The sequence below is a fragment of the Ixodes scapularis genome, unplaced genomic scaffold, assembly GCF_016920785.2.
Source record: "Ixodes scapularis isolate PalLabHiFi unplaced genomic scaffold, ASM1692078v2 ptg000597l_1___fragment_1__unscaffolded, whole genome shotgun sequence".
Classification (NCBI taxonomy): Eukaryota; Metazoa; Arthropoda; class Arachnida; order Ixodida; family Ixodidae; genus Ixodes; species Ixodes scapularis.
In genome coordinates this window covers 262,473-334,027 of record NW_024610006.1, presented here as the reverse complement: position 1 = coordinate 334,027, position 71,555 = coordinate 262,473, and the positions used below count along the sequence as shown (strand labels likewise).

Here is a 71,555-nt window from a genome sequence, read left to right as displayed (position 1 = left end):
TCTGCAGGGCCCGCCTTTACGTCATCGCACAGTGAGCAGACGAGCTATAGCGAACCAGAATAAGGCGGGGAGTGGAAAAAGCGGCGGCCTCCATGTGAGGCACTTTGTGTAGAATCTATCAGGTGGCACTGGCGTTCCATCCCGGACCACTTCTGCCGGCGGCGAGCCCGTTCGAAGCGTAGCTGGTTTCAACCTTAGTGGTTCATTACCACGGCCTGTATGTGTTTCATGGATGTTGCAACGTCTATGAATTAATGTTTAAAGTTTATTCGCGCAATGTAGCGATTTTGTGTTTTCGGTACGCTGTAGTGTTTGCCCTGGCTGGCTGGCTGGCAAACGCTCCTCCATACGGACCCGTCTACCTGCCTAGTCTTGCAAGGCACCTAGAGTATCTTGTCTTTTTGGAAATAAAGACCATAATTAGTATTCTGCTTTGATTTTCAGTTATATGCCCATAATAAATGCGTGTACCACTTTCCTTTGTTAAAGAACATGCCATTGTGAAAAATAATTGTTGAAAAGCTACACTTCCATTTGGAACGTGCTGAACGAAGGAAAAGTAGGTAAAATACTCGTAATCATTGTGGCACTCTTTGTGGCACTATTTCTGGAGTGTTGTAGCGTTCGACTTCCGCCGTCCGCCGCAGGTGATCAATCAGACGACTCTTTCCTTGGGGTCAAGCGGGGTTTATTACCATGACTCCTGGATCCCGACCTGGCCAAGACTCGGGACAGCAACTCCTGTCGGCCGCACTGGCCACCCCTTTTAAGCCCGTGCGTATGCAATGGGCACCGGGAGCCGCCCCCCCGCTAGTCGCCGGTTTGGCCGCCGTGTGGCGGGCCGAGCGCCCCACACCTCTCCCACTTAGAGGTCGAGGTCTAAGATGGCCTCCTCGTGGGCCGGGTCGCGGAGCAGATCCGGACGGAATCGGCGGAGCACCCGGATGGCCTCTGCGACTTTCAACGGGCGGGGAGCTGCCGGAGGTGCAGCAGGAGGTGGTGCGGCTCGGCGAGCCCAGTCCGCGGCGACGCGAGCTTGGTGCAAGGCGCCCGCCAGGTGGATGGGGTGGTGCAGTTCCGGCACTCCGCAGACGGGGCACAGCAGGCATTGAGGCTCAGGCTGTAGAAGCTCTGTCGAGCCTGCTTCCTCGCCTTCATGAGGGCCTGAAGAATGATGTTGGATGAAGCTCTCCTGTCGTCGCCGAATCCACCCTGGAGGTCGTGGAAGACGTGATCTTGCGTGAACCGTCGGAGCAGCGCCCTTGTGTAGATGCGCAGTAGGATGGATGAGATGGTGATGGGCCTGAAGTCTCCGCCAGTAGTGGCCGAGCGGGACTTGGGTATGAAAACTCTTGGCCACCTTGAGGTCCTCGGGAAGCATAGCGAAGGCCAACCAGTTGGTGAAAATGATGGCAAGAATGGCTGGTGGAATCTGGGAACCTCGTTCAGGGTAAGGCCGTCCGGGCCAGGGGCAGTCTTTGCGTCGGTGTTCTTGAGCACTCTTTGGAGCTCTCCTTCGGTGAACGGCTCCACCTCTACGTTGAGTACTTGTTCGGATGTTATGAACCCGTCAACCGGTCTTGGTGGTGTAGACATGAGAAGGTGGAGCTCCGAGAAGACCCGGTGGAGCTCCGAGAAGAGGACTGCTGGGTCAGCCCAGTCCAGCCCCAACTCGTCGACGAGCACCTTAGGCCCCAGACTGTACAGCCGTTGATGTTCTGCATAGCGTTCGTGACGGCGCTGGTTACGGTTCTTGGCTAGACGATGCTTCTTTTTCTTGCTGCCCTCGGTGCCTCCCCTCTCCCCAGGTCCTCTCCTATCTTGATGGGGTCCAGCAACCCTTGAGCGATGGTGACAGGGGTTCCTGGTGCCGGCTGCAGACGCACCCAGGCAGATCCGGCGTCGTGAACGCGGACCGGTTGAATAGGAACCGGCTGCTTGTGTGCCGCCGCCTTGAAGGTCTCCAGGATCTCCTTGTAATGGCGTGTATTTCGCTGCCCTGTGATTCCCTGTGAGGACTGGGTGGTGAATACCCTGGCAAAAGCAAGGTTCATATGAGGGTGGTCCTTGCAGGTGATCTCTGCCCTGGCCAGTGCCGTCAGTTCCGAGACGGTCCACCGCGCGTTGAACTCTGCTGGTGGAAGAGAGTTTGCGGTGCCAATGTACGTGTGACCTCTGCGATGATGGATTTAGCAAAGGGACCAGGAACGATGACAGTTGGCGGGGTGTCTGGCGAGGGGCCACAAAGGGATGAAGTTCGGAGTAAGGGTGAGACATCCTTTCCCCGTCGCGTGCCGAGCTCCCTGCGCATCGCCTCTGCGCACTGGGGCATCAGACGGTAGTCCCGGACGCTCTGCCATGTTCTTCTTGGCATCAATGCAGCGAGCTCTTCGTCACTACGCATGCACAGAGAAGCCTCGAGCTTGCACAGCACGAGTGCCTGAGTGTCCCTCTCTGTCCAGGGCCTTGCCTCCGGTGTAGGGGGGATATCTCGGGGGGTGACCGGGGTTGGAGAATGATGTATGGACTTCTCGCTTCACCGCTGTGGTCTTGGCGTGGTGAGGGGTGATGAGGGTATGTCCGTCTGCAGGCCGGAGGAATCTTGCACTGATGGCAGTGGTCCCCCTGGAGTGGCAGTGGGGGGCTCACCATGTGCAGGAACCCTGGAGTCCGGCCGAGGTAACCTGCTCCGCAGCTGTTCTTGCTGTAGCAAGTCCCTGTACAACTTCCGCCCCCTGATGCCCTTGATGGTTTGCCAAGGTACCCCTGCGTACCCCTTGGCGAGTTCTTTGTTGGTAAACTTCATCTTGGCGGGCATCGACAATTCTTGGACCGCCAAAGTCCTGACGTCCTCCGTGGTCCAGTCACCTGCTGGTGGGAGACGCAAAGCAGGGGTGCTGGTTGTGAAGGGCATCGACATGTCTGCCCTCTTGGAGTCCCGGGAGAACTCTGGGTGCTCCTTCTCCTCGGTGTGACTTGCAGGGGAAGGAGTGGAAGCCTGCGGAAGCTCGTTGCTGGCCACACTGTGTGAGTCGGCGTTCGTCACTACGGTTGAAGTGGGCGATACTAATGGTTTCTTCCGACACCTTGTGTAATGAGACGACATGGAGGTGCTCTTGGTGTACGTTTTGGCGAGGCAATAGAAGCACCTCCGTACGAAGTGACAACTATGAACATGTTCGTAGTGCCCCCCAGAGAGATGCGAGAAGTTAGTCGTTTGTCGCACAGGTGGCAGACAATCTCCTCTGAGGGATACAGCCTCTCAAAGGTTTGCTAACACGCTAGGTGATGGATGAGTCCCTGACATGCTGAAATAAATAGGAAAAAAAAATATGAAGCACTATTCCCCCAGCCGCTTGCGACACAGGGTATTTGTATTTAAGTGTAGGCTGTGAGGCCGAGAGGGAGAGCCTGGTAATGTGGCCTGTGCTGTACAGGCCACAGTAACTTGTTCAAAAGGTACAAAGTTCCCTAGAGCACTAGATTATACTAGTCCTGCAGACTACGCCACTACATGTAGTGAAAACCAGCTAGTGGTGCCCTGCGTAGCCCCAAAGCGTAGATCCGATCCACAGGGCTGCATGCCGAAGCACAAAAAAAACCCCCAAAAACCATGTTTATTGCGCCAAAGTGCCGAACTGTGCTTGATTACGAACAAAAAACCTACAAATGTTGCTAAAAGAAAGAAAAGAAAAGTGAAAAGACGTTTTTCTCTGCTGCTAGTCTAACAGAGGTGGTGAAATCCACGGGTGGAACGTATTGCCCTCTGTTGATGGCCGGCGCAACTAAACAAAGTTGCATGCGCTCCCAGTTCGCGTGCAAAGTTCGAACTGGAAACCGGCAGAGCTGCCACGAGAAAAAAAAAAGGATGGCAGTGGGACCAGGGACTTTTGTGCGTGGTTCGACGCACAGAGACTGAAAAAAAAAATGTTTAGTGTAGGAACCAGCGGTCCACTAGCGCCTAGCACTAACTCCAGCAGCCAAAAAACGAGTGACCGTTAAGGGGTGAAGAAAGCCTCAGCGGCCGGCTGCTCACACGTTTGGAGAGGTGCTGAAACTGCGCTGGCGGACTTGAGAATCTTCCAAGAGCAGCGGGGGGTACCCGGCGGTGTCCGGGAGCACGCAATAGTCGTGGAGGCGTGCGGACCTGGCCAAAGGCGCGATCGCCGGGAACTCGGCTCGCTAACCAAACGCAGCCGAAACGAAGCTGACTTTCTGTTTACCCACAAAATACCCAAAGCATTTGGCTTTTTTTTTTTTTTTTTTTTAACGAGTAGGACTTGTGCACAAAAATCGTTTCCTCGCCCACCCCTTCGCATAGGCATCAGGCTGATCTTTGGCATGAAGTCTGGAAGTCCTTATCCTCTCCAAGGGAGAGGGTCCCACCAATAGCCCCATGGCAACACACAACCGCCGGGGCGCTTCATCGCCCGTGCACCACGGAGGTCATCTGCTGATGCCGACGAAAGCACCTGACCCCCCCCCGAAGGCAAAGTATAGTCAATACCTTAAAATCCTGTCTACCAAACCCAAGATTGGTAAGAGCTGCAGCACTTTTTGGCGACCAAACACTTGATATATATGTGATAGTCAAACTAGTCACAACCGGTGCAACACTATTGGCCCCTTTAATAATATCCAGAAGCTCTGGAACACTATAGTTTGCACCTTCCGCTCATGTGCGGCATCTGGGGTGGAATACGTACCCACCACCTGTGTATCAACCACAGTCATCTGACTACCTCCTGCAATAACGAGGTCTGGCACATGTTTCTGTGTTGCGGTGTGGCACTCGGGTTCTACCAGCACCTCCCATCCCTTTTCTTTCAGAGGACCAGGAGCATACTGCACTAAACTATCATGTCGTTTGATTCTGGCACTGTGCGTGCAGAAGCAATTTTGCGTAATGTGTCCCAGTGACTCCGCGGAGTCACAACCGGCCCGACGAGTCAAGACGTCCCGACCCCTCTTAGTCCTAGTCATGTGAGGAAGCGCATTTGCCCTCGTCTTTACCAAATCAATGAACCTCTTTCCATTCATCGGACGTGTACCTTTTCCAACCCACACCTGCGAAGACGGTACACGTGAGCACTCCTTCAGGGCAGCACCGTCTGCACTCTTGTGCCACTCTCTCGCCCAAAACCTGGATACAGCACCCCTAGATCGAAGCACCTTGCCCTTAAAGATGAACGACCGTTCTAGTCAATCTTTCAAGTCGACCATGTGCGGCAGCTGCAAGGCCACGGCGCACGCAGGATGCGATGACGTGCCCAGTGCCAACAATCTATGCAGTGCCATACCTGGTATGGCGGTACGTAAACAAGGGGCACCAAGAGAGTCATAGTTACTCCCGCCGTTTATTCGCGCTTTGATGAATCTCTTCACGTTGACATTCAGAGCACTGGGCAGAGATCACATTGCATCAACACCGACCGGAGGCCATTGCAGAGTGTGTCGGTCATATCGCTTTAGGTTCCGTCCACAGGGACCAGCAGCCATCTCCCCCTTTCAGCCTTCTCCTCCCATTTACACATAATGCCCCTTTAAATTGAATATAAATTGGAACTAAATTTATTGGTAGCTCTCGACTGAATTCAAACCCATGTGCCCACAGTTTGGAGCGCGGTGCTTTAACCACTCTGCCATCGGCAAGAGTTCATAGCCGCTTCCAAGAACGGGGTTTTATATCCACGGTTTTCTTTTTCAGGGGAGCACTAGCAGCACTGCCAAATTTCTGAATATGGCACATGATCACGTAACATTATATGACCACATAAGTTACCTAATCACGGAGATTACGGGATCATGTGTCACCTAAGTTCAGGCCTAATTAAATCATGCAAGTGCTAAGTATGCCAGCATGATTACAAAATGATAACCAATACAGTAAAACCTCGTTATAACAAAGTTGAAGGAGCGGTCGTAGTTATTTCGTTATAACCATTAGTTTGTTATAGCCAACGTCCATTTCTCTATACTATTAGCAAGCAAGGGGAATTATGATTGCTTTGTTATATCCATTAGTTTGTTATATCCCATTTTGTTATAACGAGGTTTTACTGTAGTGTAAGGTTACGTATCGCATGTCACGTAAGATTAGGAATAAATGGAGCGTGCAAGGCTTAAGTAGGTATGCGTTCTTACTCTTCCTTAGCGGATGGGAGTGAAGAATGCACGAAGCAAGAGGCAGGCAGAAGATGAGGCTGAGCAGCCATGAACATTGTGCCCAGCAATCCCCATATGCACAGCACGCACATCATGTGTATGGTAGAGCTTGACACATTTTGTGCTTCTAAGGCTTTGACAGGATAGTCAAGCTTGGGTAACTTTTTTAAAGTGCAGCTTTTAGACGCCCGTTTCCGGGTTGAGCGGCGTCGGCATTGGCGTAAACGCGTGTTGCATTATGAGACCTTTCCCGTAATGACGTCACACTTGAAGTCTAGCTCAATTTAGCAGAAAAAATGTAACGGAAATTTTTCTGCTAAATTTAACGGGGAAATCGACATCACGTGGCCTCAACACCAATTAAGTTTCCCCGCTGAATTTAGCGGGAGAGTTTCGGTAAATTTCCCGCTGAATTTAGGAAGAATATTTCCCGGCTTTATTTAGGGGGTAAATTTTCGCTTAATTTAGGGGGAAATTGAGCGGAAATTTCCTGATTAATGGGAGGGAAGCAGGAGAGGAGGAGGAAAGGGTATGGAGGGGGAGCAGGGACATACCCTCCCCTCCCCTCCTCAAGAGCTGCTCTCTAATTTTACATTACAGAGAATTGTAAACGTCTTTCATATTTTTTTTTCTGTTGATCTACACTATTGCCATCGCAACATTAGAATTGCTAATCTTGTGAAAAAAAGTTCCTAATTTACCTTGCCATCAGTGACTTCAAACAGATGCGGCTCACTGACTGGAACAGCAGTGACTGCAGCAGCAGCGACTGTAGCAGCCTGCCCTCGTTCAGGCACTGTTAATATAAGCATCATTGATGAGAGACAGCTAAAAAACTGCACTTCGAACTGATCACCAAACCTATTCGAATCCAATTAGCATAAGCCTCAAACCTAAAGATTGGGATCTGTAAGTCGTGGAAATTAGACAAAAGAAATCAAAATGAAGTGTGAACAAAGCAGATGTTACATGACGTCTGACTTTAGCAGTAATATTTCATTTTTCCCACTGCATTGAATCGTTTTCACCCACAAGGCAGGGCAAGAATAGGACAGAGCGCTCCGTCTTATCCTGGTCTTCCTATTCTGATTTTGTACAATTTTACCTTATATACCTCTTATGCTGTTTTTGCACTCATCATATACAACGAATATTAACTAGCAGAGCTTTTAGCATTATCATAAAGTTGCGGTCTTGCAGCTGAAACGTGACCCCCCCGGCGGAGGGGGGTGGGGGGGGGAGGGGGAGGCAGGCGGCGGGCGGGGCGACGGGCGGCTGCTGCACTGCCACTAAGCTTGCAGTATTGAGTGACGAAAATCTAGCTCTTTCCTTCGGAGCACAAGAGACAGAGATAACAATGAGTGTCCTTGTGATCCTATATGACTCTGACTTACCGACTACTATATCTGTTGTGATATGTCCCAGCCTATTGTGGCATAAACTTCGTCACCCTTATTATAATGATCCGCCTTCCATCTGGCCCCCTTCATGCCCGTCACGAGAAATTAAGTAAACTAGTACCACTGTATACTGGAAACAAATTAATTTTCACGAAGACCTAATTTTCACGAATCGTCTACATTTTGCAAAAAATAGGTCTCACAAACTATTTGGCTAAAATGTGAACATACAGAAAGCTGTAGTGAGGTCCTTGCGGATTGCAAAAAATGAGTACCAATTAATTATTCCAGCTCTTCAGCTTCAGTCGAATTCGCGAAAAATGGAGCCCACGAAAAATAAGTCATGTACAAATGCTTTGTATTCCCTCAATTTGAAACTTGGCGATGACACAAGCATCAGTGGCCATGGCAGAGGGTTTTGTGGTGCTGGTTGGACCATTTTGCGTAAAAGCAAGTTTTGGAAACTTCGAAGTGGTCGAACTGGTCTTTTGGGGCTCCTCCCTTATCTTTCTGGAAATCTGTCTTATGCACCTTATGACCGGAGATTATGGCGAAGGTCCCCATGACCTGGAGATACAAGAAACAACCCCCATGGTTCGCCGAGCCTTTGGTACAACACTTCCTATGTGCACTGTGAAATCTAATGTTTGTGTGAATGTAATTTCTAAGCTTGACAAAGAGTCATACATGGTAGGGGCTCACTGAGCAAATGATAGCTCGATTTGCCCACCCTGTGGGGCCTGCTAAAGCGCATCACGGCACTTTTCGTGGCGTGCAGCCGCTAGCAGTTGTTAGTCACCCGGCACTTTATGTCTTTGATGTAGTCCTGGAGAAGGAGGCAGGTGTCAGTAAGTGGAGCCAGCATCGAGGTGTGGTCTGCGTACTGAACGAAAGAAAATCTATCATCCTGAGGCATGTCATTGACAAGAAACCGGTACTGTGGCACACTGGAGGGGACGTTCATCGTAGCTCAGTGCACACCTTGGTAAACAAATTGTGGGATTTTTCCCTTCAGTTAGTTTGGCAGCCACTTGAGAAGGAAGCCATGAACGCTGGCGCCTGACATTTTATGTAGCAGGAGATCGATGTTGAGGGCATCGAACGCGTAACTGAGATGAAGGCGTAGAAAATCTTTCTTTTTGCGACTGCCAAGATTGTTGCTTACAAAATGACACGGGGTCGCCAGGACCGTCCCACAGCTGCGGGCGTGCCTAAAACTGTGCTGTGTCTGCAATAAGTATCCAGTGCTCTCTAAAAATCGAGGAACTGACTGTTCAGTATGCATCCTAATGTGCGGTAGATGATTAATGTTATTGAGGTTGGACGCTAATGCTTGACGTCACTTGTAGGCTTCTCTTTCCTTTCGTGAATAGGGGTGAGTAAGGCGTGTTGCCAGGTGGTAGGAACAGCTCCCTCATCGAAAATACTTTGAAGTAGACAGCTGAGGGAGGGATCAAACTGTACTGCGTTATCATCCTATAAAAGGCAGGTGCCACACCATCTGGACAAGGGCATTGTGATGGCTTGATCTTAGACACGGCTGTTCACAGTTCTTCCTTTGAAAAAATGATCCCCTTCACGCATGGTGCATCATTGTCAGATGGTGTGGGTGCGAAAGCAGAAGATTGTGACGACTCCATGGTTCGTTGGTGTTGCAGACAGTGTTAAGGGCTGGGGGACAGCAAAGGAAGGTGGCCAACTCTGCTGTTTCTAGGAGAACCTTCTTGAGGCATCTTTCGTCTTCTTCAATGTCGGTTTCAAACCTAAGTTCCCTTTCAAAAGCAAGCTGAAATATAAATATATGTTACAAAGTTTCGCAGGCACATACTGGAGTGTACACGTAACAATACTTCCCTACCTGAGAACCCAGTTTGATTTTTTTCTGGAAGCTAATTGGAAAGCCGAAATCCAGAATGGAGAATCTTGATTCAATTCTGGAAATGTCGGTTCCAGATTGGAGAATCTGGATTCGGTTCTGGAAACGTCAGTTCCTAATTGGAGAATTTGGATTTGGTTCTGGAAAAGTCAGTTCCAGAATGAAGAATCTGAATTCTGCTCTGGAAGTTTTCAGTTCCAGAATGAAGTTAGTGGAACCATCACCTGAAAATTGATATCCAGTTACGCCATGTGATACATATTGTGGGAAAACAAATCCAGGAGGAGAAACTATAGTGGTCACATACTGGGTTTTTTTAAAACCACCTAGGTATCTGGCTCTATACTTGGAACCTCCATTCAGGGAGCTGTTCTGTTAACTTATCCCCAAAGCCAGTTTGTGCAAACTGAAATGAATATTGAAAACAAAATGTGGTTCCTAGAAACCTGAATGTATTGTAAAAGACCCACTTAGCAGAAATTCGCTGAAAAACCCTCAGGCATCCAGGTAAAACATTTCGCGAAACAAAAAATCTCGGATATGTATGTCGTTTATATTTTTTTAGTTGTTAGGCTGGCCCAACAAAGTGCAAACAGCTATGGAAATTTAAGTTATAGGTATTACATTTGGTGGCAGAGTTGCCTATTCTGTAAAGCATATATACCAGTTTGTGGAAACTGGAAATAATATAGAACAAATGGAATTCCTGCCAACCAAAACTTACAGTATGCCTAGAATTGAAAATGCTCAGCCCAGCTAGTGGATAGTGAAATTGATATAGAGCTGTCTTAGCTAAATGTCGACACAGGTTTTTTAGTGGCATCACCTACTGCTATTATGTCTTGCTAAGACGAGCTAAAAAAGGCACGTTCTAGGCAGATTCATGCCAACTTGAAGAATGCAGCTGGCCCATCAAGTGCAAAAGGCATTTTTAGAAGCATTGAAATGAAAAAAAAGTAATTGTTTTTTATAATGAAGTCGCCAAACATTTCTACCTTATTGGAATTCGTTAACAGCAGTTAGCATCCTCTGCATCCGCTCTACATTTATTTCTATACTATGATTGATCTCAGAAAAAAAATATTACTAGAACCCCCAAGACACCGAAAGGCCATTAGACACTACATAAATTTAAACCAACTTGCACAAATGCTTACTTCAAGTAATAACCTCAAAGGGCAACTCCACCCCAGAAATACATTGCTATACATTCTAATGTGCACGCTCTATTTAATATTTGTGTTTGAAAGCTCACTAGACAAGCATCAGTAACTATCTTGCTGTTCAGTTTTACGTGTGCCAGTTTAAGATTTTCACAAGTACTTGTAGGTGTTAAGAGACAAATCATCGAATGACAGTACAGTAATTAAGAGAGCCAAGAACTTATAACCCTCATACATAACCTATAGTTACTAAAACAATTAACTAGTCAAAATTAACACAGAAGTATGAAAACAAAATCAATCAAATCATATGTGAAATGCTATTAACAAATGCCTATTTTGTGGTCCACGAATACAGAAGGTTTTTGAAGCTATTCAATTATGATGCAATGTAGACAGAATAACGAAAGGTCTAAGTCTATTTAAGTCTTTTCAACTTGCATTATAATAACAAAAGAGTGATTTTCTCATTTGCCTGCTTGCAGTTAAAAACAAGCCTACCCTACTGCTACCCCTAGAAGCTTCACACATTTTTGTCAGAAAGGTTAGGGAAAGACACAATAGGAGGCTGAGACATGGAATTGATTTACTCAAACAATAGCCATCTTCCACAGGTCGATAATCAAATTAGCCCGACTAGTCTCAGAAGAGCAAATCAAGCACACGAAGTATAACAAATTGTAAACAAAGAAAATCACTTATGAATGTAGAGTTACCTGAAGGAACACCTTAGGAGCAAAACAAGAAGTCTGAAGATGTGAAAGGCACAATCTCGATAGATTTCCCTTGTTGACACAAAGGCAAAACAGGGACAAATTATCACAGGATGTAGTTTTGGATATTTCAACTCCTAGGGAACAGTCACTTTACTTCGGCACACCTGGTTACATTACATCAATCGCGCTCAAGAAGGTTTGACAGATCACAGACATAGCATGCTGAGGGCTTCCTGAAAGTGAGAAAAAGGCATGGTGCCTTCAGCTGCTGTGGTTTAACAGCCTGCAAGTTCACGTGAGAAAGAAAACAAAGCCTGATGTGCTGCGGGAAAGCACCTGCACAAGTGATGACAACTTCCCTGCACAGAAGTGTTACCTCACCTTTCAAAGGCAACACTCTCAAAATGGTGAAATCGCACATATCCTTTATTTGAATGACCTAGGAGTCTGTCTTTTTACTCCTGGCATAGTTTCGGCTGTGACAAATCTGCCCTTTCCATGCGAAGTGCTTGTACTCTGTAGCCTGATCAAAGGCGGCCCCAAATCCAGCGGAAAGACAACTCTGTTCCTCTTTGCTCAAGGATGCCTTCGAAGAGGAACCGAGCAGGCACACTTCGTTTGCATACTTGAAGTTTTGGTGTTTAGTGTATCCCAGAATATCACAGCACATCACTTTGACGCTGTCACTTAGAAGCGAGGACACCAAAGTTTGATCCCAACTGCTGATACTTCACTACCCTTTCCGGAAGAGCATTTGATCCTTTCACCAGCTTCACAAGCTGCCCGTTACCGCTTTCAAATTCAAAAGCAGAATGGCCCCACAATGGCCCCAATTGCTGCACTGCTTCCGCTAGGTGGAGTAACTGGTGCAGGCTGAACGTCATTGCTGGAGCTCCATACAGCCTCCCTGTCATGCCCACAAAGGTCCAGAGGAGTTTCTCTGAAAGCACAATATGACATTATTAAAGCTGGCCCGAAGCAGGACACAAAGAAACCGAAGGGGGAGAACTCGCGTGCAACATCAATGGATGCTGGAGTTACGGTGTCCCTCAAAAGTGCATGGACGGCCTCCACCAGCTTCTTTATGTACGGCCAGTATTGGTCCAGAAGGACCCTGTGCATGCAGGGAAGCGAGTGGTAGAGCAGCCAGTGGCGCCATTCGGAAGCCTTCCAGAATAGGCGTGTGCTCAGTGCCCTTGGGAGTCTCGTGGAGCTGTGTGGTGGCTTGATTTTAGCCAGCTGGCTGTTGATGACAGCAATAGAGGCAGTGTTTCCTGTAAATAAACAGATCAAATTTACTAAATAAATGAAAGCATTTGCCAGTCTGTTTTTGAAAACTGGGGCAGAATCTTTGGCAATTTAGTATGAAACAATTGGCTTAGATAAATTATCCCTCTTAAAAAGAGTGCAAATTCTATGTGCCATTACTCCGATAAAACATACGCTTGGTTTACTAATACAAACGTCTAGCTTTATGGTCGAATCCACCCAATATGTAAGTGAAATCAGTGCATACTGCCTGCTAAAGATGACAGAAAGTGCAGCAACAAAGAAAATAGTTTAGACGAGACATAGCACGAAATGCCTTGCGTGGTTTAGCTCCCCAGTTTTGCCCATGCTCTTTTCCCGGTTTATCTTTCTACGTTACACAATCCAGCTGAATTCTTCGTTTTATTGCTCAGTGCAGTCAGTCTGCAGAAGTCTTACGAGGCTTAGCCTCCACAATTCATTGAGCTCTTTTGCGAACTAATAAGCTAGTTAAAGTACCTAGAAGCCACACTGACAGATGTAATGATCTGGTTCCAACCGGCTTGGTGTCCTGTACTGTACTGTTGTAAAATCTCTAGAATTGCATAGCGAACTGACATAATGCCTCCTCTCCTTTTTCCTTCCTTGTGCTAAAAGTTATTTAAAGATTGTACAACATGTTTCGAAATTGGCACCCTGGATTAGAAAGAATGAAACAGGAGATTCTCCTGATGTTCACTTCCAAAGTCTCTTGTTTAAGCTACCGTGATATACTGGGCATGCACCATTGTCGCATAACTGCCTACCCCATATCACACTTTTGAACCGTTTGAAAAGTAAGCAAAGAACATGCAAAGGACTCCCATTAAACAAAAGGGGCAGAAGTCATTTCCAACGAGAAAGGAAATACCAGTGATGCTGATATACTCTTTAGTAAGCTGGTCTCCTCCACCTCTTCCATGTGACAGGGCTATATAACACTGGACGCAAATGTCACCACATGATGTGAGAAGAGCCTTGAGGAACTGACAGAATGCACTGAAAGAATAAAACACGTAAAGGACAAACACAGACACACACAGTTCTTTCAATGAGCAGCGAACATTTATGAGATGCCCATTACGCTACGACCTTGAACGACAAAGAATTGAAAGAAAACGAAAATATTCAAAATTTAATATAAAACCAATTTACTCACAAACTTTAAAAATACCAAATTAAAATGATAGCAAAAAAATTATAGGGAAAAACTTAAGGAAATTTCGTGAAAAAGGGGGAAAGGAAGAAAAAAAAAGAAAGGAAATTAATGACGAAAATAATCCTGGAAAATGGGAACAAGAGGGACAAAGGACAAACACAAATCTCCCAACACAGCTAGGTTCTTGTCCAGCTCGCTTGTACCTTTACATTAACTGCATTATAATCAGGAAATTAACCCCTGAAAAGGGGGGAAAAGAAAGGAAAAGACAAAATTAATTGATCACAACAAGCTTTTTACGATAATTTTTACGCTAGAAATTCCAGCTTTTTTGACGACAAAGCCAAAGATGTCCCAGAGACATTGCTCACAGCATATCTGACCTTAAACGCTTCTATTGTTTCGGGCCCACATTTATCTATGTGTGAACTTAGCTAAGTGGTGTTTTCAAAGTTTGGGGTGCAATCGTGGCAGGTACGGGCATGCAGAACTATTGGGTGGAACGAGTCCGATGATGCCTTGGTAACATCTAAATGGTGTTCCCTAAAGCGAGCATTTAGGCATCTTCCGATGGCCGATGTATTCGCCTTCGCAGCTCAATGGACTCGAATCAAGTTCAATTTCAAGTTTTATTCGCCTCAAATACGTTCGTTCAAACGTATTACATGAGGGGGGGTAGAAAAATACAAACAAATGCAATGATATAATGGAAATAAAAGAACTAACTAAGGTTAAAAATTAACAACAAACAAAAACTAAAAACAAACTATACAGAATTCAGAACAAAGTTTACAGAAACCGGGCACAACAGAACTGGGGACTCAGTGCACAATTTATAGGAAACACAAGCAGACATGGCGCTGAAAACATAGTACCAAAGCCAAAAATTTTTTGCGGAATATTTTTTATCATTCTATTCAGTGACTATGTCGTTTGGGAGAGAATTCCCATTTTTAATGGACAGAGCAAGAGGAGAGTATTTGTATCTATTAGTGCGACCAAATATAGGTGCAATTTTCAAGGAATGATCATGACGCAAAGAAATGTATGAGACAGACTTACAGTGAGTGAGCATAAATGATTGCATGTTGTAATAAAAGTTATGAAAAAGAGTAAGGCGAGCGACTGTCCGACGTGATTCAAGAGACGTTAAATTAGAAAGAACCAAGTCTAAGTGGGAGACACTGGTTTTCGTACTGTAGTTTCGATAAATGATTCCAATGGGTCTTTTTTATTTTTAAGGCCTTTTGCAAGGCGTTTTGTTCGGCCACGCTACCCATGCATTTGCGACCTCGCTGCACCAGGATAGAAAAGTGCGTTCATTTCACGCGTGTGGGGAAAGGGGAGGGGGTCAAAGTTTTGACTTCCCAGTTGAGGGTGGGTTTAATATGCAAGTGAAAAAAAAAAGTCGAAATTTTGGAAGCCGACTTGGGGGGTGCGTTCATTACGCGAGTGCGTTCATTGTGCGAGTAAATACATACCTTACTCAGAACTGTTGCAAAGCATGACCCGATGCACACCTCCGCTCTCTTTATATAAACATTGCCCTCGTACTCCACTGAGGTTGAGTGGAGGTAAACATCCAGGAGATCCAGGAACTGACACGTGCCGTGTTTGTGGATAACGTTGTTCATACTGAAATGTTTTTGGTTGACAAACTTTATTACGAGAACGGGAACGACGCCAGGCACATAGCTGTTTTGTGGTGTAAGGCTAGCTGAGTCGCACGTGTGGGTATCAACGCCGATTTGTGAGAAACTGCGAAGTGGGCACCACCAACCATACTTTTCTAAATACATAACAGATCCTTTTTTCCCTTTTATTTTGCAAAAAGAAAGTTTATGCGAATTTTAAGAGTTCAGAGTCCACAGACTCGGCGATACCTTGCTGGCTGAACAACTTGATGGCTTGATCGAGTGGTTTCGGGTATGCGGGACTACTGGGCAGGACATTGGTGAGGTTGGTCGTTGAACGTGAGTTGGTAGTAGTCCTCAGGGATCGCGTTGTTGTTTCAAGCGAATGGTCAGATGTGGAATCGATTTCTTCTGTAATGCCCCCCTCCCCCTCCCCTCCCCCGTCTTCCGCTCTGATTAGGTATGATCGTGGCTGTTGTCCGACTTGGACCACAATTCCGGGTTCCCATTTGTGGTTTCGACGGAAATAGACTCTCTCGCCTTGACTCAGAGGACGTAGTGGTTTGCTGTGTGCGTCACCATGTCGGTGTTGACACTTTTGATGGAACTGAAGGCGTGCTTGAACCTCCCTGATGTTGTAGTGCTGCTCAAGTTAACGCGGAGCAGCTGGCTTGAGGGTTGTGATCCTGCGGCCCATTAGCAGTTCCAATGGGGACAGGAGCTGATCCATCGGTGTGTCCCTAAGCTCCATAAGAACAAGAGACAGGTCGTTGCCTTCCTTCGGTGCCTTGGTCAAGCTGTTTTCATTCTTTGAACTGACCTCTCTGCAAGTTCATTCGACTGTGGGTAATCAGGAGAACTTGGATTATTTGTCATGTCCAAGCACTTGAGATACCCTTTGAATGCTTCAGAGTTGAATGGCAGGCCGTTGTCAAAGACCCCTTCTAGAATGCCGAATCAAGCAAACTCCTTTTTTAGGGTTGCGATCCTTTGATAGCAGAGGTGTCCCCCTTTTGCTCTATCACAATGTACTTGCTAAAGTAGTCCACTACAAGTAGGTAGGTGACACTGTGGAGATGGAAGAAGTCATTGGTGACGATTTGCCATGGTTGTGTTGGAGACCGTCTGTCTCCGAGGGGCTCTCGTTGGTTCGACCGCTGGTGTTGCTGGCAGAGTTGGCCGTTGGAGACCATTCTTCTGCCAGCACCCGTTCTCCGAAACAATGCCGCGGAGCGGGGCGTTTTCTGCACGGGTCTTTGCAGAAAAAAAGGGCACTCTTATGAACTGATGTGCGGGCAAAACTAACGCATTTCTTTCTCAGAGCGGGGAGGTTCAGTTGAGAGCATATCTCCCTAGCCTCAGACCTTAAAGACCCTGAAGGTCTTTCCTTGAGTAAAGCAGTTCTTTTTCCGAGTGCAGCTTCCACCTTTTCCTCTTAGATGTCCTCATTCATAACAACGAAAACTACCATCTTTTCTTACTCTAGCAGCTTTAGCTGGGCGTTGCGGAGCTCCTCTACTGTTGAGTATACATATGACTTGCCTGGAGGTGGGCACAAACGGAATGCACAGCTGTCCCTACGAAGTTCTGACGATCCTTTTCAGGGTTACTTGCTGCTACCTTGTAAACGGATGTCAGTTGGTCTACCCTCGATGCTGGAAGGTCTAGGGCGAACTTGGGCCCGTGAGACAGAAGTCCCTCCGGGGAAAGCTGTTTGTCCAAAAGTACAACAGGGGGTTTCAGTTGAAGTCCGAAGCCTTCTGGCAAGACTTGCGTACCTCCCCAGGATTTTTACCCCTGCGGCCTCCAAGAGCCCGACTGCAGAACTCCTGAGGAAGAGGAACGAGGGTCTGTGGCGTAAAACGTATCGAGGAGTGCTGTCGTGGCCGGGGAGAGTCATTCTCATGAGTCGAAGTTCCTGGGATATCTCTATTCTTGAAATCTGCATGATCCTGTAGCTTGACAACCAAGTATGGGAGTGGAATCCCAGCACAAAGTCCACGGAGGCGTGGGCCACGTTTTTTCGCAAGCAAAGCCCCAGGGAGCGTAGACGGAGCCGCAGAAAGTTAATTATTGAGATGTAGCTGACGGCTTGAAAGAAGTTGCGGGGATTGAACACAGGGTGACGGGCGGACGTACTGAGTCAGGACATGAAGCTCACACAACTTGAATTAAAATTTAGGGAGCTTGTTTATAGAGACTTACAAACACAGAAAGAATAAACCCAAAGAGGTCAGAAACACAGACAAGTACATATCTTTCTTTTTTAAAGTTATTATATGGTTTTCCTCTTATCTTTTATCACGGAGACAGTATAGACCTTTGCAGAAACAGCTCGCTGGCCGCCGCCATTTTGCGACTCGAGTGACCCCTATTAGCCAAAAATTTCTGCCACCCGCCTGAGCTGGGGAAACCCGATCAGCGCGACTCCCCACCTGCATCGTGTGTTCGGAGTTCGCCGGCTTTCCTTGTAAGTGTTTACTCTATTTGCCTGTTCAGGATGCTTGCGTGTTTTTGTAATCTTCCACTGTGAGAACCTGGGAATACCAGGACCTATAGCCTTCTGTACCTTCGCAGGAAACGAGCGAAGAAAGCGAACGTCAAGCAGCCCGCGACGCAGGCCGTTCGACGTTCTTCGAGGATTATTTCCGTTGAGATAATCTCCGAAAAGCCTTCCCGGATATGTTCCCGGTCTTGGCGAGAAGTAGCTGATAGGGTCCGGGGTATGGGAACTAAATAGACACGTTCGTTCATTCGCTCTAGTGCTGTGTATAAAAAACATCACTCTTCAAAACGTACCCCAAGACAAGCCGGATTCCGTGCGATCGTCGTGAAGTGACTGTCGTCGACACTGTATTTTGGATATGCTGTGTTATTTGAGACCTTTCTCAAATCATGTCCGGATAACGCGGCACCGTGGGGTACGCGTACAATATATGTTGTTCGATTTATGAGACTCGTTGAATTTCATATAGTGAGGGGGCAATACCCATGCAGTTCGGCTATCCTCTGGTGTGGTCAAATATATTAGGCAGTTAAGGTTGACACGGCTGAGTGTATAGTGCCGTTATAATCGCCACAGAACACAAAAGAAAAAATAAAGTTAGGCGATTTTGCCGCCACCAGCATTCAAAATTGCTCCTACGCAGGCTGCCACAGCCTACTGACGAGAAAACCCACAGCTCAGCGCAGTCGGGCAACACTGACGTACAGTCTCAAAACCAGGGATGCGCGCTGGAAATCGCTTCGTTCGAGACTGCCGCTGGAAAGGTCTATATCGAGGTCAGGGGGAGTAAACCTTGTGCGGTTTTTGATCTGGTCTGGAAACTTCAGGGAAGTGTTCTGGGTCTCTTTTTATTTTCGATATTTATAAACGATCTACCCTATGACGATTCAGTTCAAATCAAACTTTTTGAAGACAATTGTGTGGTTCATAATAAAATGAAAACAAAAGATGATCAGATCAAATTAAACCGTAATTTACAAAAAAAGAAAAAAAAAGAAAATAGGCATTGGTGCGACAAATGACGAATCGTGGGGTTTCCACACCATATCAAAAATCATTATTTATGTCTATAACTAAAACAAAATCTGCTGGCCTATAATTATGACATGAATGGTTCTGAGCTTTAAGAGTTAAAGAATTTAAGTACCTAGATGTAGTATTTAATCTTGACTTAAGATGGAATACCCATATAAACAACGTGTGCATCAAAGCTAAAAAAGCACTGTGGGGCGACAGACGCAACTTTGCTGAAGCGACTCCTGAATGCAAATATGCTCCAAAAGCCAGGGTAGTCATAACGGAATAAGTTTACAGTGGCTTAACACAACAACAAAAAATTAACAACAACACAGACGTTTCGCCACCTATCCGGGTGGCATCATCAGTGTGAACTGGCCCGGTGGTTGGGAGAGTCAAAACCAGTCGACTCTAATCTACAAGTCCCCGTAAACGTCCGGTGGGGGGCCCCGGTTCGTCTTGCACGCCTCGGGGTCTCGGCGGATAAACCACGATTCCACGAACTTCCTCGGGCCTCACCTCTGCTCACGAGCAGCATTGTCCAAGTCAAACGTATGTCCAGTCGTCCAGCTGTGGTCAACAAGCTCAGACTTGCTTCTCGTGGCATGCGTGGCCTTCACCACATCCCTTCTGTGTTCCTCAAGTCGGAATGTACCACCACCTCTCAAGCTGAGGGGCAACATTCCGACGTAGTCTCCTGCCGAAAAGTTATACGATGCTTGCGGCGGAGAGGCATCAGAGTGACTGCGAGTTGGGTAATTAAAAATAGAGATCACTACATCAAGCGCGGGGTGGTACATATCCTCAGGCACCATTGGCATTTCACTCCAAGTCACACGTACACCGTTCGTATTTGAAAAACATAAATCTAAAGCATTACCTTGCTTATTAAGAACATTGTTGAGCCGCTTCAGATCCAAAAAAGAAGAGAAGTCTAAAAGATGGTTGCATTTCTGCTTTCAATAAAAGTTATCAGTCAAAACGTTGCACGCCTGTAGCTCGTTGAGTTTTTCTAACCCAACCAGACAACGCTGAAAATCACCAGGTGGCTTTTCTGGGGGGAGATAGAACAGACCAATAAGAACACGTTCTCTCTTTGCATACTCAATTTCGACGAACAAGCTCTCAGGAAAGTTTTCTAAATCTTGACGCCTCCTTGAGCTGTCGACCGCGACCAACACACCGCCTCCCGCTCCAGCTCCTTGAAACAAGTCACGGTCGCGCCGGTACACAACAAAACCAGGCGGAAAGTAATCGGAGGACCCGATGTTAGGACGCAACCAAATTTCCGTTAGACAGAAGATTGCATAATTAGACACTGTAACGTTACAAAAAAAAGCAATCGGCTTTTGTGCGTAAGCCGCGGACGTTTTGATATAATAAATCTATGCCAGGCATCACTTGTCAGCGGTTGTGGGATGTCCCTCTGAAGCGTGGAGCATGTCTCTCTGAAGGGTTCCTCTGAAAGGTTTAAAAAGGCTGGATTTAGGCCACACAGCTGGATCAGCAAGTTTCTCAAAATCCTCCGCAGCCGCGGCCACATGAAAGGAGCCGTAAGTGTCGAAACGGGTCTTTAGGTGACGGCACTCCACTTTGTCGATTCCAACGGAGGACAGGCGCGAAGAGTCGTCCTTGCAGATAATATCCGGCGCCAGCTTCGTAACAAACAGCGCTCTCAGACTCGTTGACGGCGAAACAACGCACAGCTTGTTGGTCTCGAATGCCCCGGTCAAATAATAATAAATGTAATAATAATAATAGTAATACTAATAATAGTAATTAGACGAGCCATACACGAAAAATATGTATTTTTAGCTCACCGTTTGGACAAAGTCTACAATGCTGTCCGAATGTACTTCTATGTTGCATTCAAGCGCCGTTTGATGGTTCTGCTACCGAGGACCCTCCTCCCTCAAGGCACGGGAGAAGAGGACGCCAAAGCGGTGTTTGCAAGCCGACGGGAGGCTAAATATGTTTAGTATATAGAGACATGGGTCGCCTTTCCTTTGGGGAAGGATCTCTATGATGTCGTGCTCCACGTCGACTCCGCCAAGATTTTTGTACGAAGCGGTTAGATGTCTACGAGTGAGGATGGCGGTATTGGGTTCCTCGTTGTCAGGAGTTTGGAAGGCTCTATAGACGGCTAGTTTGACCGCGCGGCGGGTTTTCTGAATCACTATGATATCGGGGGGAGTTTGGAAAGACTGGAGGCAGTGTTAAAGATAGCCATGCTTCAGTCGGAAGCTGTGGTAATTCCATTGCCAGATAGTGGTTTGGTGCCTACTGAGGCGTGGCGGGCGTGGGAGAGGTAAAGCCATATTGAGGGATGCACTGTTAGAGGTAGGGTATGGATGGTGGGGGTGGTGGAGGAGTTTAGGACCCCAACTGGGATGAGATGTTGGTGAGTTGGTTTATTTGACTGGTGAGTTGGGCCAATCTGGAAAAGTACTTTGAGACAGCGTTTTCTATCGCCGTACAACGGCTGTAACGTTTTGCTCTAAGGTTTGCAGTCTGGCACTGAAAATGCGAGACATTTCGGTCGGTGTAATTTGTCTACGATTTTGAGGCCATAGTATTGATTACTCTACGCTTGACAGACTGGGCGGTGCTGTCAGGTGAGGATATGGCAACTGCAACGGGTTGTGGGGGAGGAGTAGGAGTTGGCGCTGGAGGGGTAACCTTTCTGTTTAAGGAGGGGTCGTAAGTCTGCATTTTCCTTCTAAACGGCAGTGATTTATTGTGTGAGGGTTTGGACCTTTTGCCGTAGAGTTTGGACCTTTTGCCGTAGGGTTTGGACCTTTTGCCGTAGAGAGGGGCAGTGATGAGAGACATCCGACGGGCAAGGAGAATAGCCGGGTCGTGATTGCAGTCGATTAGGTATTGGCTGATGTTCTCCGGTGGACCGTAATCTGGCACATTAAAGATGATTCCGCGTGAGATCTTCGCAGGATTTGCCATATATGTGGCCAGAAAATAGTTCTCTTCGCCCTTCAGAGGGGGTGCTGAGTAGTATAGTTTTGAATGGCATTGATTCGAATTTTATCATCGCGTGCCACGTTGTAATTGGTCTGGGCAGTGTTAAAGACGAAGTCTTGCAGCTTGCCTGTGCTCATCGAGCTTAGGTTGAGGCCACCACGTGCACGGATGATGATCTTGTAGTCGTCAGGGAGTCTTGCGAGCTGCGGCGGGCGCGTCTTGAAGCCAGGCCTTGGCGAGCTGCGGAAAACCGGACGCCAAACGCGCCTCGCCGCTCGACTTGGTCGTTTACGTCGCCATCCGTTGTTGACCCTTGCAAGTTTTTTAGCCCTATGTTTTGCAGAAAGGGAGCTACGCTTTGTAATTTTACAAAAACCAACCTGTGAAATATACCTTTGACACAAAGTTCAGATTGCTATGTGCAGGCGCCAATTTTTATGGCCCATTTTAGATCGAGCCTGGTTATTTCAGTCACCCTATACTTACTGCCAGGTTGGATCACATTGGCATCTTATTAGCCTTCCTTTTCTTCACTTAGCTTTTACTAGTATGCTTTCACAAAAGTAGGAGTGAGGTCCTCGGTCGACTTCGGCGCGAACCTTAGGATGAGAGAAAATGGCAAAATGGCCCGTTTCCCGCCTTTCATGTACTTTATGTACCCGTAGATCATTGTGAACACTACGAATTAGTTTTCTCAACCTCTAGGTGGTAGTGGAACGACTGGTTGGCAAGAAGCTATCGAAGGAACAAGCGAAAGTGAGAAACCAGAGCAACCAAGGCGAGCAATGCTGGCGACACGCACGTAGTGACCGCGGATTGGATCTCGGATTGGATTGAAAGTGTCAAAGACGGTTGTAAATTAGAACGGAGCAGTAACTTGTTACCAGTATAGGGTTGTTGCACAATACCATGGTTCAATGCTGCTACCTCTTCGTGGATCTGATGAAAACCCACTGGAATCCATGTTGGAGGCATTCATTGCTGTTATCCTATGTTTTGTGTCCTTTGGGGCCTTGTCTGCATGGTACTTTGTGCACCCACTCGAGGTTGAAGACAGTCAGTTGCTCTGTGATTGTTTTAGCCGTAAAACTTGGTGTCAACGGAGCCACGGCCAGCAATATTGGTTTTTCTAGAATTCCGGAAATCATTAGGAACCAGGACAAGGCAACGCTCGAGCAATCGGTTTGCCGACATTATGAATGGCTCCCAACGGACACGCCGGCACAACCTCAACCAGGCGGGTAAAGACAGGAGTAGAACACGGCAAGTCCTGGGCGCTAACATCTCCAGTCCCGAGAGAAAGAGCGAAAAAAGGCAGAGAAATAAAGCAAACAAAAAGTTAGGCGTGTTCGTTTTGCCGCGACAAGTTGAAGTTGCTCGAGCACTTGTCAGGTTTATTTAAATTTATCACTGCGCGACTCCTGTGTTCTTCTGCAAAGACAGAAAATAACAAGGTACAGACTTTACTGGTGATGTTTGGCTGCATCTTGGTGCATATAAAGGCTTCGGCAGCGATAGGGCTCATCGAAATCGCGAACTGGGACCGCCGATCTCCGCTTCTATGTTCCGCCATTTCGAAGCGGCCAAACGCAGGGGACCTTTCGTTTCGGATTATTATGTTAACTCTACACTCTTAAAAAAATAATTAAAAAAGGAATGGACGGGTGTTGACTGTACTCTTTTTGGAGAGAATCCGGGTTATCGCAAGCTATACTCTCTCTAGGGACCAGGGATATGAAAAATACATGCAAATATGTATCAAAATACAAATACAAAAATACTTCGTCAAAAATGTATTTAATTACGAGTCTAATTACATTTAAAAAAATTGCGGTGGCTTAGCTCGGCTATGCCAGGATATACGTAGCGTGAGCTTAGGCGCATAAAATGAGAGGTGCTATCAAGCAGCTCCGGTGCAGCGTCAGACTTGGCTACTGCGCAACGGAGGCACATAGCTGGGCACGCGGCGCCGCCAGTGCGTCTGCCGTGGCTGTGACGTCACTCCTCTGGAATGCGAAGACTGGCGAGGCGAGCGCGGTGGCGGCGGAGCCCGCGGCGACTTGGCCTCCGCCCCGCCAGCTGTGCGCCGTGCGACGTCACTGCTCCTCGCACTTGCGCAGCACGGAGCATGGCTCATTATGCCAGCCACGCGAAACTGCTCAATTTCGGCCAGTGTAGCTCACGCTACAAAAAGCATTTAAATACAACATACAAATACAACCAAATGTATTTGTTCTCTTCCAAATACTTTTCTAAATACATTCCTCAAAATTTGCGAGAGCGACTTCAGGGCACCTGCAACGGGTTTCTACCTATCTCTACGCACACTCTGGAGTAAGTTTGCGAGGCTCTAGTAACGTAATAGAAATATAATCACAAAAAATGTAATCAGCTTGGACGTAATAGGTGAAAAAGTACAGAGCCTCAAGCAGGTTTTTTTGTCGATTACATGTTGGTATAGACCAACAAAGAACTGAGACGACCAAGACACGGAGCACTAGCTAAAGAATTTTTTATTGTTGCAACTCGCACCAGTTAACGAAAATCTGGACGACACACGCATTTAGAATGTTCCAGGCAAAATTATGGATGGAAATCAGGCTGCAAAGCATCACAAGTTGTCACAGGCGCTTATTTAGCCAGTCTGCCTGTGAACGTCGATTTCATCACTATTCTTGCCCTGGACTAGCACCGTAATCACAAAGTCACTAAACGCTTGTGCTTGATTAAGAGACACTGCATTCGGTGCAGAACGTAGTTTTCTTTCTGCTCTGGACAGTGCCAATAAATTTGAGGGATGTATTTTCGCCCACAAAATTGTATTTAATTACAATTGTATTTGAAATACCCACCTTTTAGTATTTAAATACACACGTCAAATGCATTACCCAATTTGTAATTAAATAGAAATTCAAAATACACAAAGTATTTGAAATACATATTTCAATTACTTGTATTTGAAATACCGCCTATCCCTGCTAGGGATAGGTAATCGTTACCTTTCCACGACTAGTGTATGTTTTACTCTCCCATACGAGTGCTCACTTAACTTTTCTATAGTCACACAAATGGTTTTGCAAGAGTCAGGACTGTCTACAGGTTTTGAATTTCAGAGTTTGGTGCATTATTTTAACTGCCCTTTTTTGCTCCTAAATACAATTGTTTAAGCGACAACCAGTCTGTCGTATGTAAGAAAAAGTGTTGCCTGAACTCTGTACTAAAGAGTTAAGCACGCTCTCCAGGAAGAGTTATTGTAACCTTAGAAGTGGTGCCTGCACTCCGTATTAAAAAGTTTAGTGTGCTCTATAGCAAGAATTAATATTACATAACAGCAAACAGCAGTTTATATGATCCCTTCCTGGAGACTGCTTTACTCTTTCATACAGAGTTAGGCAACACTTGAAGTGGGGATTTAATTACTCGCACTAAAGAATTTTGTAGAGTAAGTACAACCCCATTTGGAAGTGTTGCCTAAACTCAGTATTAAACAGTTAAGCACACTTTCCAGGAAGGGTTCACACGAACTCTGCTCAAGTATAGTGTTATGTGCTGAGTGTAAAATCACCCAGTAAAAAGTAACGTAAATGCCTGCTAACAGAATTAGGGGAAGGGAAGTGTACAATTGGCTCCTTGTTAGTCAAACGTTTGCTGAAACAAAAAAAACTCTACTGGCAAGTGGCATTTTTAGCCTGTTGAAGTGCGACCACTGTACTTTTATTTTTGCAGCTGTTGTATCAAATTTCAATACCTCCCTTGATTTCTCTGTAATGTGGAATAGTACTTCTGTCCTTATTATGGGAGCTGCTACATACAACTTGAGACAACTCAAGCACTTTGCAATGAACAGTAGCCCTAAAATCTAAAAGCAGCTATGTATATGTTCACAAGGGGAGGGTTGCATTGGAAATGTGGAAGTGCAGCTGAAAAAGGACATAAAAGAGGGAGCATGAGCCTGTTCGGAGGCCATAGGTTTTCATGAAAAGTCAGCATAGAAAGGATAAAAAAAGTAGAATAGAGCTCAATAAGCCAACACTTTAATGTTAGGACATGGGAAAAAAAGGCAAAAATGGCACACATATTCCCTCTGGTGAACAAGTTTCTTACTTTGTGATGAGATCCAAAGCCAAGGCAGACTTTATATCGTACTTCAAATCAATGAAGTGCCCAATCCGTCCGTCACCTCAAATAAGTGGTTCTCCAACACCGCAGTTATGGCCTTTGAGTCCTCTTTGTCAATTCGCATCACCGGATAGGTCAATCTGTCGTGTCGGTCCTCCTGTGAAGAATGAATGCTTAAATGTAGACTCAGCAGTATGAGAAGGGAGGAAGCAACTCACTAAGTGTAGAAGGGTATGCACTTGGGCTAGTTGGTGATCCATATTTCCGAGGGAAAAAGCGCTAAAAACAATGAACAAGTAGAAGTGTTGTTGGTTTCTGTTACTTTTCCATTGTTTTTAGTCTTTTACCCTCGGATATATAGCTCGCTAAGTGCCCTTAGTTAATAGGAGTGCATTCATTTGTAAGACAAGAGACCATTTGCGAAAATCCCAGGAGCCATTCACAGGATACGTTCCAATAGTTGTCTGGTACTTGTTTTCTTGCCGATTAAACGAGAGTCCGAATCGAACACTTAGGCAGCACTCACTGCTGGCTCACTCAGCCGCAACTACCCACGACTGTTTGTATCCCCTCTGATATGAACATCTAAGAGAAAAATGAACCACATCTCTCTTTTTTTCCTTTGTATGCAGTGGCAGCCATAAGGGGTTGCATTTATTTATGGCAGGGAATCCCCAAGTTTGCATACCCTATTAGTGGCATCGGAAGAAGAGGGCAAGGCAAGGGGGGCAATTGCCTCGCCCTGCCGCTTCTCTCTGACTGACATTTTAAACTATTATAGCAGACAATATGGGAGACAGGGACGGGGTTTAGCTCCCTAGCACATCACCCCTCCACCTTCCAAGCAATACAAACTCAGCTGGCTCCTGCCCATAGCGATGAAAGTCATAGCTCTATATAGACTAGCCTTAGGGGTAGGATGAATGGAAGTTCTTAACTTGAAACTTGAGATCATGTCCGGTTTTCAGTTTTGAAGGCGTGAGGTCGCATCCATGGATAAGGACATAGGGGGGCTCCGAATGCGGCCGAAGCGCCACCGGCTTTCACACCCGAACTCCGACCAGGCAGCGTTAGCTTTATATGAACGGCGGGTGCTACGGCCGGGGACGCCCCGGGCACGTGACGGTTAGTCTCCCCTCTGGCTAGGTCAACGAAGGCCACCGCGTTCGTTGACCTAGCCGCGAACCCCCTCTCAGCAAGGCCCCCCGGACAGCCCGACGCGCACCACGTATGGCTACCTTGGGCCCGACTTCCTTCGTTCACCTAGACACCGGCGCGGCTGCGCCATCGCCCCCAACCCCATCCCGGTGTCCGGCCGACTATCCGCCGACCCTCTTGGTCCACACCGACATACGAAGGGACCAAGCACCCCGCTGGGCCAGGAGTGACAGGCACGAGGAGATCGGGGGGTATGATATTGCCCCCGATCCGCTTAAGGCAGGCCATGGCAGCTAGGGCCACCTCCTCAGCCGTCCGGGAATAGCCCATCGGAAACGCCTTTGAAAACTTCTCCTTCTGCTCTTCGGGAGAGCCAGCCAGGCGGCCTCACCGTCTTCGCCTCCTCGGAATCTGAGGCTCTCCGCCGGAGAGAGCGAGTTGTGATCTTTGGCGACAAGATCCCTGACATTGAACGACAAGGGCAGGATCGGGCAGCCCCCCTCCTGATGTTTCCCCGCCGTCTGCACCAGCCGGAGCAACGGGTCCCAAACGAATGGGGCCCGCGGCGGCGGCTTAGGGCTCCTCTCGACCGCGAGACTCCGACAGTCTCGCTATGATGTCGAGTCTGCTGTACCCACTCGGCCGGGAAGTCTGGTATGTCAACGGTGGGACCGTTGATACATTTAAACAAGTCGAAGGTCCCGACCACCTCAAGTTGATCTCCCTTCCACGTCACGGCCAGACCCCGCTGCGTGGCCACTGCCGACAAGGTCGCGCGAAGACCTTCCTTGGCCTCCCCAATGTCTGGCAGCGTCACGGACCCGCGTTTGCCAGCAAAGAAGTCGTCAACCGAGATATCGGCCAGGACTGGGTCTGGTAGATCCGGAAAGACACGACGCACTCTGTGAGTGCCAAAGGCACGAGTTATAGTGGTGGACAAGGCCATAGGGTTAATGAGGCTCGGGTCGGCAACCCAAGCCGCTCTGGCCTCCAGCAGGTCCCTGATGAGCGGGTCCTGCTCTGCCTCAAGTGCCTCGACACGCTTAGCAAACAGATCATCTTCCCATGATCCTTGCAGGTCTATGATGCCAGTCAGATTGTTGGTGCAAAGGGGAGTCAGTGGAAAGCGCCGAGTGCTAATACGCGTGGACTCTACCAGACGGTGCCGGACAGCCCACATGACAGTAGCAAACGGGTCATCGTCAAGCCTGGCCGCATCTCGGCCCTCCACTGTTCTAAGTTCGACGGCATTCCCCTTTCCACGGAGAATGAGGCCATACTGCCTTTTGAGAAGAGATTTGAAAGAGAACATGGGAGTTCTTAAAAACTTATTCAATGTCCTCTCTCTGAGACTCAACCACGAACGGATAAGAACAAAGCAGCCTCACGAGCAACAACTGTTCTGAACCGTAATTCGCGTAGATGTACGACGCTACCTCAAGTGCGTCCAGGATTTCTCTGGAACGTCCTTCTCCGACCCTTCTCCCACAGATCAGATGTCTTCGATATCGGAGGCCCCCAATTTTTAGATTGGGGCCTCCGACATCGGAGACATTCGGGGGATATCGGGGGGCATTCGTCCAATTGGTATACAATATGTTAGGAACGTTCTTAATATTTAATTAGTTTGAGCAACCTATTGTATTTCAATGCTGACTACCGTATATCATAGTTTATTTCACAACTTTAGAAGTTAGCAAATGCAGGTAACCTCTAAGTTTGGGGACACCATTGATTAAATATTGTAATTACAGCTCTACATGAAGCTAATTTACTATAAAGTACCATTAAACCTTAATAATATAAAAAAAAATTGTACCTACTGAAATTCACAAACTCAAAAAAAAAGAAGCAAAATAAATATAACAGTAGCCCAACCAAGAACATACAGCTTCGATTGGTCAGTGTTAAAAAAATTGAAAAAAGTGCCACATTCCAAAACAAAGCACGCATCGTGGCGAGCCCAAGCTGTGCCATAACTGAAACTACTAGATAGCTAGTGAGCTGCTCACATGCACCACTCCATCATGCATGTGCACAATAGATGTGGGCTCTGAATTTCTGATTTGCATGTGGCATGGACTGGTTGCACCACTCTGAAGGCAGCTGTGGGCACGCGCATTATGTGCCAGAGCGCATCCTTCAGTATGTCCAGTAATGCTGAGGTGAAGTTTGCCCAATAAGTTGAGTTTCTACATGGCTTCATCTGTTGAAAACTGCTCTGCCAGCATTTTGTGATGCTTTGTGTGTGTTCATCAAATTGAAGATTATATATTTATGTCAGAACCGCTGGAGCCTCCTGCTAAACAGGCGTGTTAGTTTTATGAAGGCAACAAGGGCGGCAGTGGCTCCCCGCCCCTGTCTACTCCCCCATCGGAAAGCAAAGAGAGTTCTGTTGAGAGCTGGGGTCTTAAGAGATCGGCAGAAGTTCCATACCATAATTCCTCGACAAGACAAGTTGCGAAGTCCTTCAAGATCATGAGGGTTTTGATTAGCTCCATGGCAGGAGCTGCAAGAACAGCAGTTTCCCTTGTTTAGTGAGCAAAAATTATCTCCAGCAGTCACACTGTAATCAATAAATTGTTCATATGCAGTAAGGTTCAAGGTTCAAGGTGTTTAATGGCACAACTTCCACACAGCCGAGTGCCTGAGGCAGCCAAAAGGCAGAAGCCCATACAACCAAGTGCTGGCTGCTTCCTCTCTTTCTCCCCAGCTGGAACAAGTTTCTGCACTCTTGGCATTCCTAACTAAGGAGACAATCAGGTCTTTATATGACTTTGATATGGAAACTTGTCATCAGTGTAACATGGCGTGCAAAACGATGACACTTGAAGAGGAGCAGCCAGACGCTGAATCCTTGTATCCCTCACCATGGTCGCTGAGCAGGTGGCACCATGGTTACAACTGATCCTCGGCCACAGCAGTAACGGTATGACCTAGGACGGTACCCTGGACTAAAGGGTGTTCTGCTGCGGTTCGGATCCAGCTGTGCGGGAAATTGGCACCTTAGAGATTTCTTTTTCTAGGACAGGGTTTATGCATGTTGAAGCATGGCATCAGAAGTTGAGTTGTATCAAGAGCGTTGAGAGTAAGTGCTCGGAGAGCTTGTCCAGTTAACTTCTTGTCCCAGCATCTCAGCATGACTGTAATCTGCTTCAACATTAAAAATAAGTCTGTAGGTAAGTAGCTAAACATTCGGATGGTTACTAATCTGCTGCACCTCTTCTTTTTGTGGAGTGCATGACGACACTCAGCTTAAAAAGAGCTACTAGAATATGAAGATGCCATCAGTACAACGAGAATATGGTGAATGTAGGCATAACGGAATGGAAGTCCTTGTTACACCTGGTCCACAGATCACGGAAGGTTCGTCGGAGTGCTTTTCACTCTGAATGGCATGCACACGAACTCGCAAACCGAAAGGCATTGTTAGGCTCCTTTTGAATTACCAATGGCTTGTCTGGTATTGGTGCTAGGACTTACCAGATCGACCTTGGAAAATATGGCAAGCTATTGTTGAGCAGTGTAATGAAGGTGCTGATGCAAAAGAACTGTGTTTTTCTGTTTTGTAGCAGCTGTATATGGCAGAACTACATCGTACAGCGCATGAATTATGTGCAAAACTAGCTTTTTTAAGTTGATGAGTATAATCAGTGCGTAGAACGCACACATTCATACATGGATATGTTAGCAAAAATAAAAACTAATGTCTCGTTGCAAGGACTCACACAAAAAGCGGAATTTGTTGAGAACCACATTTAAACTGGTAAAATCACTGCAGTACACTAACAACAACAAAAAAGCTATTTTTATGTTGGCACACCACGCTTCCTCCGCATTAAATTGTGCATACGACCGCTGCTGGAAATTCTGAGGAAAGCAGTCTGAGTAGCCACAGTCGGCAGCGACCCCAGACATGCTCAACGGGGTGCGAACCGGACCTGGATTGGCCTCGACATCATTGTCGTCGCACCCGTTTCGCACCCAGGCGGAGCCTGGGGCGCTCAGCACGTACTGGGCCGTGGCGGGCAGCTGGGCGAAGAGGCCAATAACAGCTGTACGTGTTGAAGTCTTGGAGAAAACACAGACGGCAAGCGTCGACGAGTGGCTTAACCCTTTACTGCACAACTTTTTATTTTTTCACAATTTTATTCCAGCAGAAGTAGAATACCACAGTTATCACAATACTATCACTAAAATAAATTTCAAAGTTTCGGAAAAATTTATATCGAAAAAAGATAGGTATGTTGCATATTTGCAACAAGATGGAAATAACGAAATATTTATAGCCGAATGCTAAAAATTTGTGAACCAGAGCCAAACTTGTATTTACAGACATCAGTGAGAGATGTGGCCTCATTTGCTTGTGTGATACAAAAGAAAGCAGTTATTCTTGCTTGTTGAGCACAGGTGAGTGCCACACTTAGAGCAGTAGCTCATACAAATGCCCTTGCATCCAGGAAACTTGCAACGCTGTCGCTTCTGACTCCAAAGCACCCAGTGGCCAACCTGAGCATAGAAGTATGAACAGTGAGGTTTGTAACACAGATTAATTCGCCAGTGATAATACCTGATCAATCCTGACATCTTGAGGTGGACACGGTGCTGAAGGACCTCTTGTCTTCTTCAGCTGGATGCCTTGCTCCACGGACTCATTGCTGGGCCTTCCCCTTTTCTTCAGTTGATTTTTTCCTGCTTTGCAGAGTGACGTGGCGAGGTCCACCTTGAACTCTGCTAATGGCATGAGCTTTCGTGTTGGTTGATCGGAAGTAGTCTCGGCACTCCTCCTGTACAGCAGCCAGGCATTTACAGCCGTCAAGTCGAGAATATGAAGAAAAATACGAAAGTACCATTTCTTCGATCGGAGATGGGCGCGGTAGATGGAGATCAGAGAGTCTAAGAGATCCACTCCTCCCATGGGCTTGTTATAAGCGCCTATCACCGACGGACACGGTATGTCGCGCCTCTCCTTTTCTTTTTGGCTCCACCTAGGCGCAGTTAGGACAGGCTCTGCCCCAACAAAGGTGGACAGCAAGGTGACGGCTCTGTTGTCTTGCCACCTTGTACACGACAGCTGAATGCCATCCAGGGTCGCTACCTTCTCTTCAAAGCTTCCCCTTCCTTTCTGTTTCATTTCCTTGTCAGATGGCATGCTGATACCCGTTACTCGGTTGATCCAAACTGTACCAATGCAGTGCACGGTTTCTTTTTCCAGGTACACCTGAAGGGTTGGACAGTTGAAGTAGTTATCGAAATACACTTTGTGGTGGACTCCTCTTGGGATTAACCTGCACAATCGAACAACAATGTTCCCGCTTGCTCCACAGTCAGGCTCTCCTGCACGTCTTGGGGCTGAGTTTTCTTGTCCCGTGTACAGTTCTAGCTTGTACGAGAAGCCACATACTCCTGAGAGAACAAATACTTTGTACCCCCATTTTTTTGGTTTCTGGGGACAGTACTGTTTCAGTGCACTTGCGCCTTTGAAAGGTATAATCTGTTCATCCACAGACAAGTGCTCTTCAAGCGGTATCAGCGACAACTGTTCATTTACAGCATCGACGAGCGGTCGTATCTTTGCAAGCCGGTCTCTATCAGGATCATCTCTTGGGCCGAGAGAGCTGTTGTCCACAAAGTGAAGGTTGTGCTTCAACTGTTCGAAGCGTGTCACCGTGAGGTGGTCAGCTACTTGGCTTACTCTGGTAGCTTCACTCCAGTACCACCTAGTGTTCTTCAGCTGAATTATAGACATCCACATGCAGGTGCCTAGAAAAACTTCAATCTCCTCGGCACTGGTGCAGAGGGGCTTACTGGCATCCTTCTGGACTGAGTACAAATTGCTCTCATTTGCAATAAGCGAAATAAGAGCGCCTGGAAAGATGAACTTGAAGTATTGGAAAGGTGTTTCCAACTCTGAAACTTCCTGCGGAAGCTCATTTTGTCCAGTGAACTTCACTGTTTCAGGATCCCGCATCAGGCTTGCATTCTTCCAGATAATTCTTCTCTTAGATTGAGTTGATGACTGATCAGCTGGTTGGCTTGCGGGAGCTTCCTCTTCGTCAGAGCTTGTACTCGCCTCGCTTGAACTGGCACTACATTTTGCAGGGGGTTGGACATCTGGGGTACAAAAAATAACAGCGTCTCGTACAACTCATACAATGAGCAGTAAAATAAATAATTTGGAGAGAAATTCTACATTGTATAGGGGACTATCTTCCCTGGCGGTTCTAAGTGTGCTCTTTGAAAGCGTGAAAACAACCCTACAACTTTGCAATTGTGTGTAGTTACACCTGACGAAGGATGGTCTCTTCCGAAAATCTCTGTCAATAAAGCCTACACTGCTTCTAATTTTATTCTCTACGTGAAAAAAAGTTGGATTTCCAGAAAAAAACATTAACTTACAATCAGAGTCATCGTCACTGCCGGAGAGCTCGCTGTCCTCACTGTCGGAAGGAATTCCACGGCTGTAAAACCGTTTGGGGTCCATTGTGTCTGCTCTACGAAGAAAAAACACCGTCGTGCACGTTGTTGCATCTGTGCAACATAGCTATTTTTTGCTTCCAAAGACAAACTTCGTCAATAATCTTAAGGTTTTTAGTATTTACATAATCAGCAGGACATTAAGTTGAGTCGCAAATTTTTTTGTTTTGCATTACACTGTATAGAACGTGATATGCAGTAGTCAAGGCTTACCTGTGTCACTTGTTGAGCGTCCACGTGGTGGCTGTCACGCTTTTTAGAGAGCAGTTTCGCCGCCTGAGTACAGATGGCAGCACTGAACGGCTCGCCTCGCGGATGTATGTTGCAGAAATGCAACAACGTGCGGAACTAGCACTGAATGCATTTTGTAGATGTTTTTATCGTCGTTTATCGCTATGTTGCGAATATGCAACAAGGTGCAGTAAAGGGTTAAGGCTAGGTACTTCTAGCAGAGTGTGTTGGATAGACTGCAGCTCACGCAGGAAGAACTGTGTCTGTCCCTCGTCTATTTTCAGTGTTTTTATTCTCACTGTGTGAACTGTGGCCTAAGGCTGCAGCGTCACGTGGCGAGAGTAGCAAGGGGGCGTTGCCACTCGCAAGCTTGTGGATGTCTGTCAAAGGGCAGCGGGTAAAGATGTATTTAGGAAGTTGTTTGAGCTTGCCTGTCCATAGTCTCAATGCTCTCTTTAAAGCGGCGTAGGACTGACGGGATCATGCAAGCCTTCTTTTTCGGGCTCTTAGAAGGCCACCTCTCCTGAGACTCCACCTCACAAGCCTGAGCCTCGCGGCTCATCGCTTCGGGACAGGGGCCCGTTCGTCTGCAGCTCCGCAGGGTGCGCACTGGAACCCGATACCCGAGCAAGCTGCCTTTAATTTTCACCACTCCAGGCTTCTTGCGCATCTCGATGAACTCTGTTGACTTTGCGCTTGAGAGCGGCCTTTTCTTCGTTCACCTCACTACATCGCACAGTTCTTCAGATTCTGGAATTGTTGAATTAAGGTGCATTTGGTTATATGCACTTCGATCAACCAGTTACTTATAAAAAGAGGAATGCTAGGGGGGAGAATTTTCGGCATACCTGGCACGTTGACAGTCTGCGCGTGGTAGTAGCCCCCCTTGGTTGTTATGTTGCCGCTCCAGAAGACATTGTACAAAAAGTCTGGGTTGAAATCCCCGCACGTAACGGGGCGGAAGTCTTATATTTCTTCTAGGGACAACCGCTGTCGTCACGGTCTATCTTATATCCCACCAATGCAAATAATTCGCACATCACTAATCCAAGCTCTATGTATAAATGGTACCAAAGCTTCCATGGAAGCTCATAAGGCGCGAATATGGTGGCTCATTAGGTGCAGCGCCATTTGTGAGGTGTGCGGCATTGCCGCTAGTCATGCTGGCCTGCGACGTACGGGAAGTGACGCCTTATTAAAAACAAACAGAAAATGACGCAATTTCCTCTTGACTGCAACATCACGATTGCTCTTCGCTAGTGACACAAAATTTAAATGCCTTTCGCCAGTGACACGAAATTGAAATGCTTTTTTTATGTGTTCTACATGCCTGCGCAACTACTGTCCTTCATAACTTGCTTCATACAAAGTAAAGTGAATGGTACTTAAGCAGGCACATAGAATACGGAAGAAAAACAATTAGACACGTTGGCATTGCTACTTGTAGTGCATTAGACATTGGAATCTATCACTTCCATATAATCTCTTTAGCAAAAGAACCACTTTTTTCATCAGTTCTGGGAACCACCAATAAGTTAATATATTTTTGAAATTATCCAGTGTGTTACAGCACGTCAATGAATGGATGCTTATTATTCAAAGTGTCGGAGGGTTAGGCGAGTGGCCAAGAGAAGGCGCCACCGCTTGGGAGACGGGGGGTGCCCGGAAAAAACAATAAACGCAAACTCGCCGGACAGTACTGACTCCCTGCCCAACCGGTACATGGTGGCATTTTCGTAGTTCTTGCCTTCGTCCTCAGTCAGCTTCAAAGAACAAAGAACGTCCTCCCCTTCGCGGCCCATGGCGTAAACGTGTTTACTTGCGTTTCTTGAGAGCGGAGACGCAACTCGGTGATTATCCTGTAGCGTTGCCATCTCGTGAACCACGTCTTCCACGTGTGCGGCTGGTGAAAGTCGAACTTTTCCAGCAGTTGTGTTGAAATCGGGTTGAAGTAGCTGCTTCCCGCTTGAACCGCTGCTTTTTGATCCGTCATGTTGGACCGGCGTTGTTGCGCAGTTAAGCGTGTCCGCTGCTCCCACTGCTGCTTCGGTTGTGCGTGCCGTGCCCGCTACTGTTGCTCTTATCGCTGACAAACTAAACCACTGAGAGACCTACTTCGTCATGATGCAGTCTGGTACTGGGGAGAGGCTCAGCAGCAAGCCTTCCAGCAGACCAAGGCAGCTCTCATCACAAACTCGGCATTGGCAATGTACAACCAAAGAGACCACTTGACACTCTTGGTCGATGCCTCATCCTATGGATTGGGTGCTGCGCTCCTCCAGGAGTCCCAAGGCGAGCGATGACCAGTTATGCATCCAAGGCACTAACGGAAACTGAGCAACGCTATGCCCAGATTGAGAAGGAGGCACTAGCCATCATGTGGGCTAGTGGCCATTTCCGCACATACTTCCTAGGGCTCCAATTTCATATTGACACTGACCACAAGCCCCTTGTGCCACTTCTCACCACGAAGCGTCTAGATGAACTCAGACCTCTTCTGCAACGTTTTCGCATGCGACTACTGGAGTATGGCTTAACGATCTCCCACATCCCGGTAAAGAAGATCCACCCGGCAGATGTGTTGTAACGCAAGCCACTTACTGGAGCAGGAGAAAAGGAAGCTGCCGACCTGGAGGAAGCCGTTCTGGAGTATGAAGTTCTCACAGTGGATCTGTTACCTGCGTCAACAACACGCTCTCACGGATCAAAGATGAGATCGGGAAGGATCCTGTCACGTCTGGAGTTCTGCTCTACGGGCTGGCCGAGCATGAGAGCTCTACCACCAGAACTGCGGCGATACTGCGAAATAGCAGGTGAACTCGAGGCTGCATTACTGTTTATTGGTCTGGGGGACAACTACAGCAAGTAATATTAAGCAATTATTTACATTGCAAAAACGCGCAGTTAGGTAAATTGATAATTTACCTTGGACTGAATCGACTTCCCCTAGCTTTATTAAACATGGAATATTAACGTCAGACAATCTTTTTTGCCTAAAGGTTGCAATTTTAGTTCATACTCAAATAAACACGAATCCCGCAATATTTTACGAAACATATTTATTTAAGCAAACAAATTACAATTTGAGACACCAGCAGTTTTCAAAACCTAAAATAAGAACTAATTACGGTACACAAAAAACATCCTACCAGATACCCAATCTTCTTAACAGAAATTATTGTGTATTCGAATTAGCCCAGACAATAGCGTCCGTGTTTCTTTTCAAAAAATACCTTACGGTATACTTCAATGTGCCTAGTGTGTATTCCTATTATAGTTCACATCAAAATAGATTGTACATTTTTGAGTGTCATATTTTTATCTTCTCAGATATTGTTTTATTTTTTATTTATGCTGTTTTTGATTCATTTCCTGTGCCCTGCTGCTGAGTGCTGTAACGGGGGTTGGGGACCTAGTCAGGTGATTCGTTTTCGCCTTTTGTCCCAACCTCCCTGACCTGACTGTCCCAACCTCTCTCGCCACGGTGCGAGCTTGAAACGGGCATCGTCCCATTAAGCCCATTTCCATGCTTTAAGCAGTAATATCGTCCAGTTATTTTAATGAATATTTGTCCCGGGTTTCAGCACCAATATTCTAAATATTCCACCGACAGTGTCTTATTCTCTGTATGTGGATGATGTGCAAATTTCAGTTTCTTCTTGCAACCTGTATAGTTGCGAACGTCAACTGCAACTGACAATCAACAGAATGAGCAAGTGGGCAGCCGAAAATGGGTTTCGTTTCCCCCCGACAAAACCCCGCAGGGGGCACCTGTGAAAGCAGGTGTTTGGAGAGTGGCGTCTCCACGGACCCCGAGCCATGCGGGTTCGCCCGCCCACGTCTGACTGTGCGTGGCTTACCCGTGTCTGGGGAAAAGGGCATCCTGGTGGTTGAGCCGAGCCCGGGGTAGGTTTGGACCCTTCGGGGCCCCCCGGGCGAGGCAATACACCACTTCGGCCCCCGCTTCTCATAGACGGGAGTCCTGGTAAGGCCCGGCCAGGATGATTCAGTCTAGTCGCCACTCCTTCTACTATCCCCTCCCTTCTTTCACCCTTGTCTCCTCCTTCTTTTCACTCTTCTCATTTCTCTTCTTTCCTTTTCAACTTCTTTGGCGGCAAGGGCTAACCTTGGGTGGTGACAGATACTCTCGTCCAGATCCACACTTGGTTATAGTTTCTGGGTAGCGCTAATAGAGTAATGCTTCCAGCAAAGCCATATTTGTTATGGGGTGTTACCTATTCCCTCGTTGGGCTCCGTGGTGGGCGGCGCGCCACAGATTCCGAACACTCCTTGCCCTCTTATGGCGCCCCTCTCTTCCAAACCCCGTTCGGGGCAAGCCGTTAAAAGGCGCTGCCCTGAACACAAGACTATTGAAAAAGAACCAGAGGTAGAAAACTTCACGAAGTTTTTCGTTGTTCATTCCCTCGATGAACAGAAACCTGTGTCAAAGCTTTCACCATTTGTAGTAGCCAAAGTACTTGAACACCTTGTAGGGTTTTCCTACAAGGCTAAAAAACTCCACTCAGGAGACCTCCTAGTTGAGATAAATAACAAAAAGCAAAGTGAAGCGCTTCTCAAGCTGAACACCATACTTGATGTGAAAGTGTCGGTGAGCCCTCACCGCACACTGAACACCATCCGTGGAGTCCTCTCTGAGGACGACTTCCTTCACACTAGTGAGGAAGAACTCCTCGAGGGACTCCAAGGTGCCGGCGTTGTCGCAGTAAAACGGATTATGTTCAAAAAAGATGGTGTAGAAATTCCCTCAAAACACGTCATCCTTACATTTGAGAGGCATACACTACCACAAACAATCAAGGCTGGATACCTGAACTGCCACATCCGCCCTTTTGTCCCCAACCCCCAGCGGTGTTTCCGTTGCCAGCGTTTTGGTCACGGAACACGCAGCTGTCGAGGGAAGGCGACTTGTGCAAAGTGTGGCAGTCAGGATCACATCTCTGACAATTGCGAGAATGTGGCCCACTGCGTTAATTGCGATGGACCACACCCTACCTACTATCGTGGCTGTCCCACATGGAAGCAAGAAAAGGAAATCATTGCCATTAAAGACAAAGAAAATATCAGCTATAGCGAAGCAAAGAAAAGGTATTCCTTCATGTCGAAGGGATCATACGCCGACGTGGCACGGAGGGGTCTTGTGCCACGCTCGGAGTCGAGGGCTACCCAGGTCTCACCTGAGGTTCTGGAGGCAGCCCTCAGGGCCCCAACCCCCCAGCTAGGGCAGCAGTGCCCCCCTCTTCATGGAGGGAGTGCACATGATGCTTCGCTGGTTCTAGACAGGCCGGCAAATGCCGCACCTGTCCGCACATCGCGGTCCTCTGCCGGGGAGAGGGGGCGAAACTCCCGCCCGACCTCCTCAGAGAGGACCTCCTCTTCGAAAGAGCGGCACAACCCTCATGCCGCTCCCCCAGTACCCAAGGGGCCGGAGGAGGCAGAGTTGAAAGACACTCTGCCCAGCACCTCCGGTGCCTCTTCGGCTGGTCGTGGCCGGGGCAAGCCACCCCGTGCAACGAGCCAGCCAAAACCTTCAGGCAAAGGCTCGCCTCCAGAAATAGGGGCAATGGATGATACCGCTGAGTCACCCACTCTTGCATCCGACGAGGGTGACATGGAGTGGCAGACTTTGAAGTCTAAAGGGAAAAAACCAGTGGTCCCTCCCAAATAACCATTAATTTCATACTCTCAATTTCTTCATTGCCTCTCTCTTTTTAATTTTACACTTCACCTTTTTAGATAAATGAAGAATTTGCATTTTATGCAGTGGAACTGTCGTGGTCTTTTACCCAATATTGATGACGTTAACTATTTTATGGATGATCTTCGGCCTATTGCCCTCTCTTTACAAGAAACTCATCTTCAAACACATCATACACAGATTTTACGACGTTATCAAGTGTTCCGCAAAGATCGTCTGAGTTCCAGTTCTGGTGGCGTAGCAGTGGTCGTGCAGAGCGGGGTTGCCTGCTCGGAGGTCCCTCTCTGCACACTGCTCGAAGCTGTAGCGGTACGCCTTCTTTTAGATCGCCTCATTACAATTGTGTCCATTTATTTGCCACCAAACGTTCCATTGCAACTTCACGAACTTCAGGGTCTTGTAGGACAGCTTCCTCAACCCTTCTTAATTTTAGGAGATTTTAATGCCCATCACCCCATGTGGGGCAGTACTCGCCTCGATTCTCGAGGCCGAGTAATTGAGCGGTTTTTATTATCATCTAACTTGTGTATTTTTAACGGGAGAGAGCCTACTTTTTTTAGTTCTGCTCACAACTCATTTACATCTATTGACCTTTCTATTACTTCACCTTCATTACTTCCATGCTTTTCATGGAAGGTTTTTAATAATCCCTTTGGGAGCGATCACTTCCCGATTGTTTTAGAGAGTACTGTCTCTCTTCCGACTCTGTTAACACGAATGCCCCGATGGAAACTAGATAAGGCAGATTGGTCCATTTTTCAATTAGAGGCACTGATTGATTCTTCTATAATCTCAAACATGAATCCAGATGAAGCAACGCTGTATGTCACACAGGTTATAATACATGCTGCCACACGGAGTATCCCTCAAACGTCTGGTCGTCTTCCTAAGAGATGCAAGCCATGGTGGAATGATGACTGTAAAACAACACGGAAGTCCCAGAACAAAGCTTGGTGCATCTTTCGTAGATATCCAACTTCTAGCAACTTACTTGAGTTTAAGAAAACGAGAGCTAAAGCTCGCTGGACAAGACGCCAGGCGAAGGGAAGCTCCTGGAGAAAGTATTTGACGTCCTTGAGTAGTTTTGTATCTACAAAAGAAGCGTGGGATCGGCTTAGAAAGGTTAGGGGCGACTACTTACCTTTCAGAACTCCTCTCTTCCCTGCATCATCTTCAACATCTCTGAAAGATCAAGCGAATGTTCTTGGGAAACATTTTCAGGATGTTTCTAGTTTACGCAACTGCAGTGAAGCCTTTAAAAAGTTCAGTTCGACAGCAGAGAAACAACCAATCATTTTGTCTGGTGCTCGTGACGCTCCGTACAACAGGCCTTTTACACTCTCTGAGCTCAAAGTGGCTCTTAGTGTAAAGAAACAGTCTGCTCCTGGACCAGATAATGTTCATTATGAGATGTTAAGGCACCTGTCACCTGATTCTCTAGGCAGTTTGTTGACCTTTTATAACTCATTGTGGCATCGCTCTGCATTCCCCGAGGTTTGGAAAAGAGCCCATGTAATCGCTCTTCTGAAGCCTGGCAAAGATGCTTCTCAACCAACTAGCTACCGACCCATTGCTCTCACAAGTTGCTTGGGAAAAACCTACGAAAGAATGATTAACCGACGTCTCATTCATTTCTTGGAGAGTGAGAATGTGCTTGACATTAATCAGTGTGGTTTTAGAGCTGGACGTTCCACCCTGGACCACTTAGTCCGCCTTGAAACCTCTATTCGTGAGGCGTTTGTACACCGCCAGGTCTGTCTCTCTGTGTTTTTTGATCTGCAAAAGGCGTACGATACAACGTGGCGCTATGGGATCCTGCGGGATCTTTATGCTTACGGTGTTCGGGGTCGCATGTTGCGATGCATACAAGGCTTCTTAATGGGACGTACTTTCCAAGTCCGTCTGGGCTCCACCTTATCAGATGTGTTTTCTCAAGAAAGTGGTGTCCCTCAGGGAGGGGTGCTTAGTGTCACACTTTTTGCAGTTAAAATCAATAGCCTGGCTCAGGTGATACCACCGACAGTATCTTATTCTTTGTATGTGGATGATGTGCAAATTTCAGTTTCTTCTTGCAATCTGCATAGTTGTGAACGTCAACTGCAACTGACAATCAACAGGATGAGCAAGTGGGCAGCCGAAAATGGGTTCCGCTTCTCCCCCGACAAAACCGTATGTGTTCCTTTTTCGCTGCGTCGAGGGTTGTCACCGGATCCTACCTTGCATCTGAATAACGTTACCATTACTGTTAAGGAGGCGCACAAGTTTCTAGGCGTGATATTCGACAAGAAGCTCACATTCGTACCCCATTTGAAAGAACTAAAGCGAAAATGCCTACGATCTTCCAATATTCTTAAAGTGCTGTCGCACACAACTTGGGGGTCTGACAGACGATGTCTGCTGCGAATTTATAACTCTCTAGTGCGGTCCCGGTTGGATTATGGTGCACCGGTATATGCGTCGGCACGACCATCTGCTTTGAAGATGTTAGACCCAATCCATCACCTTGGCCTGCGTCTAGCCACAGGTGCTTTTCGCACGTCGCCCGTGCCGAGTCTGTATGCTGAAACACATCAGATGTCCCTTGAGCGACGCAGACAATATCTTAGTCTCTGCTATGCCTACAAAGTTTATAGTGATCCACACCACCCTGCATTCTCTGCTCTGCAGACCTCTGCATCATTGCGCCTTTTTGAGAATAAGCCCAGTATTGTTCGGCCCTTGAGCCTTCGGGCTGAGAGCATGGCAAGGTCGCTGCACCTTTGTTTTGATGAGCCTCCTTTGTTGAGACAGGCCTATAGGGTTGCTCCTTGGGATTTGGTGCCAATCTCTTGTGATTGGTCACTTTCGAAGTACAGCAAAAAGGTTGTTCCTCGTCTTGTTCTCTTGCGGGAGTTCGCAGAGCTAGAGCAGAAATAAAGTGACTATCTCCACTTTTACACTGATGGCTCGAAAACATTGAATTGCGTAGGCTGTGCAGTTTATTCTCTCGCTTTCAGTGAAGTGAGGCAACTCAACCCTCTAGCAACTATCTTTACTGCTGAACTGTATGGTATCCTGATGGCTATTGAATATATTCTAGAAAATAACATTAACAAAGCAGTTCTGTTTGTTGATTCCCAAAGTGTTCTCTTAGCTATTTCATCTTTAGCAGACAGCAAGAACGCTCTTGTGCAACAGGTTCGTTTTCAGATAAACAAAGCTTTCCATCTAGGACAATTTATAAACTTCTGCTGGGTGCCCAGTCATGTGGGCATTCCCGGTAACGAGAATGCAGACCATCTTGCACTTTCTGCAATAAATTACACGGAAACGTCTTTTGGCCTGCCGCACCAAGACCTCAAGCCAGCCTTAAACAAGTCAATTATTAAGTTATGGCAACAGGATTGGGACACACAGATAGATAACAAACTTCACATTATTAAGCCCAACTTAGAAGTGTGGGAGAGTTCCTCCCATAAGGACCGCCGTTCGGAAGTTCTTTTATGCCGCTTGAGAATTGGTCATTCTCGATTGACTCACCTGCACTTGCTCTGCGGTGAAGATGTAAAGCTCTGTGAAAAGTGTGGGAAAATGTTAACTGTCCTTCACATCCTGTGGAATTGTAGATTTTTCGATCATCAACGTCGAAGATTTTTTCCAGAACTTTTCAGAAACCACCTTCCATTTCATCCTTATTTTTTGCTTGGTGATAGACCTTTGGTACCATTTGCTCGCGTTTTAAGTTTCCTACATGCAATTGGCCTTTTGCACTTGATATAGATAAGTAAAGTTAGATGTAAATGCAAGGCTCCTTAAATTAATTTTCTTGGCGCAATATGGCCGTAGTCGCTCTTGCGCCATTAAACCCCAATCATCATCATCCCCCCGACAAAACCGTATGAGTTCCGTTTTCGCTGCGTCGAGGGTTGTCACCAGACTTGTGCACGTTACTGAAAAATAGTAAGGAATTACAGTTACAATTACTCAAGGCTAAATTGTAATTTATTACAATTACAATTACCCTTCCATAAAAGTAAGTGACCGTTACCCCAAAAAGTAATCCGTTACTTTCGTGGCGTTACTTTCAAGAATATTGCCTTCAATTAAGAAACAAAAGGAAGAGGGTTATTCAAGTTTTTATTGTTGCAACCTGTCCCATTTGCGGACAGGCGGCGGCGGAGTATCGGGTATCGTTAATGGAGTGATCGGACCGATCGACTAAAATTCTCGATTCTCAAAATCGCAAAGCTGTAGAAGTCATCATACATCTAGCCAAAACTAGAATAAGAATTGATTTATGCCCATCTTACTATACCGGCATATATTGCCAGGCAATAGCAAAACATCGTTGTAACAGTAAGGTGATAATTAAATAGTAAATAAGGTTTGGCTCGATATTCTCCTTCCTTTGGTTCTGAACAGGTTGAGCCTCGGTTGAGACGTTGGTGAATAAATAAAAGTTTCCAGTAAATGAATATAGTAATCGAAAAAAAGGAAACTCATAACAACAATTAATTAGAACGTCGGTTAAAACAAGGAAATGTAAACGCACGTTTGTCGTGTGTACCTTTTTTGGTGCCGTTTAAAAACGCACGGAGCACGAATCGACTGCATTTTACTCCGGTGTTCTCCAGATAGACGTCCGCTGATGCCACGGGCAGCGAAGGGCATAGAACGAAGTAAGCCGCGCTATGGCCCCACTCTTGAGTTTCACTCTCTCCCCAAGCCCAGAATATCAAGTCTACGTCAGCCACCATTATGTTTTATTTGTAAGAATATCTGCTTGAGATAAGATGCGTCCTGCTGGGGGAAAAACGGGAAGAAGAAGAAAGGAAGACTATTACCATTTTGGAAAGTGCTCACAAAAAGCTGACTCACAAAAGGGGTGACTGAGATGCAGATAACCTGGCTGGAATTCACAAATGAAGTGGGCCAACTCTAGAAGTTGGACTACAAAAAATTAAGTAGCTTTTAAAACAGGGTAAGGTGAAAGAAACAGAAGAAAAAATACATCCTGTTTTCGAGAAGATAAGTGTGCAGCAACGAACGAGGATGCTTGTGGCAATAGCACTTTCACATATCACGTCTCTTTTTAGTGAATTTTAGGGTATACGGAGCATTGTCTGGTGTTGTAACATAATGAATATGGTCGTAGTCACTCAAAACCGAGAAGGACATTGTTAATTCTTGTCTGTGCACTTACCGCCTCGAGCTTTTCAAAAAGGCATACACCCACTTGGTGTCCTCTTCCCGCCTTCGATAGCAAAGAAAAAACAAAGGGTCTAAAAAAAGCGGATATAACTTGACCCCACTCCCCCCCCCCCTTTTTTTTTGTGTAAAAATGTTTTTTATTTCTTTTTTTTTTTACATTGTTGTTAGGGTCTAAACAAATATAAATTTAGGGGCTTGGTGTTGAAAACAAAAATGGTTTTGCGGAACTGAAGGGTGCCAAGCCTCGCTTTGCGCGTGAGAGTGTCACTGAGCTCGACTTTACCAAAATAAAAACAACCCTTCCTTTAGAAAAAAAAAGTGGGGGGGGGGGGGATCTTCAATAAAAAAGTAACGGATTAAAAGAAATCCGTTACGTAAAAAATGTAAGGGAATTACTTTAAAATTACATCAGAAAATATGTAATTATTCCGTTACTAAATTACTGATAAATGTAAGGGATTACAAGTAATTTCGTTACTTGTAACGGATTACGTACAAGTCTGGTTGTCACCGGATACTACCTTGCATCTGAATAACCTTACCATCGCTGTAAAGGAGGCGCATAAGTTTCTAGGCGTGATATTCGACAAAAAGCTAACATTCGTACCTCACTTGAAAGAACTAAAACAAAAATGCCTACTATCTTCCAATATTCTTAAGGTGCTGTCACACACTACTCGGGGGCCTGACAGACAATGTCTGCTGCGAATTTATAACTCTAGTGCGGTCCCGGTTGGATTACGGTGCACCGGTATATGCGTCGGCACGACCATCTGCTTTGAGGATGTTAGACCCAATCCATCACTTGGGGCTGCGTCTAGCCACAGGTGCTTTGCGCACGTCGCCCGTGCTGACTCTGTATGCTTAAACGCATCAGATGTCGCTTGAGCGACGCAAACAATATCTTAGTCTGTGTTATGCCTACAAAGTTTATAGAGATCCGTACCAACCTTCATTCTCCGCTCTGCGGACCTCTGCATCACTGCGCCTTTTTGAGAATAAGCCTAGTATTGTTTGGCCCTTGAGCCTTCGGACTGAGAGCATGGCAAGGTCGCTGCACCTTTCTTTTGATGAGCCTCCCTTGTTGAGACAGGCCTATAGGGTTGGACCTTGGGACTTGGTGCCAATCTCTTACGATTGGTCCCTTTCAAGGTACAGCAAAAAGGTTGTTCCTCCTTTTGTTCTCTTGCGGGAGTTCGCAGAGCTAGGGCAGAAATATAGTGACTATCTCCACTTTTACACTGATGGCTCGAAAGCGTCGACTTGCGTAGGGTGTGCAGTTTGTTCTCTCGCTTACAGTTAAGTTAGGCAACTCAACCCTCTAGCAACTATTTTTACCGCCGAATTGTATGGTATCCTGATTACTGTTGAATATATTCCAGAAAATAACATTAACAAAGCAGTTCTGTTTACTTCCAAAGTGTTCTCTTAGCTATTTCATCTTTAGCAGACAGTAAGAATGCTCTTGTGCAGTAGGTTTGTTTTCAGATAAACAAAGCTTTCCATCTAGGACAAGTTATAAAATTCTGCTGGGTGCCCAGTCATGTGGGCATTCCTGGTAACGAGAATGCAGACCACCTTGCACTTTCTGCAAAAAACTACACGGAAACGTCTCTTGGCCTGCCACACCAAGACCTCAAGCCAGCCTTAGAGGGCAACTCCGCCCGAAACTCAAAATGAAATAAATTACTGGTATCGCTGTAGTGACACAAAATACAACACCAGCCAAAATATTACGTCCGTGGGACGCCGCATTCTCAACTAATGCCGATAATAAAAATGAGACTCACCGCGAGCCGCTGCTCCTTAGCGGGCGGCCAGCGGGTTGCTGATTGTAAAGCAACATTGGGCCGTAACATCAGTATCGTTCTCTTTTTTTCCTCTGATCCGGGCGTTGCGCGGAGTGCGCTTCTTTGAGCCGCTACCAGCGCTACTTCGGCTTGTGATTGGCGTGTTTAGCCGTTGCTTTTATCTGGAGCCCGTGTAGCTCCGCTATAGCCTTTTGTTTATTTGCTTGTGAGGACTGCAAGACTCGTTTTAGTGAGCAACTCGGTGCGTCCCAGACTGCCCAGCTGTTCCTCGAAAGATGCCGAGTACAACTTGAAGCTCTGTCGGCTGCTCAAACAACCCGCTGCACAACCCGGAGGTGCTTTTTCACAAGTTTCCAACGGACCGGAAATTGGAGAAGGTGTGGGTGAACGCTGTTCGGCGAGTGGACTTTGGATTTCGGCTTTTACGCGCCCGAGGAAAAAGAACAAAAACACACACACAAAAAAAACAGACGTGTGCAGCCCAGCGCACGTCTGTTCGGGCGCCGCGGCCCGCGCCGGAGAGCCTCGGAGCTTTGTGTCTCGGACTGACCCGCAGCGCGATAGCGAGAGGGTTCCCAGTACTTTACGTCACTGGCAGCACGGCGCAGAGCAACGCCGCTCCATCCACGGAGCCCCGATGACAATTCCCCGCAGGGGGCACCTGTGAAAGCAGGTGTTTGGAGAGTGGCGTCTCCACGGACCCCGAGCCATGCGGGTTCGCCCGCCCACGTCTGGCTGTGCGTGGCTTTCCCGTGTCCGGGGAAAAGGGCATCCTGGTGGTTGAGCCGAGCCCGGGGTAGGGTTGGACCCTTCGGGGCCCCCCGGGTGAGGCAATACACCACTTCGGCCCCTGCTTCTCGTAGACGGGAGTCCTGGTAAGGCCCAGCCAGGATGATTCAGCCTAGTCGCCTTTTCTTCTACTATCCCCTCCGATCTTTCACTCCCACCTTTACTTATACTTCTCCTCTCTCTTTTCTCTCCATTCCCCTTTCACCTTCTTGGCGGCAAGGGCCAACCTTGAGCGGAGAAGGACGCTAGTCTAGACCCATTCTTGGGTATAACATCTGGGTAGGTGCTACTTGAGTAACGTGCACAGCAAAGCCATTTTTGTTATGTGCCGTTACCCTGTCCCATGTTGGGCTCCATGGTGGGTGGCACACCGGAGATGTCGAAGATCTCCCATTTTTATGTGGGTTCCAAAGCAAAACTTCCTTCTGATCGATCTCTGAAAAGAGTTCGCACCGAAGCCACCGTTCCTCTAAAGACTACAGATAACACTCAAGCCTTCTCAAAGTTTCTAGTAACACACTGCGAATACGAACTACCACTTGGAAAGCTGTCCCCATTCCTTGTGGCAAAAACCTTGGAATCATGTGTTGGAAAATCTTTCAAAGCAAAGAAGCTTCGCTCTGGAGACCTCCTTGTCGAGGTTGAAACTGAGCAACAAAGTAAAGCGCTCCTTGGACTTACTAGTATAGCTGATCGCAAAGTCACAGTAACGCCACACCGATCTCTCAACACCATTCGGGGCGTGATCTCCGAAGATGATCTGTTGGAAAGTACTGAAGATGAAATCCTTGAAGGACTAAGCAATCAGGGTGTGATTGCAGTGAGGCGTATTACCTTTCGTCGAGAAGACCAAGAGAAGCCTTCGAAGCACCTTGTGCTTACATTTAACTCCACGACCCTCCCCCAGACGGTCAAGGCTGGCTATCTCAACTGCAAGGTTCGACCGTTTATACCCAATCCGAGACGTTGCTTTAGCTGCCAGCGTTTCGGACATGGGGCAGCCACTTGCAGTTGACGGACAACCTGCGGAAAATGTTCAAGCAATGATCACCCTACTGACAGCTGTGCAAGTGATTTTTCCAAATGCGTGAACTGTTCAGGTGCTCACCCTGCATACTCCCGTTCATGCCCAAAGTTTAAAGAAGAAAAAGAAATACTAACACTGAAAACCAAAGAAAATCTGACCTACTTTGAAGCACGAAAACGCCTCTCATTCCTACAGAGAGGCACCTACGCCGCTGCGGTCAGCAAGGGGGCTGCACCGACAACGGCTTCCGTGGGGACACAGGTCTGCCTTTTAGACCTTTCTGCCCCGCGCAAACCTCAAGCCCCCAAAATCTCACCTGGAATCTCTCAAGAACAGAGGGATTCAACTCAAACCGCATCCTCAAAGGCGACGGCCCCGCGCCGTATGCCCGCACGTCCTCGTGAGAAAACTGTGACGACAGAGTCACAGTGCCTTGAGGGGCGCCCTTCATGTTCCTCGCATCGCGAGGTTGAGGCAATGGATGTCTCCAGCAGTCCGCCGGAGCCTCCACCTGCTTCGAAGGTTGGTAAAATCTCGTCAAAAGTTGAGGACCCAAAGAAAAAGACCAAAGCGACAGGTCCAGAAGGTGGCACGTAGCAAGTGCTTAGTCGTGGACGCTGTTTCAACACCCAAAAATTTTCATTAACACTTCATACACCTCACAGCATCACTGTTCTTTGTCGCTCACCTGCATTACCTCACTCACTCTTAGGGATCAGTTGGGACAGAGGAATGATGGCGACTCCCTCGCCAGTGGCGTTGGCCCAAAGTCTCGACCCCCTTGGAGGTCAGAGGGGGCAGCTCCACAAGGATCAGCCAGAGGACTATTGGCGACTCCCTCGTCTGGGGCACTACCTCTATTTGTCTTTCCCCGAAGGCTTGGTCGGAACTGCCCTCCTGTTGACATCCACACCCATTCATGTCCTCTTTCGTTTTTTATTAAATTAGTTTTTAGATTTTTCCTTAGAACCCTAGTTTGTGAGTGGTGCATTACAGCTTTAGCTGCTTATGCGCTAAGGCTACGAACTCGAGGTCCCGAGTTTCAAACTTGTAACCGACAATGAGTCTTATTCAATGGAACTGCCGAGGTCTCCTACATAATTATGACGATGTTTGCTCCCTTTTGGAGGAATATCGTCCACTGGCAGTGTGTCTCCAGGAAACTCACTTGAAGGGAAGTCAGTCAGGAGTCTTTAGGCACTTTCATTTTTTCCGCAAGGATAGAGATCACTCGTCTTACTCTTCTGGCGGCGTGGCCATAGTAGTGCAAAAATCAGCTGCATGTGTTGAGGTTTCCGTGCAGACCGCCTTGGAAGCAGTAGCTGTTCGCATTCTGTCAGACCGCCTGATAACCCTTTGTTCACTTTACATTCCTCCAAACTTTCATTTAAGGTGTGAAGATCTTGAGTCACTCATCGCGCAACTTCCCCATCCATTCATTATTCTTGGCGATTTTAATGCACACAATCCTTTATGGGGAAGTACTAGACGCGATACTCGTGGAGCAATTGTCGAACGGTTTATTTTATCTACAAATTTGTGTCTGTTTAACGAAAAGAAACCTACATATTTTAGTGCACCCACACTCATTTACATCAATTGACCTCTCTATAAGTGAACCTATTTTATTTTCACTCTTTTCGTGGCAGGTTACAGATAATCCTTTAGGTAGTGACCACATGCCGATTGTTTTAAGACGAAATAACCCAGGTGTGACCCTCCCCAGCCGAACTCCCCGCTGGAAATTTGAGAAGGCAAACTGGTCACAATTCAGTGAATTCTCACTGCTGGCATGCACATCTCTTGACAAGCTTTCAATTGATGAAGTGAACGAATACTTAACGAATTGTATCCTTCAGGCAGCCATAATGGCAATCCCCATGACCTCGGGACGCCTCCCACGCCGTCCCAAGCCTTGGTGGAACGAAGAATGCTCAGAATCACGAAAAAAAGAAAACAAGGCATGGAGCATATTTCGACGGTATCCGACATCAAGCAATCATCTTCACTTTAAGCAAATGAAGGCCCGTGCACGGTACATTCGCCGGCAATCAAAAAGAACAAGTTTCCAAGGGTATGCGACATCAATAAATAACCACACATCCCCGAAAGAGGTCTGGGACTGAATTAACAAAATCAATGGATGTTATACTGCTTTCACCATCCCCCTGTTATCCTGCAACGGAACCTGTCCAGAAAGTCTAGAGGAACAAGCCGATATTCTCGGGGAACATTTCGAGTTTGTTTCAAGTTCCAGGCACTATTCACCATCATTTCTTCGGCTAAAACAACAGAAAGAAGCCAGGACCATAAAGGCACCTGGCAGTGCACGGGAGCCGTACAATAGATTCTTCACCCTTATTGAACTAAAGATGGTCCTTCATAACGTCAAACCCTCGGCAACTGGTCCTGACGGTATCCACTACTTCATGTTGAATCATCTCCACCCGTCTACACTTGATTTGGTTTTATACCTTTTCAACAGAATATGGGAGGAGGGACGTTTTCCATCAGCTTGGAGAACGGCTACAATTATCCCTCTACTTAAACCTGGAAAAAACTCGGATGCTGCTACTAGTTGCAGGCCAATCGCATTGACGAGCTGCTTGTGTAAAACCCTCGAAAAAATGATTAATAGACGACTGATGCAGCACTTGGAAAAACATTGCATCCTGGATAAATACCAGTGCGGTTTCCGCTCATTCCGCTCAACGCAGGATCAGTTGGTTCGATTGGAGACAACTGTTCGAGAGGCCTTTGTCAATAGACAGTACTGCCTCTCTGTGTTCTTCGATCTCGAGAAAGCATGCGATACTGCCTGGCGGCATGGAATTTTGATGGACTTGATTGACATTGGTATCCAGGGCCGCATGTTCTTTGCCATTGAAAGCTATTTAGGTAGACGCACCTTCCGAGTAAGGCTGGGGTCTGTACACTCACGATGGTTCGTACAGGAAAACGGTATTCCACAGGGCGGTGTCCTAAGTGCTACTCTGTTTGCTATAAAAATCAATTCTATCGCGCGTGTCATACCACCATCGGTCCACTATTCGCTATATGTAGATGACCTCCAGATCGCTGTTTCCTCATGTAACCTTGCAATCTGTGAACGGCGTGTTCAACTGACTATTAATAATGTGACAAGGTGGGCTGACAATAACGGATTTAAGTTCTCCACGGAGAAGACTGCTTGTGTTTGTTTTTCACGAAAACGTGGTGTGATGCCGACGCCTTCGTTGACCATATACAGTGCACCAGTTCAGATAAAAACTGAGTATAAGTTTCTAGGGCTTATATTCGACTCCAAGCTCTCTTTCAGCCAGCATATCAAAACTCTAAAACAAAAATGCCATAAATCCCTTAATATTTTAAGAGTTCTCTCCCACATGACTTGGGGCTCCGATCGACTGTGCCTTCTAAGAATCTATAGGTCGATTGTGCGGTCACGCCTAGATTATGGATGTTTGGTGTATGGATCAGCGAGTGCATCAACACTGAAAATGTTGGATCCAATCCATCATGCAGGGATCAGACTTGCCACTGGTGCATTTCGTACATCCCCTGTGCTGAGCCTCTATGCCGAAGCTAATGAAATGTCTCTAGAGAAAAGGCGAGATGTCCTAGGTCTAATGTATTCCCTTAGGATACGGTCGGTAGTACAACATCCATGTCGGGAACTAGTCGAGGGAACACGTTTTGAACGAACCTTCCAAAGCAAGCCCGCTGTTAAGCCTCCCTTTTCTTTGCGGAACAAGACTGCGGCCGCATCAGCTAACCTTCAGACAAACCCACCTGTTGCTCAGCTTTTGGGAACAGTGGCACCGTGGGAACATGGTCTGCTCATCACAGACTTGTCACTTACTGAGTACACTAAGAAAAATACCCCACCAGAAGTTTTAAAACAGGAATTCTTTGAGCTACAAAATACATATAAAGACTACACCAGCTTTTATACTGACGGCACAAAAACCGATTCCTGTGTCGGATGTTCCGTGATTGGACCATCACTTAAATGTGTGCGGAGGATTAATTCCAGTGCAACTATCTTGACTGCCGAGTTATACGGTTTACTATTGGCCACAGACTATATTATCAAAAATAGGCATACATACTCTGTAGTTTACACTGATTCACTAAGTGCTCTGAGAGCACTCAGATCCCTTGAGATAGCGAAAAACCCTATAATAACTCAGCTACAACATAAAGTGGTTGCTGCGGCTAGGGACAACAAATTGCAGATAGTCTTTTGCTGGGTGCCTAGTCACGTGGGTATTCCCGGCAATGAAGCTGCTGATCGTGCCGCTTCCACATGTGCTACAAGGAAGGTTGATCTTCACGACATACCCTACCAAGACTACAAAGCGACTGTAAAGAAAAGTATCAAGTGTAAATGGCAAGAGGAATGGTCCCGCGAAACCAACAACAAACTTCATGTTGTGAAGCCGATGCTACAGGAGTGGGCGAGTGCCCGTCATAGGGACCGTTTTTTCGAGGTAATCCTTTGTCGGCTAAGAATTGGCCACACACATCTAACACATGGGTATCTGCTTCGTCGAGAGGATCCACCTGCATGCGAACACTGCTCAAAACCATTAACAGTAGTTCATATCCTTCTTGAGTGCCCCGCATATCACAGATACCGCCAATTCTACTTTGCCCAGTTTTATTCAGCACAGATGCCTTTACACCTTGCTCTTTTGCTTGGAGATGAACCTTTTATAAATCATACAAATGTTTTTAAATTCCTAGAAAGCACTGGACTTTTACATCGACTTTAAACTTGCTTTGCAATTTTAAATTTTTCATCCACATTATTTATATACAGATTCATGCACATCCTTTTATTCTATCACTGGCCACTAGAGCCCTCTTTCCTCTCTAGAAACCATTTATGAAATAGTCACGGACTTTGGCGCTCTATAGCCTTAGATGCTTTTGCGCCAATAAAACTCAATCAATCAATCAATCAACCCCGATGACAATTTAGGCCTAGCGACGAGTACGGAAGACCGCACACACGGCGACAGCCGGCGAGTACGGCACCGAACGAGTTCACTCGTTTTCCAGTCGATAGCCTTTGGGTGTACGCACTAACTCTTGCTACATATGCTGGATAACTACACTATACAGGATTAAAACAAAATCAGCTTACCTCCTATCTTTAGACGGCTAGCGCAACAGGGGTAGGTGCCGCTCGGCCTGCGTACTCGTTGAACGAGAACGATCCTGACGTCACATTCACATAGTGGCTGACTTCCAGTGTTGCCGGAGCCTCGAGCGGCTAGTTTCGGTTTTGTTGGCCTCGCCTCAAACAAAACTTTGAGGTTTCAATATCTTTAAAACTACCCACAGTAACATGAAAAAAATTACACCTTGTAATTAAGGGACGCTGACTGGACTAAAAACAGTCATAATCCCAAAATGGAAAGTATGGACCGGGGTTACCCTTTAAACAAGTCAATTATTAAGTTATGGCAGCTGGATTGGGACACACAGATCGATAACTAACTCCACATTATTAAGCCCAACTTAGAAGTAAGGGAGAGTTCCTCCCATAAGGACCGCCGTTCGGAAGTCCTTTTGTGCCGCTTGAGAATTGGTCATTCTCGATTGACACACCTGCACTTGCTCTACGGTGAAGATGTCAAGCTCTGTGAAAAGTGTGAGAAAGTGTTAACTGCCCTTCACATCCTTTGGAATTGTAGATTTCTTGATCATCAACGCCGAAGATAGTTTCCTTAACTTTTCAGAAACCACCTTCCATTTCATCCTTATTTTTTGCTTGGTGATAGACCTTTGGTACCATTTGCTCGCGTTTTAAGTTTCCTACATGCAATTTGCTTTTTGCACCTGATATAGGTAGACAAGTAAGTTTAGATGTAACTGCATGCTAGGCTTTTTAAGTTAACTTTCTTGGCGCAATATGACCACAGTCGCTCTTGCGCCATTGAACCCCAATCATCATCACGCGGTTGGTACATACTTGGATAAAAACAACTTGAGGAAGAAGTTTTCACTAGAGCTCGTTGATAGTCAGCCGTCTCATCTCATCTCCTGTTTTCTTTCTATGTTTTTTTCTTAAGTTCAGGCTGTTTTAGTCCATGCTTTCATTTTTCTATTTTTGGTTGAGAGGCAAGGTGTCTCCGGCGCTGTGTTTTTTCTTTTTCACAACGACCAACTAGCTCAGTTCTCGACTCGCTGTAAGCACCTCTCGCCGTAAGCAGAACCGCAGAGTGCCACAGGAAACTAAGCGTCTGCGGCGTTCGTACGAGAGCGTAGGACGAAACCTACATCATTGCCCTGCTATGCTTCACTAGCTGACCTGCTGCCAGCGTTGCTCACCCGCTGTCGGGTTGCTAACTCGGCTGGTACAACATTTTTAATATTGGTTTTAATCGGGAATGCGACGTTGGTTCCACGTGATATTTTGGGTATGACCTTATTTTGATCTCCTAAAGCGATATCGGCCCCTTTTATAGAATCTATGTTTTGGGGGAGTTGCCCTTTTAAAGTAGTTGGTCAGGGACTGGAGCAAAGCCTATTTTTCGGGCAAGAAAACGGCGTGCCTGAGCACTGCTACCAGGACTGGTACTGACGCTCTGAATATCTTAAAAGCTGTCATCCTGGACACCAGACAGTACACCAAAAAGGGAAAATTTCAGATTGTGATAGAGCTTCATCATCGTTAGCAATACTGCGTCCGCGTTACTGATGCTGAAGTCCTTCCTCTTGTTCGACATGCGAGACTCCACATACAGGTCGCAAATGTTGTAGAATAACTTAAAATGGCACACAGGTTAGTGATACAAGGGCCGGTTTGTTTTTAACCCGTACAATCCCGAGCACTTGTTCTTTCTCAAGCTGTAGGGTATCAGCTTGGCTTCCAATGTCTTTCTTCGAGCTGTGAAGTTCAGCCTTGAAGAGCTGAAACACTAAAAACAACTCTGGTGTCAACAAGAATTATGTTGACGTGACTCTCATACTGGGCACGCAATGTTTACTCTCTCCCCTTTACAAAAATTGTTATACCTTTCTATAGAAAAGTTTCCAAAAAAGTCAATAGAGGATATAGAATGTCAACAGCTTGTCTCTTGCTATTAAATGTCAACAGCTTCCCTACAGAAAAGCATCAGAGAAAGTCTGTTGACATCCTATTGAAAATTGACCCACTTTTTTATTGAAAGTCAGCAGACTTTCTGTGATGCTTTTCTATTGAAAATCTCTTGAAAAGTCAGGGTTGAATATTAAATGTCAACAGCTTTTCAAAAGAAAAGCGTAAAAAGTCGGTTGGCTTTTTATTGAATATTGGCCCACTTATTAATTGAAACTCAACAGACATTCTGTGATGCTTTTTGTTGAAAAGCTGTTGACATTCAATATTCCCTGTTGACTTTTTTTACAGCATTTCAAAAGAAAAGTACAGTGCTCAACGAAACGAAATGGGCCAGCGGAACGCGTGGCTCCAGAACTTGCTGCGCCATCTACCGATAAAAGACGGGCTGCCTGGTGACGCGAGTCGCACATGCGCAAAACTGATACGAGCGCTCAGCGGCTGTTCGCACACAGGCGCGCAAACCCCGATAATCTGCGCAGGCCATGATTTTGCGGAGTGACCACGTTTATTTTTCCTCAGAGACACTGTCGTGATGATGTGCATGAGTTTATCTTGCTTCAAATATATAAAAAAGAAAATATAAAGCTTCATTTTTTATTCCATAAAAGATTGATGAGCCAGCGCGTCCGGCCTTTTGCAGCTATAATATATTAATGCAGATAGTTTTATTTTTTCGTAGTTTTATTCAATTTTAGCGAGCGTCTGACAGTCATTAAAAAGCGTGTGCTGTGTCAACATAGTTTATTTGACATGTTACACAATGCTGCGCCTACCAGAAAAAAAATAATATAAGTAACGTGCTTGTTTTATTATCAGCACCTTACTCTAATATTTGCAGAACTCTCCATTGGCTTCACGAATAGCATTCATGCGACGCGGAAGGGATTCATAAAGATTCACCACCAACTCTGGACATTGCCGCAGCCTGTCCCATTCTTCCTTCACAGCATCCCATAGCTGGTCAGTCGTGACGGAGTGAAGTCCTCGCCGCGATAGCTGGATCTTCATGTTTCCCCAGATGTTCTCGATGGGGTTCATGTCAGCCCCTTTTGGGGGCCATGGCATAACCGCCACTCCGCGTTCCTCTAGAAGGTCACGCACACGATTTGACTGATGAACAGGACAAAGGTCATGTTGAAAAAAAAAGCATCCGTCAGGGAAAGGTCCCTCAAGAACGTCATTGAGCTCGTGCTCAATGACGTCGCAATACGTTTCGGAGTTAAGCCTCTGGATTCTTACAAGTGGACCAAGTCCTTCCGCTGACAATGCCCCCCAGACGTTAACGGTTTGTCGCCCACTCCTGCCCACACGCTGCAAGTAAGGGGCATCATACCTGAAACATCAAAATCACAAATTATAAGATCCGGCTTGTTAAAAATTGTCGTGTTGCTCAAAAGTAACATACCGAGCACCTCGCGGTCTCCAAACTTGTTTTCCTTGGTGCCAGTCAGTTGAGAAAGAGGACTCGTCGCTGAAAACAACGGTTTTCCAGTCTTGAATCGTCCATGATGTCTTTTCCATGGCAAACCGCAGGCGGATATCTTTTTGTCGAGGAGTTAAAATTGGCTTCTTGCACGCAGCATAGCTCCTAATACCCGCTTCTGCAAGACGGCGTCGCACAAGTTGGTCACTGACATTCAGACCAAGTTCGCCTCGAATGTCACGGGCCGTAATAAAAGGCTGGTCGACTGCAGCCGCGACGATCCATCGATCTTCCTCATCGGTAGTGGACCTTGGGCGGACGTCGTGAGGAGCGTCATGGATGCGGCCGTTGTCGTCTCGAAACGCCGTGAAAATTCGGGCCACTGCGGTTCGGGTCCTTCCTGTCATCCGGGCGACTTCTCGTTGGGGCATTCCCGCGCGGCATAGGGCCACAATTCGCCAGCGTTCGTGAATTGGCACTCGCGACGGCATCTTCACGAATGGATACTGATGGCAGTGAACCGACAATTTATAGAAAAATAAATGTGAAGTGAAATGGCACTGTGCTTTTTATTAAAAGAAAAAAATATTGCCCTTTTGTTCCTTTTCTTTCATATTTGAGACAAGATAAAAGTATGCACAGGGCGTCAAACAGATCGCGATAAAACCACGCGGCGATTAAATAATAAAAAAAGGCTATCACTCTGCAGAGATTACCCATCGGGAGTTGTGCACAGCGTGGGAACAGCCGATGAGCGCTCGTATCAGCTTTGCACACCTCCGACTCGCGTCACCAGGCAGCCCGTCTTTTATCGGTAGATGGCGCAGCAAGTTCTGGAGGCCACGCGTTCCGCTGGCCCATTTCGTTTCGTTGAGCACTGTACCATCAGATGTTTTTTTGGCTCAATGGAAAAGTGACACGGAAGATATGAGATGGCAACTATTTTTCATTAGCTTTTCAGTTTACTTTAGTGAATATTGTACCACGTTTCTTGGTTACTCGAGGCTATTCATATTGCACGTTTGCCTTTGACATTATGCCATTCATTAACCCTCTTCTGCTGCCTTTCCATTGCATTTGTAGTCCCTACAAAAAACTGACTACCAGGCACTTTTGATCACATTGTATAATTTAAAAAAAATCTGAGATGGTTGTGATACGTCATTTGTGTACTTATAACTATTCCTGATGATTGAAATCGTGCCATTGGATTTCACTCAAGTTTATTAGTTCCAACACTACAAGTCTATTCTTTCGAGTCCTTTGACAGCATGTTGTTGTTTTTTTTTTTACTTCGCATCATCCACCTTGCAATGGCTGCAGACGTAGGCTGGGGAAGGAAAACGTTTTTGCTACAATCAGCCAGAATCAATACTTTTGTTGAGGAACCAAGGAATACGAAGGCAATTACGCTAGACAAATCGGTCGGTGCGACCTTTTCCTTTACTATTCGTTTTTCAGACTGATAAAAATTACAAAATGCATGAGCTCCCGCCGCTTCTCTTCTTCCTCATCGCCCGGTTGCAACATCCTCCCCGAGCCTGAAGTTGACTTGGACGAATTTCCAGCAAATAAAGTTTCTGCGCGGGTCTCTTTATGAGCGTACCGTTTTACTGTTTCACGAGACAGGCACGAACAATTCTGTCAGTTCCGGGGTACGTCTCTATGATTCTCCCCAGTTCCCAGAACAGCTTGGATGCTCGGTTATTTTCCACTATGACTACGTCGTCCACTTTCAGGGAGCAAGTATTGGTGACGGGATATTGATGAGCTGACCGCAACTCCAACAGGTACTCAGACCGCCAGCGTTTCCAAAAATGTTCCATGATTATTTTTCGATACTGGAACTGGCGAGCTGTTTCCTTCTGTGTCACGCATCCTGGGCGGTCGTTAGACAAGCTTGTTTCTGGTAGAACTGTCAAACTTTGCCCTATTAAGAAATGTGCTGGCGTGATGACTGAGGGGTCTCCTACTCCCGAGTAGAGATATGTCAGTGGTCTTAAGTTTACCATTGCTTCCACCTCAGCAAGAACAGTCGTCAGTGCTTCGAAGGATAGGCTGCTTCTGCCCAACACTTTCTTAAGTGCTGCCTTGACAGATCGAACGAGCCTCTCCCACCACCCGCCCCACCATGGAGCGGACTCCACAATGAACTTCCAGTTGATTCTGTGTTCTGCAATGTATGATTTGAAAACTTCTTGCTCCAGTGCACCCAATGCCTTCTGGATGTCTTTTGATGCTTTCTTGAAGGCTAGTGCATTATCAGAATATATGTCCAGTGGTATGCCTCTTCTTGCTATAAAACGCCGGAATGCAAGCAAGAAAGCTTCAGCAGTGAGGCCCGTTGAGAGCTCGAGGTGAACTGCTCGCGTGGAGGCGCATGTGAAAAGTACGATGTACGCTTTGCTGCAGCTACCGTCGTTTCTTTTTGCGTACAGCGGCCCTGCGAAGTCGACTCCGGTTACCTCGAACGGCTTTGCCTTCTTGATTCGATCTGTCGGTAGCGGAGCTTGCTCAACAGCAGTTGGCCTCGCATTCAACCGTGAACATACGAGGCAACTTTTTATTACCTTCTTGGTCAGCTGCCTAGCACGTATTATCCAGTACCTCTCTCGTAGGTAACACATTGTGCTTGTTACTTCCCCGTGCATAACCTTACAATGAGCGTGCATCACAATTAGCTTGACAAAGTCATGGTCGTTCGGTAACAGGACTGGATGTTTCACATCGAGACTTTCCATCAACCTCTGCAGTCGTCCTCCGACCCGCAGGATTTTGTTTTCGCCAAAGAGAGGATGATACTCTGCGAGTCTTACATTAACCTCTGTCGTATTTTTCTCGCGGAGCATAATATCCGTCTGAAACCTTTCGTTTTGTATCTGCCTGATCCAATACTGCTCTGCTTTGTCCAACTCTGCCGCAATTAATCCACCTCGTATTTTGTCATTTCTCTTCTGTGCGTTGTTAGCGAACCTGATGACCCAGGCAGTGATCCTCAGAACCTTCTGGTAATTCTCGTAACTTCCGGTATCGAACAATGATGGAACTTCTTGGCCTTTCTCCAACAGCACATGTGTCTCTTCTTTTACTTCGAGTTGAGGCGTGTCTTCCAAGAACACTGAAGATTCAGGACATTCTGAAGGTTCTTGACTCAGCCAACTCGGGCCTTTCCACCAAAGAGAGTTAGCACGAAGCTCCTGAACGCCTAGTCCTCTGGTCAAGAGATCCGCCGGATTCTCTTGACCGGGGCAGTGCCTCCAGTGGTCCGGGGATGTCATGACGCGTATCTGCCACCCTGTTTTTTACAAATGGCTTCCATTTTTCAGGGACTCCTCTCACCCAACTGAGGGCAACCGTTGAGTCAGTCCACATAATGTAATCAAGTTCCACGTCATAATATGACTGTTTTATGTATCGTAGGAGTCTGGCTCCAATATTCGCCCCCATCAGCTTCAACCTAGGCAGTGATAAAGGTTTTATCGGTGCCACTCTTGTCTTCGCAACAACTAACATGGTAGCTGTTTTTCCTTGGTCATCGGCTGTTCTAAAGTACGCACAAGATCCGTAGGCTTTCGTGCTTGCATCTACGAAGACGTGGAGCTGTACCTTGTTGGCTCCTGCCTGGATGCCTCGCTTGACATGTCTTGGTATACTTAACGAGTGCAGTTGAACAAGGTCCGCCGTCCGAGCGTGCCATTCAGTGATCAAATCAGCGGGGAGTTCTTCATCCCAGCTGATTCCCAATGTCCACAGCTTCTGAAATAGCAGCTTAGCTGTTAGGACGAAGGGCGCGATCAATCCAAGAGGATCGAATACTCTTGAGGCTGCCTTGAGGATGAACCGTTTAGTGTCCACATTTGCTGAGAGGAATTCAAGCAAAGCTTCAACTTTGTAAATAAAGCAGTCCCCTTCGTGATCCCACATCATTCCAAGTACCTTGGAGATTGGTGAAGGTGAGAGGCTTTTTTCTTCGGTCATAAATTTTGGCTCCTCCTTGTTGATCTGCTCCTGCAGTTGCTCATTGTTCGCAGTCCATTTCCGGAGTGTCATTCCTGCCTGTCTCATGACGTTCCTGGAAGTGTGGTAGAGCCTCACGGCATCCTCAATATCGTCGGCTCCGAGCAGTAGATCATCAACGTAGAAAGATGTCCTGAGTTTCTCTGCTAATTGTGGGTCTTCTTCGCAGACCAACTTCAAGTGATGTTGTATTGTAGCTGTGAGCATGAATGGACTAGACGTGGATCCGAAAGGAACCCGAGTCATCCTCCACTCTTGAATTTCTTCCTTGTTGAAAGGGAAACTTGGCTCCTCAGCAAACCAAAGAAATCTACAAGCATCACGATCATCTTCACGGGTGGCAATTTGTAAAAACGCTTTCTTAATGTCGGTGGTCGTTGCAACTGAGTACCATCTAAACCGAAGCAGGACCTGCAGAAGCTCGGGGTTCAAGTTGGGTCCTGTTACTAGGCAGTCATTCAACGACCTGCACCCTTTGGCATGAGAAGATGCGTCGAAGACGATCCTTAACTTTGTTGTTGTTGCATCTTCACGTATTACTTCTTTATGCGGCGTGTAATACATGACCTGCGCGCTGTCGCTTTCGTTTCTGCTCTTTATCACTTCTGCATGCCCATCACGCAAATACTGTCTCATTGCATGATCATACCGCTTGAGTAATCCCTCCCTTCGTGAGATTCTTCTCAACAAGCTCCCTAGACGTAAAATGGCAACTTCCCGGTTGTTTGCCAGCATATCAAAAGTGTCTTCTTTCCACGGCAGAGCCACTTCGTATAGTCCGTTTTTCTTAATGATGTTTTGCTCAAAGTGTGTAATGGTGTCTGCATCAGTGTCTCCGAGCTCACTGTCGGCAACTCCCATTCTGTCTAACTCCCAGAAGGGCTGTAGCGCCTCTTCCACTTGGGTTTCCTTTGTCCTCGCTTGTAGGACACATATCATCAGACTTGAATCCCATTGGAGCCTTCCCACGTCTTGAAGGACCTTGCAGCGTCCAGCCCATCTTTGTGTTGATCGCTACCAATCCGTCCACATCTGCGCACCTGATCACGTCTCCTGTGCAGAACTTCCACAACTGGTCGGATCCAATCAACAGAATTTTTTCAGGAACTGTTTTTACACCTGGGAACATCACGTCGTCTGCCAAATTCTTACTGCTTTCTCGCAGAAATCGCACAAACGGGATGTCCGTTGTTGGCGTAGATACGTCCTGGCAAATGACCGGGATGGAAATTGCTTCAAAGGTTATTTCTGTATTGTCAAATTGACTTTTGAGCTTTACCTCCACAACGGGACTGCGCTCTATAACCTTCGAAGCATTACTGGCGAAAGTGTTGAGTGCTATCTTTGTTCTCCGCAGGACTTTCAGCCCTAGGCGTTGCGCTACCTCTTCTTTTATAAATGTGCGCTGACTGCCACCGTCGATTATTCCCTTGACATAGCAGCTGCCAGCGTTGGTCACTAAAAATGCCTTGAACTTCTGGAGATATATGCCGTCACTAAACTTCTTTTCTGAGCGCGCGCCCGAGCTGGATGCAGACACGCAAATCGTATCGTTACCTTGGGGCGAACGTTCCTTCATCCGCCTAACAAACTCAGGATCGCACATTGTGGTTGCATGTCTGGCTCTGCAAACTGCGCAACTGAGGTTTTTTCTGCAATCTCGTGCTCGGTGACCTTTCAATGTGCATCGGAAACATCTGGAGTCTTTTGATAACATACTTAATTTTTCCTCTCTCTGTTTGCTGCAATCAAAAGATGGCGGTGTGTGCTTCTTTGAACGGCAGAAAAAACACTGAGAATGTGTAGCATTTGTTGCGTTATGAAAAGCTGATGCTGATGCAAACGACTTTACCTTTGTCTCGTGTTTACCTCGAGCATCCTCAAGGCTACTTCTTTCTCGGCTTTCTACTTCCACACGCAGGAAGCGAAGCATTCCATTCAATTCGGTCACTGACTCCGACGTAGTATCCGCTGACCTTGAAGTTCCAGCCGCCGATCCGTCTCCTTGGTCTTGAGCCGCTGCGTTGGTGAAAGCGGTGTTGTTGACTTGCCGGTGATACTCCACTGTAACCTCCTAAGGCAATGCCCTGACAAGAATGTCACAGAGCATGGCTGAAAAACTTGACGTGGGAACAATCAAAGAGTTTAGACACCGAACGTTGAGTTGTGTGGTGTCATACAGGTTTCTCAACCCTCTCACGTCATTAGCTGAAGCATCGTGCGGTAGATTTCTGAGGGCATTCAGATGCTGCCGCTCTATTCTCCTCTTCTCTCCAAACCTCTGTTGCAAGATGGTGATCGCTTCGGCATAGCATATTTCTGTTGTTGGTAGCCCGGCAATCACCGCAGCAGCATCTCCCGTTAGACACCGACGAAGGTAGTGGAACTTATCTGTGGTTGTTAAAGTTGCATTGGTATGGATGGCTCCACCAAACTGCTCCCAGAATGTGAGCCAGTTGCTTTGCTCTCCATCGAAGGTAGATAGCTCCAGCTTCGGAAGCTTTGGTCCACGTCTCGCTGCGTTGTCTTGAATGCCGGTTTGGTTTCCGGTGCTCGCCGCCGTAGCTATTATTCTCTGCGATTGTAGGGACTCAATCTTGGTCTCGAACTCGCTGATCACCATGACGGCTTCGTCTTGGTATTCTGCAGTGGCGGTGCACTCACTTTCCAGTTCTTGGATTGGAATTAGCGGCTCTATCTCACCGTCAAGTAGTCGGAGCTCTGCATTGCTGGTAGTGAGTCTGTCCTTGATCGAACGCACTCTTGCTAGGTCGGGGCTGGGATCCTGGAGAATCCGATTGGCGTCGTTCATTATCCTAGTGTTCTGTGCCCGCCGAGCCGACCGCCTAGCCTTCAGCCTCTCCATTGACTATTCGTATTTACGAGGCCGTACGGTCGCCTGCCAAGGTTCCGTCGCTGTTCTTTTCTCAGTGGTCTGCTCCCGCCAAGGAACTGCTGAATTCCGTTGCAGCTGCAGGATTGAAATTCCCTGCGGCGTGTAGCTTGGGCCCTTGTGATGCGGGACACTCCCGGGTTTCGGCACCATATGTTGAGGAACCAAGGAATACGAAGGCAATTACGCTAGACAAATCGGTCGGTGCGACCTTTTCCTTTACTGTTCGTTTTTCAGACTGATAAAAATTACAAAATGCATGAGCTCCCGCCGCTTCTCTTCTTCCTCATCGCCCGGTTGCAACAACTTTTTTCTAAGTGTGACATGACGCCTATATATTACACTTATTAAAGCAGTAGCTAAGTAACTAAAAATATATTTATGCAGCAAAGCTGGTATTATCAATAAATGATTGATTACATTATACTAAAAAAATATATAATTAGAGAACTAGGAAAATAGTAAAGAGATAACTGTTTTTAGAAATAAATGACAAATTTTAGACCATTTGGGGCAGAAAAAGTTAACAGTATTTATTTATTTATTTTGACCGGCCAACAAAGAGTGGGTCACTCAAAGCGTAAGTATAAGAGCTTTAGGTATCAGCAAAGTATAAGAACGAAACAAAATAAACTACACAAGTTTCTGGACTTACTGATGATGGCATTCTTTTCCTTGTCGATGCATTGCTTCGCGGGGATGTCTTTTCGAGCAGTGTGCAAGCCTTTTCATGTAGAGACTTTGTTCGCCTCTCCTCCACGGTGAAAACAATGCGCACCAAGTGCCGGGCAAACTTGTGTAGTTGGAATTCATAGTTTTTGTTGATTGTGGCCAGCAGTGTTGCAGTAACAGCTTTATGCGTGTTACCCACCAGAAACAAATTGATTTGTGTGTGTGGATACTAAGGCCGCGCGATGCTTCTCTTTACGCTTGGTCGTTTCTGTACCACATCGCTCGCTTGTATTTGTGGACCGAGGCACAGAAATGAACAAAACTTTTAAGCAAACTGCAAGAGTCCATACATTCGTGAAATAGCTTATTAGTGAAGTTGAAAGTACCGGTCGTGGTGATAATTTTCTCGTCGTAAAATTCTGCACGAGTTCGGCCGTCTCCACGCCACCAACAGTAGTAAGTTCGGTCGGCATCGAAATCGTTTACACTTTCGGGTTGGAAGTCCTTTATGGAAGAATTCAGCAGTTTTCTTAAAGCCATCCAGGACATACTTGACTCAGACGATATACATGATCAGCTCGGGTGCGGCAATAGAAACAGGACAGCGAATATGACAAACAAAATCATGAATGTACACAAAGTGAGGAAATGGGAATCCGGGTGACTCGGGTCTTGGGAAAGATGCGCGCATTATAATCTAGTAGTGGAGTAACTCGGTAACTCGCCCTTCCTGGTTACTACAGTAAACATAAATATGTATTTCAGGTATAATTTTTTATTCTGATATATTTGGACTGATAAATAAACATGAAATATGTTCCAACGCCTACAACGCTTTTGGCAATAAAGCACACATCCAGCCGTGACGCACCTGCGCACCGCGGGTGGCGCTAGCGCGCTGGGACAACTCTCCGGAGTTACGTTAATGACGAGTTGTGCCTGAAGCCACCGCACAAGTACTATGCACAAGTGCATGTGTTGATGTTTGTGCTGGACTTGCAATCATGTTATTTTTATGTCTACACATGCGGTGAGCACGATTCCACTGTGTTCGTTCCCAGGAACGACAAGTTTTTGGGCAATGCGATTCCCTCTCTAGAACGGTTTTATTTCAGCTGGTACTGCTAGTCCTTGCACAAAAGTACCAGCTCTAAGCATGTCAGTACAAGTGATGTAAAAGACAGAACAATAAAGTACTGCATTCAATTCACTGCAGACAATATGACTCGCGACAACGTTCCATGTGTTTTTTTGCATACTTGCCGGTCTTTTTAGGAAGTGGTGGTTTAGAACTACGCTGAAATGTAAAGTCCAGTACACAAAATATAATCTTGCAATCAGAATGTTTAGTTTTCTGCTAAAGTATGTTATTTTTATTTGCTGTTGTTTTATTCTCATTGGCATAAACAATGCTACTTATAAAACGTGCTCCGATTTGACACTTTCATTATAGAATAGAACCACAAGGGCATGGAAAATACACTCGTTGCTATCAATCATCTTTGCATCTCGTAAAAAAGGTGTTAGCCATCTTTTACGGCAGGACATCACATATCATACAGAAACATTTAAATCAATCTCTGGCGCAGAATTCGGTTGCGGATAAGAAGCCTACGCTGGTACCCAGGAAGAGCCAACCCCACGAGAGAAATTGGAGCTCTGTACCTAGCCTCGCCATGCGTCTGAATGTACCTACATTTGCTGCCATTTATTCCTTTGGCTTGATAATGGCAGGTTGCAAATTTGCCAGCGTACAGCACATGTTGAAGCGTCATCCATCGGGGGATCAGAGTAATGGGCACCGTTGTCCCGAGTATATTAATTCGCTGTATCATTCGCTCAACGTGAATTCGGACCTGGGCAAAGCAGTGTGTCGCACACTTATGGCTCACTGAACTGCCCATGCACCGATAAAAAAGGCGGCATCACGAGCACGGCATCAGTGTCTGCCAGACTTTCCCTGATACCCGGAAAACATTTGTCAGCCAGTATTACGTCCCCGGGCTGCACAATGTTTCAGAACCTAGAGTCCACCGTAAAATGGATGTCGGAGCATCGGCCTCCGTACGCCATTGAACGGAAACAAATAGCCCCATTAGGGGTATAGCAACCAGAAACTTAAGAGTGTAGCCACTCACGTAGCTCGAGTACAGCACGCGCTGCTGGCCTACACTATTCGGCGTCTCTGTTCTCACTTCGTTGGAATCAATATTCATTTTGAATTTAAGGTAGTGGGCTTCAATACACTCTGGCAACATAGCCCGCATAATGCTAAATGGAGGCCGAAAACTCCACCTCGCTGTCGCAGCAGTCAGCGTTGTTAGCACAGCTCGAAAGTGGCGTGATGCCGTTGTTCTGTCAACACTAAAAGTACACCAAGTGCAGTGTAGCTCAACCCGAGTTTCAGCTTCATTAGAAAGAAGAGCAGCCGGTTCCCCAGCGTCAAACACAGCTCCGCTCGGGGACAAGGGGCAGCATGCTCAAAAACAAAGCAAATGCACTCATGCTTAAATTTCAAATGCCTTGTAACGAATCCTCTGAATGTTGGATGCCTTCATGACCTCCGAAGAAACTTGTCCTCTCAGCTGGACCTGAATATTTGAAGATACCCCTGGCCGGTGCTGTGTCCTAAAGTCGCAAACTTCGCGATGTGTGATTTGTGTGCAACCATCTCCACCTTCGAGGAAGCACGTGTAGGCTGCAAAGCCTCGACTGTAAGTACCGAGATCATCGGTCTGGATGTCCTTAAAGAGCATTTCCTATTTTGCGAATATAGAGAGGCCAGCCATGAAACGTGCATTGTTTTGGTGCTGAAAGACAGGTGCTCTAAGGGAGCTAAGGCTCTATGTGTGCACTGCGGCGTGTGTTACAATCACCGTACTAATTTTGATCTGCCACAGAATTAGTCTTTCCGCTATTGGCAGTGAGTGGCTGTAACTAGCATCCCGGATTCCCTGACCCCAACTGCGACGGCGCAGGTCAGTCGGCACATATTTTTTTATTATCCGACTAGCTCGGCTTTTGATATGCAGATTTAGTGAATGACATATCACCTGGTTTTCTGATGCTTTCCCGAGTTTCTGTTTCAAAATACCACCTCCCAACAAAAATTAAAAAGAAAAATTGGGTTCGATTTTTGGTCTGGTTATGCAAAACTAAGAGATTGATTCCTCTACGACTTTTTGAAGAGCTGGTTATCTTAGCTCGCGTCTCCAGTTTAGCATTGTCCTGACTTCGATGTATTCTGGTTTGTGTCAGATACCTTACTTGAACCGCAATAAACTCACTTACTTCGTTATTATTGGCGAATCTCACTTCGAGTGATCCATTCGACGGAGAGTGCAGTAGCACTTCCCATGATCATAAAAATCATTAAAGCAAAAGCGAAAGAAGTGTCAAAAGCACGAGCCAGGTTTTTTTTTTTAAATGCACGGTGTTCTTTACCTTCCGATTGGCTCATAATCGAGTATATTTTTTATTATTTTTCTACCTTTCGGGGTCTGCATAAAATCAATGCCGGCTCAGACTCAACTAAATAGCGTACCGAAACAAAATCGATTTCATAGTACGGCTGTAACCGTAACAAAGCTGCCAGTTTTTCGGTTTGAGTTCCTACTTTTCAGCTTCTGTTGCATTTTGCTGCAATCAAAAGATGGCTGGGAACAAGTCAAAATAACAACCAACTCACCACTGAACACTTCTTCTGAAGTTCTACAGCTTTACGCAGCAGCTCCAATTCCCGTTGTGGGCTTCCACTGCAATCTGAATCATGCTTAGAAAACACTGGGCTGGTTCCACCTGTAGATGGTAATCCTGAAGATCCTGCAGTTGAGGCAGCTGAACATGTTGATCGCTCCCACCACCTGCAAACAAGTATGCACAATCAAATACATATCTGCTAATTTTGCGCTATACACTTCCTATCAGAATACTGAGAATCGCAGGTGTCATGTCACATGTTCAATGCCATAGAAGGACGAAATGAATGCCATGGACTCCCAGTTGGGCGAAAAGGTTCCGTTTACAAGGTACACTTTAAGTGCGACATTGTCATCTTTGGTGTGTCATTAGGGCGATTTGAGAAGTGGTTTGCAGAGAAGGCCTTTAGGCCTCATAGAGGCTTCTTAGAGAGCTCTAGGCCTCTAAAAAGCACTTATTTATGTCAAATTATTTTTAAACACCACCGCCACCCCACCGAGCACCACCCGTGAGGGCAGCTCAAACACCACCGCCACCGCCACCGCCACCACCGGCAAAAGCGCCACCCGCGAGGGCAGCTCAAAAACCATCACCACCACCCCAAGCGCCACCCGCGAGGGCAGCTCAAACACCACCACCACCACCCATATCCTCTGATGACGAAGACGCGGAGTATCTGGTACTCGATAGTTATAGCGCCTCGTCGTCGTCTGCGTCTCCACCACCCGTTTCGTCGCCTACCCATCCCGCAGCTAGAAAGAAAAGGGACTCGGTATTGGACGACGCCTCTGACCGCGCAATGTTGTTTACAAACGAAGAATACGGAATGATGGAGTCACCGGCATCGAGCGCTATAGAAACCCCCAGGTATTCCGGCGTGACGCCGTTTCACGTTCCGCAATACAATTTTGAACTGGCCGAAAGTAACGCGGACAAGGTGGAAGCCATCAGGCGACAGTTTAGAGAAATCTTGGGCCCTATGACGATCGAGACCTTAAACCATTACACGGTAGATCAGGGTTTTGCCTACAAACTCGAACGCGCCTTTGAGGAACTCGGCGCGGTGCGCCAATGCGAATTCCTCTACAAGGCGCTCGTGGCAGTTAAGCGCATGACCAGGGTGGACGTGGCCTTTCGCAACGTGATCGAGTTTATAAATTTTGTGCTGCGCCGAGACGACTACAGGGTCATGAACGTCGTGTTGAAAAACAACAAAATCGACGTCGAGTGCTACGAACGGGTCGACATCGTGGAGAAGCAAATCTGCAAGCGGCAGTGGCGAGTCGAATTTAAAGAAAAGTATGGACGAGAACCGAGCCTGGCCGAGGAACTGTCCAGAAATCGCGACTTGAACGCTCGAGCGTTGTGTGATGCGGTGATGGATTACGAGGGAGGGCCCTCGATACTACAATTATAAAAATGATGGAATCGGACTCGCAGAAAAAAATATTGAGGAAATTCATCGAGGACTTTGTGATTGGTGAAGACATTTGGGAACGCACTGCCGTCGTTTATAAACCATATCAACACCTGTACACGGGCGACGTGTTGCGATACTTGCGGATTCAAACGGCCATCCGAATGATCATGGACGACGAGCAAAAAAAACCTACGAGAGCCCTATGAGACGCTCTGTTTGAAAACATATCCACGTTCGTTCGTTTCGAGAGAATGAAGAATAAGCGTCGACGGACCGGCGCCCGCCGGACAAAGAAGACGGGTGAGGGATTTTATTCCCTGACAAAAGTCCCGGACATTAGTAGTCTACCGACAGACGTGCGATTGGAAATTGAAAAGTCCTTTACTCCTAATCCGAAATTGAAGACTCAGCTAAATAACCTTCTTCTGAGAAAGGCGATCGTACAATACTGTAAGCAGCGTCAGTACGACATATCGCAGTACCCGACAAACGTTCTGGCCAAACGCTACAAGTTTAGAGAGATACCCCGCGACGTCCGCGAACACTTTGAAAAGGGAGTCGCCACCCACAACTCTGTCACCAAGCACCCGCTTTCGACAACGTTTCGCGAAAACGCCATCGCCGTGAAGGTCTCTTCTTACGTGAACAAACTCAAGAACAAAGAGCGTCTTCCGACGCGCGTTCCAGAAAATGTCGAGGCTCTGTTGAGAGGCATGGCTTTTAACGAGTAAATAAAAATGGTCAAATGTTCCAAGTGCGGTTTCTCGAAACGAACCGCCAGAACAAAGTGTTCGAGATGCAACAGGAACGGTCGTAGACTCGATACGAGAAAGCCGTATCGCCTCGAACATTTCACCAAGGAAGATCAAAGGCGCATTCTCGGCTCCATGCGGGTTAAACGAGGACAGAGTCCAACCTACCTGAAACTTTTATTGGGGAAACTAATTCAGGCCTTTGCTCGCAAACACCGACTGCCGGCGTCATGTCCGATCAATCGAGCCAGGCACGCGCTGATAACTCACGCGATCCTCGACAAGATTCGACCATCGAGTCAAAGAACGAGGAGGAGTCGTAGCAAGAGCGTCGCGCGGCGGAGGACTAGGAGCAGGAGCGGAAGCGTCGCGCGGCGGAGGAGTAGGAGTAGGAGCGTTCTCTCCTCGGGTCGAAGAAGAGGAAGGAAGAGGAGTCGCAGCGTCGGCAACAGGAGGAGCCGTAGCATTTCCATCAACCGAGGCCGACTCGGTCGCAGCGTCAGTGTCGGTAGGCGAACAATGTCCAGAAACGCCAGCAGCGACTCCAAGTACATGTATCCCGTGTAATAAAAAAATGTATCAAGTGCGCGTGGATTATTCTTTCGACCAACTCCCGCCGAGCCTGCTCAGGTTTCTCACGAGCGCTCACGAGGGGTTGCGGTCGGACAAGAACCGTCTCATAAAGCGTGCCAACGACGTGATCAGAGACTTTCAGGTCTTTAAGATGCACAAGCGCAGCGCCCCAATTTTCGTCAATCAATTTCCAGTTCACGTGTTGAATGACATGCACTCGATAGTGCCCGTGCGTAACAAGAAGGGCGACGTCATGTGCGGAAGGGAGTACGCCGAAACGGCCAAGGCTATTCGATCTAACTCGTTCTATCCCGTGTTTAAAGCGAGAAGCGACGGCGCAGCCCTGTTGGAAACCAAAGTCGGTAGGACCACCGGAGATAATCATTCGCCCTACGTTTCGGGAGTCTTGGTGAACGTAAACATTGACAAGATATCTAGCAAGTTTCACGACGTGGTCACCAGCCGCTCGATCAAGGTGGGGCAGTGGATCGACGTGATTCGCGACCCACCGCCGTCCTTTCTGGAAACCATAGTCGTGGCCTACGAATGGTCGAGCTAGGCGAGTTGTATAGGAC

The 71,555-nt window shown here is 46.7% G+C and overlaps 2 protein-coding genes and 1 long non-coding RNA gene across 3 annotated transcripts; all 3 read right to left on the bottom strand.

The window, feature by feature from the left end:
• Positions 1-12,561: 12,561 nt before the first annotated feature.
• LOC121834140 lies at positions 12,562-29,031 on the bottom strand. Its single transcript, XR_006077075.1, has 3 exons — positions 26,004-29,031; positions 13,479-13,606; positions 12,562-12,594 (listed from the first exon to the last, which is right to left on the bottom strand). It is a non-coding gene; the product is annotated as an uncharacterized LOC121834140 (long non-coding RNA).
• Positions 29,032-31,284: 2,253 nt separating this feature from the next.
• LOC121834139 (piggyBac transposable element-derived protein 3-like) lies at positions 31,285-32,145 on the bottom strand. The gene is made up of 2 exons (XM_042287881.1): positions 31,747-32,145; positions 31,285-31,685 (listed from the first exon to the last, which is right to left on the bottom strand). Exons 1-2 carry the CDS (start codon positions 32,092-32,094, stop codon positions 31,533-31,535), a joined length of 501 nt encoding a protein of 166 aa, XP_042143815.1. The 5' UTR covers positions 32,095-32,145; the 3' UTR covers positions 31,285-31,532.
• Positions 32,146-32,317: 172 nt separating this feature from the next.
• On the bottom strand, positions 32,318-34,897 carry LOC121834176 (piggyBac transposable element-derived protein 4-like). The gene is made up of 4 exons (XM_042287917.1): positions 33,867-34,897; positions 33,576-33,670; positions 32,520-33,290; positions 32,318-32,397 (listed from the first exon to the last, which is right to left on the bottom strand). Exons 2-4 carry the CDS (start codon positions 33,658-33,660, stop codon positions 32,318-32,320), a joined length of 936 nt encoding a protein of 311 aa, XP_042143851.1. The 5' UTR covers positions 33,661-33,670; positions 33,867-34,897.
• Positions 34,898-71,555: the final 36,658 nt, after the last annotated feature.

Coding starts and splice junctions, on each gene's coding strand:
- LOC121834139 (XM_042287881.1), bottom strand. CDS start 32,094: ATGGGAGGAGTGGATCTCTTAGACTCTCTGATCTCCATCTACCGCGCC. Junction 31,686..31,746: donor AAGATGTCAGGATTGATCAG/GTATTATCACTG, acceptor TTCTATGCTCAG/GTTGGCCACTGGGTGCTTTG.
- LOC121834176 (XM_042287917.1), bottom strand. CDS start 33,660: ATGGACCCCAAACGGTTTTACAGCCGTGGAATTCCTTCCGACAGTGAG. Junction 33,291..33,575: donor CAGTGACGATGACTCTGATT/GTAAGTTAATGT, acceptor TTTGTACCCCAG/ATGTCCAACCCCCTGCAAAA. Junction 32,398..32,519: donor AGAAAACTCAGCCCCAAGAC/GTGCAGGAGAGC, acceptor CCAACCCTTCAG/GTGTACCTGGAAAAAGAAAC.